The sequence below is a fragment of the Gracilinanus agilis genome, chromosome 5, assembly GCF_016433145.1.
Source record: "Gracilinanus agilis isolate LMUSP501 chromosome 5, AgileGrace, whole genome shotgun sequence".
Classification (NCBI taxonomy): domain Eukaryota; kingdom Metazoa; phylum Chordata; class Mammalia; order Didelphimorphia; family Didelphidae; genus Gracilinanus; species Gracilinanus agilis.
Genome location: NC_058134.1, coordinates 215562971 through 215634158, shown reverse-complemented (window position 1 = coordinate 215634158; position 71188 = coordinate 215562971). Strand labels below are relative to the sequence as shown.

Here is a 71188-nt window from a genome sequence, read left to right as displayed (position 1 = left end):
CATCAATTAGCCCCAGTATTTTCCCATCATTCAGGGTCACAATAAAGTCCCCATCTACCCCAAGAAGGCTCTCCTAGATGTGGTTTACTGAGAAGGACATGGCCAGACCCATGTTTTAGAAAAATCACCTGGTCATCCGAATGTGGGAAGGATTGGAGAGGGGGAGATCCCACACAGGGATTTCCTTTACATTGTTCATAACAGATGGATCACTGAGCCCCGCACTTGGATACCTCCGGTGGCAGGAAGCTTATTCTTTAATAGGAGACCATTACATTTGAGCTCTGATCGTGAAGTAGGTCCAGCTGAATTCATCCTCTCTTCCAAGTGCCACCATTCAATGTCTTAGTTTGGTTCTCAGCTTGGAGTGCATTGGCTTCCGGCTGCAGCACAGGGCAGGGACAGCACCTCTATTCTTCCTTCCTCCAAGTCTCCATGTTCTAAGCTCCCCTTTCTCCCTCTCTCTGCCCATTATCAGTCTCTCTGGGTGAATGCATCCTGGAACATCCCAACAACCTATCGGTGTTCAACAAATAGATAACTGGGAAGTTCTTACATGGAGTCTTACATGGCGTTTGGAAGTGTAGACCTTTCTAGCCCCCCAAACCCAGACTCTCAATCCTTAGCCCAACACACAGGATAGAGTCTGTATTGGCTCAGTAAGTGTTTCTCAAATGAAAGGATGAATGAATGAGTGAGTCATAGCCTTGGGGACATCCTTCCCTCCACCGCCCAGGCAGTAGCATCTGCTCCTTCCTTTTTCCCCAGGTTCCTGTCCCTGACACAAGAGCTATGAGCTCACAGCTAGCCCTTACCGCCCACTGCTCCCAAGATGAAGATCTGAGAAATCATCAAATGACAGAACTGAGAGATAGCTTAAAAATAATAATAATAATAATAACAATAATAACTACTAATATTTACATAAGCTCTTGAAGGTTTATAATGCATTTACCTATGTTATCTCACTTGATCTTCATGATCCTGGGAGGTAGATGCTATTTGTTATCACCATTTCACAGATGAGGAAACTGAGGCAGAGTAACAGTGACTCTCCCAGGGTCACAAAGGTAGTAAATATCAGAAACAAGATTTGAACTCAATATTTCCTGATTCCAGATCCAGTTTTCTCCTCCACTATGCTACCTACTTGCCTAGCTCATAACAGAGAATGTCAGACTGAGAATACATGGAATATCTTTTTTTCTCTTAAAAAAAAAGATTTTTAGTTCTAGGTTCTCTCTATCCACCTTTCCCCAACTCATTGAGAAGAGAAGAAACAAGATACCTATTACATATATGAAGTCACATAAAATATTTCCACATTAGCAATGTCTTCCCCACAAAAGACAAGAAAGGGGAAAATATGTTTCAGAATTCCTCATTTCTCTAGATGGATAGCATTTTTCATCAGGAGTCCTTTGGAACTGTTATGTATCATTGTATTCATCAGAGTTACTTATTCTTTCATAATTGATTATCTTTACAATGTTGCTGTTGTATACATTGTTTTTCTGGTCCTGCTCACTTCACTTTGCATCTAAATCTTCCCAGGTTTTTCTGAAACCACCTTGTTTGTTATTTCTTATACTACAACAGCATTCCTTCACAACCGCATACCACAACTTGTTAAGCCATTCCCCAATTGATGGACATTCCCTTAGTTTCTAATTCTTTGTCACCACAAAATAGTTAATTATTTATAAAATTTTTACAAAATGCTTTTGTACATTTTATATTTTTTATAAAATATTTTTGTACAAATTGACTTTTCCCCTTTTTCTTTGATCTCATTGAAGCACAGACTTTGTGGTGTTATTGCTAAGTCAATGGCTATGCACAATTTTTTGCCTTTTGGACATAGTTTCAAATTGTTCTCCAAATGGTTTGACTAGTTCACAACTCTTCCAACAGTGGATCTATTTTCCTAAATTATCTCCAACACTTGTAATTTTCCTTTTCTGTCATCTTAGCAAGTCTGATGGATATGAGATGGTACTTCAGAGGATTTTGATTTGTATTTTTCTAATAATTAATGTTAGAACACTTTTTTCATATGACTATTGATAGTTTTGATTTCTTCTTCTAAAAACTGCTTGTTCATATCCTTTGACCATTTGTCATTTGGGGAATGACTTTTATTCTTATATACATTTGGTTCAGTTCCCCATATATTTGAGAAAAGAGACTTTTATTAGAGAAATTTGCCATAAATTTTTCTCCAGTTTCCTGCTTTCCTTCTAATTTCAGTTACATTGGGTCTTATTTATGCAAATCTTTTTTTAGTTCATGTAATCAAAATTATCAATTTTATCTTCTGTGAACTTCTCTATCTCTTGTTTGGTCATGAGCTCTTCCCTTTTCCATTCATCTGACAAGTAATTTTTTACCTTTGCTTTTGATGTCAATTTGCTTGTGATGTGACCCTTTATATCTAAATCATGTACCCATTTTAAATTTATCTTAGTATATGGTGTGATTTGTTGGTCTATGCCTAGTTTCTGTCAAAACAGGGAATATCAATCAATTAGTAAATGTATTAATTACCTACCACATTCCAGATTATACTAGTTAGGCACTGGGGATACATAGATAAAAGCAAAACAGATACATAGATAAAAAAAAACCAAACAAACCAATAAACAACTGCCTGCCTTCAAAGAGCTTACATTCTACCAGGGGAAATAGTATAGCCACACACACATATACACACCCATACATATATATGTCCATAATACATATATACATAAGTACATGTGATTATATAACATGTATATCGATGCATAAACACATATACATCTACATGCACATAAAAACAAATACAAGGAAATGGGAAAGAAGCATAGCAGCTGGGTAGAAGAGGATGGGCATCGGGGAAGGCTTCTGGAGGAGGAGGAGGCACTTGAGCTGAGTTTGAAGAACAATTCTAATCATTCCCAAAGATCAAGGAGAGAGGAGAGAGAGCCCAGGGTGAAGGCACAGAGAAAGCAGATGGAGAGTGACATGTGAGGATGAGAAAAAGGAAGGCTCAAATCTGTTTGATTGTGGGCCAACGAACATCTTTTGTTGCCCTGATATTCTGTGTTCTAAACATTTTGTGTCCAAGGTCCCTCTCATCTCTAACATAAAATGGTTAGAAAATAGAATGTAGGGGCTAGGAGAAGACTTAGAACAAGGAATGTCAGAGCTGGGAGGAAACAGAACAAGGAATGTCAGAGCTGGGAAAGAACTTAGAACAAGGAATATCAGAGCTGGGAGGACCCTTAGAACAGGGAATGTCAGAGCTGGGAGGGACCTTAGAACACAGATTGTTAGGACACAATATCAGAGGTGGGAGGGATCTTTGGACATAGAACATTTAAACATATAATTGCAAAAATAGAAAACACTTGCTTACAGTCACCCAAATAGAAAATCTCCTGCCTAGGACTAGAGCCTCCATTTTCACGACTCTTGTTCAAGGTGGGAAGAGGAAGGCGAATGCCCAGTTCCTCCCTTGCCAAGGAGATTGACGAGATCAACTTGGGGGAGGTAGGGGATAGAACACAGACACATATCCATGAAAACTGCACCTAAAAAGAAAGATGGTCATCAAATTGGAATCAGAACAGCTGCTGCCTGGGATCCCCAGGGAATAGCCAAGGGCCTTCAGCCCTACCTCACTTCCCACAGAGGCAGGAGAAAGAGAAGGAGCTAGGGAAGGACTGTGAGAAGGAGCAAAGTCTTAAGAGTTAGACCCATTTCTGAGTTGGGATGCTCTGGGCCAGATCCCTGAGAAGTGTTGGGAGAGGGGGAGGTGCATCACTGAATGTTATGCCTCCCCCTCCCCCTGCACTGTCCTTCCTCCATCTTCCCCCATGAGCAGGATATGACTCTGTTGGCCGCAAAAACTAGGAAGAGGGAAGAAAGATCAGACACAGAAATAACCTCTCTGGTTTACAATAAGATGGGAAATCCAGGTGCTGGCTTCCTGGTATTTGACTTGATCTCAGAACAAGACTGCCTCAAAGCTCTCCCCAGCCTTCCCCCTTAGTGGCCCCTAGCCTCAAGACACTCCTGCTTCCCCAGAGCATTGTGAAAGCTTCCTGAGTGGGGCATGATGGGAAACCACAGAGAATGGTCCACCAGAGACATTCTGGACTTAGTAGCAACAGGGCACAAGAAAGAGCCTTAGAGATGGAATAAAAAATCTTGACTACTTCATAGTACCTGGGTGACTTTGAGCAAGCCACTTAAGTCCTTGGAGCCTCAGTTTCCTTGATTGTAAAATGAGGGAGATGGTCAATAAGATCCACAAAGGTTTCTTTCTAGCTCCAAATCTTTTCATCCTCTACTTGGAAATGAAGACCAGCACCAGCACCATTCCTCTATTCTCAGCAGCTGAAATGCCATCTTGTCTCTCCCAAAACAGTGGGTGACTCCTGAACTCAAAGACCCTCAATGACTCCTCACTGCCTAGGATAAGGTCCAAACTCCTTTCCCTGACATGTGACTTCATCAATTCATTTCTTTCACAGAGGCTTAGTTTTCTCATCTAACAAATGGGGGTTCATAACTTTAGAGCCAGAAGAGACTCTGGAGATCATTGGGGGTCCAACATTCCTATTTTACAGAGAAGGGACCCAAGAGTCAGGAAAGTGAGGTGACTCACTTAAGGTCACCCAGACAGAGAGTAAGTGGTAGATATGGAAATCAAAGTCTGGTTTTCTAACTGCTAGTGTCTTCCCCTGACCTACCTGGCTTCCTGAACTCTCAGCATCTCTGATGCCAAATTTTACCCACTTGGGCCAATTTTAAAAAAAAGGCAAGAAAGCAGAACTTGAAGACTATAGATCCAGTGAAGTTGGCTTCAGTTGCTGGGAGAATTCTAAAACAGATTAAAAAAAAAGAGATGGCTGGTGGATATCTAGAAAGGGAAACAGTGATTATAAAGGGGCAGCCAGACTTTCTCAAGCCCAGCTCGTGCCAGGCTCGCCTCATTACTGCCTGAGCCACTTGGCCTGCATTGAAGGATGATTGTGGGAGCAAAGATGCTTTGTAAGCCCAAAATCATGATTGAAATACCAACACCTCCTCCTCCTTCTCCTCTCCAACCATAGCCAGACAAGCGGTCAATAGACAGCGCTAGACTTGGAGCCAGGAAGACCTGAATTCAAATCTGGTCTCAGACATTTACTAGCTATGTGACCCTGGTCAAGTCACTTTAGCCTCTGTCTACCTCAGTTTCCTTAACTATAAAATGAGGATAATAATAGCACCTACCTCTTAGATTTGTGAAGGTTACATAAAAGAAAAAACTTCACAAACCTAAAGCTTTGTAAAAATGTTAAGCTAAGGGGCAACAAAGTGGCTCAGTGGATAGAGAGCCAGACCTGGAGATAGGAGGTCCTGAGTCCAAATCTAGTCTCAGACACTTCCTAGCTATATGACCTTGGGCAAGTCACTTAACCCCCATTTCCTAGTTCTTATCATTCTTCTGCCTTGGAACCAGTACACAGTATTGATTCAAAGATGGAAGGGAAGAGTTTCAAATAAACCAAAAAAATTCTAAGCTATATTATATTTATCAAAAGAGATAATATAAGTAAAGGACTTTGCAAACATCAAAGCTAAACCTAAAAGGAACAACCAGGTGATTCAGGGGATAGAGAGCCAGGCCTGGAGTCAGGAAGTCCTAAGTTCATAACTGGCCTCACATTTCCAAACTGTGTGACTTTGGACAAGTCCCTTAATCTCTATTGCTTAGCCCAGTGATGACAAACCTTTTAGAAACAGAGTGCTGGGCCCCACCCCCAACCCACTCCTCCAGTCTAAGTGCTGTGCTCATCAACCCCAGAATAAAAATGCCATGCCTCTCCACCCCCTCCTTACCCCACACATGGGAGGGAAGAAGTGCTCCCATTGGGCTGCTAGGAGGAGGGGTGGGTGAAATGAGGAATGTCCTCAGTGAGTGTAGAGAAGGGGAGGGGAGTGGCCAGAGCACTCTGCTCCCCTCCAGCTCTGCCACCTGTGAACCACCCACCTTCTCCACTGTGTGCTCCCATTGGGCTGCTGGGCAGAGGAGTGGGGATGTGAAAAAAAAATGTCATCAGGTGTGGTGGAGAGGGAGAGGGGAGCAGCTCTGCCCAAGTTCCTCTGCCTTTATAGTAACAAACTCTGGGAGTGGGGGGAGGGTGCCCACAGAGAGTGTTCTACATCCCATCTTTGGCACCTGTGCCATAGATTCACCATCACTGACCTAGCCCTTACCATTCTTCTGCCTTGGAACCAATACACAATATTGATTTTAAGATGGAAGGTAAGGGTTAAAAAAAAAAGGCATGTCTCAATATTAGCTAGTCTCTTCTTCCTCTTATTTCTTTCCATTTGTCTCTTCTTTTTCTCCCTTCTCCTCCCTACACATTCAAACCTCAATATCCCTTTTCATTCTTCTTAAATTCTTCCTCTTCATGACAGCTACCAAACTGACCTATTGAAAGGAGATTAGGCTCTGGGAAGATTAGTCTCATTTCAGTCAGTCAGTCAATCAATATTTATTAAATTTCTACTATGTTGTCAGGTCCTGTGCTAAGTCCTGGGGATATAAAAAGAAGCAGAAGATAGTCTCTCCCTTCAAGGACCTTGCAGTCTAATGGTACTGGGCTCCCTTCCACCTTCATAAACATTGTTTCCCATGCCTCTCTAAAACATAAAAGCATAGGATTCAGAGCAAGATATCATTTAACCCAATTCTTGGATTTTACAAATGGGGAAACTGAGTTGCTGGCAAGGAAAATTACTTGTCTCAGGGCACAGAGCGAGTCAGTAGCAGAGCCAGGATTCAAACTCAGTTCCCCTACTACCAAACTTAGTGTCTTCCCCCATACTGTGCTCTATAGCCTCTATCCCCACTCTTCATGGCCCAACTTAATCATATCTCCCCCAGAAAGTCTTCCCTGACTACCCCAGGGATCTCTTTCTTCTCAGACTCTCTGACTTCTGGACCAACTTCTTATTCTTGAATTCACCACTACCATCACTCCCACCCCCACCACTATCATTACCACCACCATCATTCTTCTCCTCCTCCTCTTCAACATCATTGTACTCAAACATCCTTTGATTACACAAAACCTCTCCTGATTCTCTAAATATTAGTGCCTTCTCTTATCATCTTGTATCTGTGTTGAATATAGTTCTCTGCCAAAGAGAATACCCTTTACCCTAGAAGTGACAGAACAAAAATGACTAATCAGGAGTTTATGCCCAAGATGAATAAGGAGACTCTAAGAGAGTGCCTTACTACCCTTGAAGAGTTCAAGTCACTAGGCCTAGATGAGCTCTATCCTGGGTCCTGAAAGAGATGGGATTGGGTAGATGTTGTCACTGCCATTGGAAAGATCCTGGAAAGGGAGAGAGGAACCATCAGATGAAGAAGGGCACAAGATGTCCCAATGCTCAGGAAAGAGAACAGAGTTTATGGACTAAAGGTCAAGAAGCTTAGCTTCAGCTTCTGGGAAAATTCTAGGACAGCTCAGAAAAGGTATGGTTGGTGAATGGCTAGAAAGGGAAGCAGTAATAGTAAAGAGCCAGTCAGCTTTCCTCAAGCCTGGGTCATGCCAGACTAACCTCATTTCCTTTTCGGAAAGGATTACTAAACTCGTGGATGAGGGTATGTTGTCGATAGAGTTTACCAGGACTTTAGCAAAGTGTGGGATAAAAGAGTCTCATATTCTTCTTGTAGAGAAGATGGGGAGATGTGGAAAGGGCTACAATATGATTAGATGCACTCAGAATTGGTTGGATGGGTAGACTCACAGAGTGGTTGGGATTGGTTCAATGTCAATGTGACAGGAGGTCTCCAGGGAAGGGCCTCAGGGATTCATGGTTGGTCTTTGTTGTTGACTTGGATAAAGGCATGGATGACAAGTTCATCACAATTGCAGATGCACCAAGCTTGGAGGGAGACATGCAATGCTGCAGTCAGGATCTAAAAGAATATTGATAGCTAGGTGCATTGGGCTGAATCTAATGTCTTACCCTTAGGTACAAAATCAACTTCACATTGTAGCCTTGGTTTGACAGCAATGTTCTAAAAAAGATCTAGGGGTCAGTGTGGGCCACAAATTCAAAATGAGTTAGTGGTTGGCAGCCAAGTATCCAGGAATAAGAAAGGGATAGTTTCATTGTTTGAAGTCCCCTTTTTGAATCTCTCCTAGAAGGTTGTGTTCAACTCTGGGCACCACAGCTTGAGAGAACATTGATAAGCTGGGCAGTGTCCAGATGAGGGCAGCCAGGATTGGGGAAAGGTTTAAGTTCATGTCAAATGAGAATCAATGGAAGGAACTGGGGATATTTAGCATAGAGAGGAGGAACCTCAGAGGGGTCATGGGAGCTGTCCAGAGGAGGAGGGCTTAGCCTTCTTCTGGTTGGCCCCAAAGGGCAGGACTAGGAGTTCCAGGGGGAAGCTTCAAAGAGGCAGGTTTAGGCTCTCTAAGCCAGTGAATCAGAACAGTCTCCAAATGGGATGGGATGCCTCTATGGATATGCCTTACTTGGGGGGCTTCAAGCAAAGGCAGAATGATTACTTCTCCAGGATATTATAGTGGATTTTTTTGGTGTCTGGGCTGCTTGAGTCTCTTCTTGCTCTGATTCCATGACCATCTTACATCCTCCTCCTCTCCCCTGCACTGAGCTAGGCACATAGTAATAAAGTCTATTGTCAGCCTTTACCTCAGAGCTGCCTTGACCTTGGAGACACGTGTTCAAGGAGCTTCCTCCTCCCTCCCTCCCCCCATGCCCACCCTGTAGCCTTGGGGTCTTCCTTTCCCTGGCCTCTGGGCAGCCTCTTCCTTCTGTTAGGAATGGGAACTGGGAACTCCCCCTCCCATAATTTGGGCACTTCTCTTTAGCCCAGGTGCCCCAGGGCTTCTCCTGAGCCAGCTGGGCCAAGGGCCGAGGAGACAGAGGGAGACCTGGGGCTTCATTTCCTCCAGGAACCCTCATTTCCTACCTGAAGCCAGCCTCTGCCCTCCTCCTGTTCCCCTTTTCTTCTTTCCAGATCTGAATCAGAGAACATGGAGGTTCCTGTGAGGGGGAAGGGGGGCGGTACTTCCTTCCACTCTTTGGATGGACATCTGGGGCCCAATTACTCATAGGTAGTATAATGCTAAGCAGCATCCTCAAGACAGCCTTATGAGGCAGGAGATGATGTAGCATTTCCATTTTACAACTGGGCAAACTGAGGCACAGAAATTTAAAAAGATTCCTCTAAAGGGACATCATTGACAAGTGATCAGCCTGATAGTTACTCCCAAGTCTCCTGACTGTAAGTTCAGAGCTCTTCCCACTGTCCCCCTAGATCCCTCACCAAGTAGTCAGGGCTTGTCCTCCTCACCACCCCTAAGGTCCTTCCAGCCCTAATGTGCCCTTAATGAAGAGTTCCAGGGTAGTGTAGTAAAAAGAATGCCGGCTCTGGAAGCAGGGGACCTGCTTTCAAATATCACCTTACCACTTCCTACTGGGGGCATTGGGTAAATCCTTCCTCTTCTCTGGGGTGAGTCTCCTCAGCGGCAAAATGAAGGGCTTTAACGAGAAGCTCTCCAACATCACTGAAACCTCTCTGGTCCAGCTATGATGTTAAATTATTTTTATTTCCTTTTTTAAATTCTTACCTCCTATTTGAGAACTGATACTAAATATTGGTTCTAAGGTAGAAGAGGGGTCAGGGTGAGGCAACTCAGGTTAAGTGACTTGCCCAGGGTCATATTGCTAGGAAGTGTCTGAGGCTGGATTTGAATTCAGGTCTTTCCTACTCCCTGCCCAGTGCTCTTCTCTAGTGTACAGCAAGTGCTTAATTAATGTTTGCTGCCTGATTCCCCTAGCCTCAGTTTCCTTCTCTCGAGCATGAGGATGCCCTTGAAGTTTCTCCCCAGCCTGGATATTCTGATTGGTTCTTGGCCCATAGTAAGTACTGAATAAATGTCTTTTTAAAGCTTTGTTCATTTATCTTACCAAGCTCAGGAGCTTGGTAGGAAAGAGGAGAAAACGAACTTGGAAGGGATGGAGTGAGGGAGATGGGCACTGGGCATTGCTAGTGCCTTTAACTAACCACTCCATCAGCCTGCACTTACTAGGTGCCTGCAGTGTGTCAGCCACTCTGCTGGGTGCTGAGGTTGCCAGTACGAAGAGGGAAGCAATCCCTGCTCCTCTTGGGTAAGCTCCAGTTTTTATTAACTCTTCAGTGTATTTATAGGTTGTTTCTCTCAAAAGTAAGCTTCTTGTGTGACCCTGGGCAAGTCACTTAACCCCCGAGGCCAAGCCCTGACTGCTTTTCTGCCTTAGAACCAATACACAGAAAGGGAAGGGTTAAAAAAAAAAAAGTAAGCTCCTTAGGGCCGCTCTTCCCTCTGGAGCCCCTGCTCCTGCCTCTCGGGGTTCCCAGAGCCTCTCTGTCCCCCGTTCCTGTGCATCGTGTTGACTGAGTAGTGCCCGGGCCTTTTCCAGGCTCTTCTTTATCAATTGGCAGGAACTGGAAAAGCCTTTCGAGTTCAAATGCCCTCATTTTTATACATTAGGGAACAGAGTCCTAGAGGTGAAGTGGCTGCTTCAGGTTCTTTCAGAAGGGACATTCCATTGATGTGGGAAGAGGCTGGCTGATCATGAACCCAGAAGCCAGAGAAGGGATTTCCCTTGGGTGGGAGAGGTTCTAGAAGCCCAGGAGGCCGGCGTTCCTGGGGTGGGTGCCCCATGGCAGGAGGTGGCTCTCCAGTCAAGGAGTGGGCGAAGAATATGGTGACTCCTCCCCCCTTCCTTCCTCCTCTTGGCCAGGCCTGGCTCCCCACCTGGGCACTGACTCACAGGGGCCCTTGAGTGTGACCCTATGAGGCCCAGGCCCAGCCTGGGCCCAGCATGGCAAGTCACAGAGCTCAGGCCAGGCAGAGGAAGGGGGTAGGAGAAGCCTGAGCTCCCAGGACCTGAAGGGCATCAGAGGGCTTTTTGGGGAGAGACCAGGACTCCTAGAGGTCCTCGGGACTCCTCCTGCAGAAAAGGGAAACAGAAATCCAGAGAGGAATGAGATCTGCTCAAGGTTGCCCAGCAGAATTGGGGCTCCCATCAGGCTGGCTGATTTCTGAGGTTCCCTGGGCCAGATTGGGGGGTGGGGGGAGAAGGCAGGGCAAGATGGGGGCAGGGAAAAGGAGGGAGAGGCAGAGTGTCCCTCGAACTGAGGCCTGAAGTCACAAATTGCCCCAGGGACCCGACGACTTCAAGCCTATTTCTGGACCGGGGCTATATTTAGTTGCTGAGTGGGGACCGGCAACCCGGATGTAGGTCAGGAAGCGAGAGCTGGTGTCATTTTCACATCCACACCTAGATGCTGGCCTTGGCCTTCCACCCACAGGCATGGGCTCACAGATATGTACTGATGCCACCTGGGAGGAGCCCCCACAGGCACATCCACACCGAGTCACCCATGCATGAACATACATATATGGGTATTACCCTAGACACATACACAACATGCCCAGGGGAGTAGGAGTACAAGAGAGAGGTTCAAATATGCACCCACAGGACAGCCAGGCCTAAAGACGGGAGGTCCTGGGTGCAAATTTAGCCTCAGACATGTCCTAGCTGGGTGACCCTGGGCAAGTCACTTTACCCCCATTGCCTAGCCCTTTCCCTTACCAATACCCAATATTGATTTGAAGGCAGAAGGGTTTTAAAAAAAAGTGGGCACATACATTAGTGAACACTAGGATACCTTTGCATAAAGAGGCACAAAAATGTAGTGCCACAAGTCCCCAGGGGACTATCTACACAAGCCCATGGGGAGATGAACTAATAATCTAATAATAATGACTAATAATCAGGGTGAACAGTTATGTAGAGCTTCCTAGGTACCAGGCATTCAGTGTGCTAAGAGCTTTTTGTAAATATTTTCTCCTTTGGTGCTCACAATAATCCTGGGAAGAAGGGGCAATTATTATTATCATTCTCATTTTCCAGATGGAGAAACTAAGGCAGATAGAGGTGAAGTGATTCACCCAGGGTGAACATAGTGGCTGAGGCTGGATTTGAACCTGGGTCTTGGCCCTGAACTCTCACTGAGGTATCACCACAGCCCATGAGGAAAACATGGTCTTAAAGAGGTGCTGAAGATTTGTCCAAGGTCACAAAGGTAAGTCAGTGGCAAGGCTGTGACTAGAATCCCAGCTTCCTGTCACTTGTTCTACCAGGAATGGAGAAAAACAAAACAAAACTGGTTGATGTTATCAAGGAAGGCTAAGCCTTGAAGGAAGGAGAGGATTTATGATTCTCGAAATTTTCCCATTATTTATTTTTTAGGGCAGGGAGAATTGAGAGCTGAGCTCTCCAGATCTTTCTTGATATTTTAAAGATGAGACACTTTGGGGGAAGGAATATAAATACAAGGCAGAGGAGTTGAGACTAAATCCAGGAGGCCTTGGGGAGCCATGGGGGAGCTGGGCTAGTTTCTGATGGGTGGCTTGGAGGTAGAGACCCTGAGGCTGGAGGGCAGGACATTTGATCAGCTGGAACATTTTCATTGCCCTCGGTCTTTCCCTTTGTCCAAATCTGGATTTTCATTTTCTGTTTTTACTCTAGGTAGATCTGCTGGTCAAAATGAGGGAGCCCATAATGGTGGTGGCAGTGTTGGGGATGGACGGTTTCTTGGTCGTCATGGCTACAGTCATGATGGTGATGATGGTAGTGATGATGTTGGTAACCATGGTGATCAACAGTTGTGATGGTGGATGTGCTAGTGAAAAGGAAGGTGATACTGATGTTGGTAGCCATGGGGATCTTAGTAACCATGGAGACGTGGATGGCTGTGATGACCATATGCCAGTGAGAATGATGTTGGTAGCCATGGTGATGCTGGATATACTGGTGATGATGTTGAGGCCAGGCCAGCGGAAGGACCGATGATGAGCTTCCGGCCCAAGGCTGAGCTCAGGAGAAATGTCTTTGGCAGCCTGGAGTGGGCATGTTTCAGTCCTATCCTCCCACCTTGGGCACAGTCTGGGGGTGTAAATACTTCCGGAGCCACCGGCCAGGCCTGGGGGCTAATGTGCCCACTGTTTCCTCTTGCCTTGCAGTAGGGAGAGGCAGCAGTCCCCACCCCCATGCCTGCCCTTTCCACTCAAGGCTTCCTTTTGTGTGCCTGGGACAGAGGGTCCTTGTACAGGGCCAACTCAGGCCCAGCTGCTCAGGCCAGGAAAAGGGCTGCTGTTGATATGGCCAAGAGTCCCAGTGCCCACGCCGGGTGATGAGCTCTTTCCAACCTCCTTTCACCCAAATCCCCCTCTCTCTCTCTCATCTCCCCAGCCAGAGTCCCAAGCTCAGAGCAACTGCGGGCAGGGTGGGGCTGAGCCCTAAAGGTCTGCTAGGACTACCAGCCCAGTGTGAGTCAGCAATATGGCATGGCCATCCAAGAGCCCCCAGAGGGCACGGTGCCCAGACCAGGGGCGAGGGCAGCCCAGCATCCTCTGCCCTGCTCAGTGTTGGCTCTGCTTCTGGGCACCACGGTTTAGGAATGGCACTGAAGAGCCAGTTCTGGTCAAAGAGGGCAACCGGCGTGGCTGAGGGCCTTCGGATCATGCCATAGGAGGAGGCCCTGGAAGCTCTGGGCATGCTTAGCTTTAGAAAAAAAAAACATGATACTGTCTCTAGGTATTTGAAGAGCTGTCATGCAGAGGAGGGATTAGGCTTGTTCTGCCCAGAAGGCAGTGCTAGGAACAATGGGGAGACATTGGAGAGACACAAAAATTGGCTCAAGTGAAGCAATACGGAAAACAAAAGCTGTATATAACTGCCATCTGCTAATTCCAGAGGTAATGAGTTCCCTGTTACTAGAAGGGGAGAAGATGACAAAAATAATGACAACTAATATTTATAAAGAACCTGAAACGTGCCAGGCCCCGGGCTAATCACTTGTTGGTGATGTCGGAGAGTGGATCCTTGCTCCAGTTTGGGTTGGAGGGATGGTCTCTGGGGCCCGGCTGCCTCGGGGGTTGGTTTCATCGTTCTGTCCTTTAGTCACATCCAATTCTCCGTGACCCCATGGACCAGAGCACGCTAGACCCTTCTGTCCTCCACTGTATCCCGGAGACTACCCAAGTTCATGTTCATGGTTTCCATGTCATGGTTTCCATGTCACTATCTCCTGCCATCCCTTTCTCCTCCTGCCTTCAGGCTTCCCCAACATCAGCAGTGTTTCCCAGAGTCCTCTGCCCTTGTTATGTGGCCAGAGGATCGAGGCTTCAGTTCCTCTCTGGTCCCTTTACTCCTAGAGCCTAGAACTTCTGTGGGATTAGTGATAGCTAGTCCTTTCCTGCGGTTCCACCCAAAGGGAATTGAGGACTAGTGATGGTCCAGCCTTTGGCAGGGAGGGTGGGTGGCTGGGTGGCTGTCAGCTGCCCAGGCTTCCCCTCCAGATTCAGGCTAGACTCCCCTCCTCCTCCTACTAAACACCCAGGAGGTAGTGGGGTCGTGATTCCAGCCAGTGCCCTATCAGAAGGGTCGTGCTTTTGATCTTTAAACTTGATCTTATAGATGAGTTTTTCTAAATGAGATTTAGAGCTGGAGGAGACCTTCAATGTCATCAAATACAACACCTTCATTTTTCAAAGGAGGAAACTGAGGCGTAGAGTCCCCGTCACCCAGTTTGTCTATGAGTGAGGCAGAATTTGAACTCAGACCTTCTGACTTTAAATCCTGTGCTCTTTCTACTAGAGCTGTTAGTAATTATTGTACAATTGTGAGGCCGGTAGGGCAGTGACTTGCCCAAGGTCACACAGAAAGGCAGGCCCAGATTCCTTGATCTCACAGTCCACTTTCTTTCCATCGTCCATGCTGTCACCCAGCATGGAGCAGGGCTCTTCAGGGACTGGTCCCAGAACAGGAAAGTGGGGGTCCTTAGGGAGGGGGGAGTCACAGAGCCCAGGAAAGGGTAGACCTGAGGGCCCTATTTATCCAGGAGGCAATATGAATAACAGAATCAGAATGTGAGAATTGGGGAGGACCAGAGCTAAGAAGGGTCTTAGAGATCAACCCATCCTGATTCTTCATTTTTCAAATTGGGAAACTGAGGCAAGTGGTTCCCAGAACTGGAGCTATTATATATAGTCTCAGTCCTGATTCTCAGGTCATTACTCTAAGAGGCAGACCCCAGCACCACGGAGGTCCTGCCTCTGTCCATCCTGGCTCTGTAAGACTTCCCTCTCAAGGCCTTTGACAGCTCCCTAAGGCTTCAAGGAGAGTGGGTGTTTCCCCATCAAGAAAGGCCCAAACCATTGAAATCCCAGGTCCAAGGGGGACAAAGGAGCCAGAGTCTGATAATAGCAACAACGAAGACGATGCCAATGCTGATGCCCAGATCCCTTGGCCTCAGCCAACATTCTCCTCCCCCTGACCTTGGCCAGTAGCGAATCCAAGGATTAACTTTGCCAATGGGAGAGAAGAGGGCTCTGAGGCAGGGTGGGGGGACCCTGGGGAGGGGTGGGGGGCCCCAGAGAGACAAAGCCCAACCAACTGGAGCCCCACCCCGTCCTGCTCCCCCCAGGTTCCCCAGAGGACTCCTCTCTATCCATGTGGCTATTCCAAAGGCCAGCCCAGGAAGGGCAGGAAGGGAGTGAGCAGCAGCCCTGACAGCTGGCCACCAGCACCCCCTAAAGGCGTTGGGCTTGCTCCGTGCAGGGTGCAGGCTGCTGGAGATGTAGGCCAGTGCCAGAGAAGACCCCTGACCTGGATGGGGTGGGGGCAGGGGAAGCACTCCCCTTTAAGGAGGGGGCTGGTCAGGAATGTGGGAGGGTTAATCCAATTGTTCTTGCTACAAATACTGCCCAATTCTCTACTGGGAAACCGGAGGACTGAGGTTTTTTTTAACCAAGCAGGAAGGCAGTAAAAGGCTGAGGAAAGGCCATTACATGGTCTTAAAGGACCCAAATTCCAAGGCTAGCTCTGTCACTTATTTGCTGAGAGACCTTGGGTAGGTCACTTCCCTTTCTGGGCCTCAGTTTCCTCACCCATAAAATAAAGGCCTTCATTAGGGCCTCCTCCCCTTTACTGAGTCCCAGACCCCTTTGGCAGTCTGGTTATGCTCGAAGACCCCATCTCAGAGCATTGTATGCCTTTCCCTACAAGGACAATTCCAAAGGAAACCGATTGAAAGGAAGGCGTCCTTCCCCCCCCCCCCCCATCCAAATTCATTACCCCCCAAGGAGATGCCTGCCTAAGAATTCCTAGACTGGGCTCTCTACCAGGTACCATAAGCCTCCAAAGCCATCCTGGGACCCCAGTTTTGGCTCCTCCTCTTTCCTAACTCATCAGGTGGCCTTGAGCAAAGCCCTTTCCCTCAATGGATCTCTCAAATAGGTTCCTTCATCTTCTCTCAAACCAAGGAGCTGAAGTAGGTGTCCCAAAGGTCCCTGGCGGAGGTCTCCTCTTGGATCTGCATCCACTTCAAGCAGCATCAGGGGCCCCCTGGGTTCAGAGCTGGGCCTGGAGGGGAGATGCAAAACCCCTCAAAGTCTCTGCCCTCCTGAAGCTCCGATTCTGCTAGAAAAAGGAAGAGAGCCGGGAGACAAGGAGCCACAGAGGAAGAGACCCACAGACCCGTACTCAGGACCCAAAGGGGCTCAGGGGCTAACAGCAGGCAGAGGCAGAACAGCCAGCGGGCCAGCGGGCCCAGGTACAAAGAGTGGCCCATGCCGAGCTTGGAGTTGGGGGTTCAGATCCCATCTCTGATACTTCCTGGTTATCCACACTGCCTCCTCCAGTCCCAGTTTTCCCTTCTACAAAATGAGGGCAAAAGCATTCATTGTGCCTACAGTGGAGGGCTGTCATGATGCCTAAATTGGATCCAGAGTATTGAGGGCTCCCCAAGCTTAGAAGTATTTTATAAGGGTCAGCTGTTATTATTAGGTGAAAAAAGATTAGTAGAACTACAGTTCTGCCTGGGGGCAGGTGGGTGGGGAGCCTGCTGAGACTGAGGATCTTTGGCCTCAGTTGTCTTCCTCCCATTCCAGGTGAGAGAAGTGTTTGAAAGAAAGGAGTGTGCACTAGGTATGGGGGACAGCCTAGGCAAAGTCCTAGAGGTGAGAGATGGAATGTCACATATAAGAAACAGCTAGTAGAATAGCTTTACATATACCACCTGTGGTGTAAGTGTGGGCAGGTAATTTAAGCTCTCCTCACCTGTTTCTCCTTCTTTAAAATGGGAGGTTGATTTAGATGGCCTCTGCCATCCCATATTTTGAATCTACACACATGGGCCTATGGCTAAGATAGTCTCTAGGATAAGGCTAGAGTCCAAGCCACCCCCTGCTCCTCCCTGAGCCTCCAGACCAGGTTTATTTTGAAGATCCAATGTGACATTTGTAAGGCACTTTGCAAGCTGAGCCATATAAACATGATGTAGTTCAGATTTATATGTATATATACATTTATGAATTCTAAAAATATGTATGTATTACATATTTGTATATATTATCTATGTTGTATATATTGTATTTAATTTTTATGTGTATTTTATATATTACTTTTTATATTTTAATATATTCATTATATTTGCTATGTATTATACATTTTGTATATTATAAATTATATTTTGTATATGTTCTATATTATATTATATTTCATACATATATTTTGTCTAGATTATAATTTTGTATCTATTATGAATTATATTTTGTCTATATTGTATATTAGATTTCATATATAGTACATATTTTGTATGCATTATGCATTGTCTATTTTGTATCTATGATCTATTTCCTCTGTGGCCCTCCACTTCTCCCTCCCTCAGTTTCTCTGCCTGTCCTTCTTTGTCCATTCCCTTCTCTCTGCTTATCTTTCAGGGACTGCTGCCTCAGCGTCTCAGAGTCTCTGTGTCTCTGTCCCTTTCTGTCTGCCTGTCCCTGTCTTTCTCCTCTGGCATCCGTCTGTGTCGGTCTCTGCCCATCTTTCTGCAGTAATGTAGGTCCTCTTCTGCCTTTCCTTTGTGTCTGCCCCTTAGCCTGGTGGCAGCAGGTTCCCTCCCTACCTGTCGGAAGGAGATACCTGCGGAAGACGTTGGCGGACAGACCTGGCGATGTAAATGAGGTGGCTGGTCTCCATGGAGTCTCAGGCCCTTCCGGCTCCGACATTCCACAGCGGATGACTTTGGGATGAGCTCTGTCTGTGCATGTGCCCGCCTCTGACTCTGTGTTTGTCTGGGTCGGTCTGCCAGCCTGCCGGTCTGTCTGTCTGTCTGCCTCTCTCTGGATCTGCCCTGGGGAGGGGGAGGGAAGAGATCCCCCAGCCTGCATCGGGGTGGGGGGCAGTTCTCCAGACTGCTGCTGGGCCTGCTGGGGGATTCATCAGTCTAGAGACTGTTTAAAAATGAATGATAGGAGAAATGGGTCTCCTTCCCAGCAGACCAGCATGGGGGCTAGCCTCGCCTTCCCTTACTATTCCAGAGCCCAGAGAGGCTGAGGTGCCACACAGGGATGCTCGCTTTGACCCCCCCCCATCCCCCAACCCAGGAGGATAATGAACTGAAGGAGGAACTTAGCATTAGAGGGAGGGGGCTGGAGCTAGTCCCCCGGACTGGCTTTGGAACACCAGGAGCTTCAGCTCAGTCTCTTCTTCCCCTTCCCTTTGGGCAGAGGCTCCCCCACTTCTCCCTCCTGGAACTCACCGGGAGAGTTTGTTCCGCCTCAGGAAAATTGTGAATGCCTCCCCCGCCCCCGACCATCGGTGTCCCGTTGGAGAGAAAACAGAGCCTTCTCCAGAGACCAGGGAAGGGGTAGCAGGAGGGCTTGAATGAGTCAAAGTGCCCTCACCTGGGAGCTGAGCCACCACTTAAATGTATGAGGGCTGGAGAGAGAAACAGAGACCGAGAGGAAGAAAGACAGTGAGACTGAGCCAGAGAGGGGGAGAGACAGAGACAGAGGCAGAGGCAAAGAGGGGGGAAAGATAGGCAGACGGATAGAGCCTGAGAGGGAGAGAGACAGAAACAGAGAGGGAGAGGGAGAGGGAGAGAGAGAGACAGAGAGAGAGAGAGCGCGAGCGCGCCAGCCCTTGGCTGGGGTGTTGTAGAAGGAATTCATGCAGGGAGCAAATGAGCTTACTTCTCTCCTAGTCTGTGAGATTTTTTTTTTTCCTACTCAGAACAACTGAACAAGAAGAAACCTCAGAGGTCAGAAGACAATAAATTTAGAACTGAGCAACAGAGGATGAGAGAGATACAGCTAGAAAGTGTATAAGCTTGGGATTTGAACTCAGGTCTTGCCTAGTCAAAATCTAGCATCTTTTCTAGGATTGAGGTCTTGTCAGAGGCATCCGACAAGATGTGGAGCAAAGAAGGCAAAGGACCCAGGAGGGGGGCCAGGACAGTGTGGCTCCCTCCCTTTTGGCAGAGCTAGGGGCCTATGGGTAAGGCCCAGAGCATTTTCTTTCTTGGATCAGTGGGTGCTGGGCACAGTGGTTACTTTTGCTGAATTGCTTTTTCCCTCCTTCCCTTTTTATTCTTTGGTGCAAGGGATGACTTGCTGAGTAGATGAGATGAGAGAGATGGCTTTGCAAAGGAAGGGGATGTGAAAACCAAAAGACATAAATTGAAAGCTTAAAAAAAACAACCTAAAAAGTATCTCTCGAGGGAGCTGAGTCTGACTACCTGTGTGACTTGGATTCGTCATATCCCTTCTCTGAGCCTTGTCTTTTTCATCTAGAAATGAAGGAGTTAAATAGCTTAAAATGGCCTTGAAGGTCTCTTGACTGAGCCATAATGTCTCTAAACCCAAGGAAGGTTTGATCAATCATCTGCTAGCAATCAATCATTTATTTACTTAAGCCCTTACCTTCGGTCTTAGAATTGATCTGTTTCAAGGCAGAAGATTGGTAAAGACTAGGCAATGGGGGTTAAATGACTTGCCCAGGGTCACACAGATAGGAAGTGTTGGAGGCCCAGTTTAGTCCCCTAGTCTGGCACTCAATCCACTAAACCACCTAGTTGCCTCTAGTGTTTCTTTTCCTGCCCAATTAACAAGCATTTAAAATTTGTTGTTTTTTTTTCAATTTCAATAGAAATGGATTAATTTGGAATTCAAGTGTTTATTTTCTCTCTCCCACTCCCCTCATCCATTGAATAATAATAACAACAACAAAAGGAAACTCCAGTAAGAAAAAGGCCTAGTCAAGCAAAAAAATGCCCTCCTTTTACCCAGGACCCAAAAGGCACTGAGTCTATCCCCTCTCGGTGGGGAGGCTGAGAACAGAATCCTCTGAAAGCAGGGGCATCACTCAGAGTCTTAGAGATTTTCAAAGTGGTTTTCTTTGTTATGAGACTATGAAGCACCAGCCCCTTCCACGTGCCAGGGATACAGTGGCAGGAATTGGATGATCGCTGCCCTCAGGGGGCTCACATTCTATGGGGCTGGGAGTGACCTGTCTTATATGTTGGTGAGGTCAGAATAAATACATAATGAATAGAAGGTCGTTTGGGGAGGGAGGGAGGGAAAGCACTAGCATCCGGGTTGGGAGGTAGATCCTGAAAGTCTTCACCTAGAAGGTTTAGGAATGGGGGTGAGGGTGGGTGGGGGAGAATTCCTGGAGTAGAAAGTATTTTAAAAATGAGTCAATCAGAAAGCTAGGAGGTCAAGGTCTAGGTACCTTGAATCTTGCCCAAGAAGGAGCTGGGGCCCCACAAAGCTGGGCTGGTACCTCAAAGCTGAGGTCTAGTCCAGGGCAGGAACTTCACCTCCCTCTCCTCTTTCCCCACCCCACCTATCTCTCTGTCTTTGTCTCTGTGTCTCTCTGTGTCTGTCTTCCCCTGTGTCTTTGTCTCTCCCTGTGTCTCTATTTCTCTGTCTTTGTCTCTGTTTCCGTGTCTGTCTCCCCCTGTGTCTATCTCCCCCTGTGTCTATCTCCCCCTGTGTCTATCTCCCCCTGTGCCTATCTCCCCCTGTGTCTCTGTCTCTCCCTGTGTCTCTGTCTCTGTGTCTATCTCCCCCTGTGTCTCTGTCTCTCCCCGTGTTTCTGTTTCTCTGTCTTTGTCTCTCCTTGGTTCTCTGTCTCTGTGTCTCTGTTTCTCTGTCTTTGTCTCTCCTTGTGTCTCTGTCTCTGTGTCTGTCTCCCCCTGTGCCTCTGTCTATTTCTGCATTGGGCAGGACAAGGCTGGAGTCTGAGCCAGGACAGAGACTCGTGGTTTCCACTGATCCTCAAATGGATCCAAATGATGGGGAGGGGGGTGCTGAGAGATCAGAAAGTCTGGAGGAGAGCCCTAACAGCCTCCTCAGACCCCTGCCTGCCCCTGGGCTCATAGTTCCTCCAGTAGGAGCCCCTTACTTAGGTTAGGTAGAAAAGAGGAATGCCCTGGTGGGGTTGGGTGGGGAGGGCAATCATGGAGAAAGGGAACTCCATCATCTCTATGATCCAAGCTCTAAGGTCTCAGCTCAGGTCTGATAGCATCGGTTCTAAAGTCTCCTCCAGACAGGACACTGTGCTTCAGTCCATATCAATGAACTCTTCCTTTCTAAGCCCAATGGGAGTGTGTTCGTGGTGTGTGGAAGGGGGTCCACATGAGAAGCAGCTTGTATGAATGAGGGGTGAAGGCTCTCCCAGAGCTGCCAGCCTCTTTTTCCCTCCCCAGCTGCCATCCCTCCCTCCCTCTCTAGGGCAATGACAGACAGGGAGAAAAGGGGGGAATGGGAACCACCAGCATTTTCAGACAGATCCGTGCATTCCTGCTGATGACTGGCAGGGGTCCCAGGCCACAGGAAGGCAGGGCAGGGGGCCCCACCCCAGGCCCCTTCACACAGCTCCCATTGTGCTCCAGACAGCAAGGACTGGGGTTGGGCACCTGCCAGAATTCTCCTGTCCCCTAGCCTCTCCAAACACCTTTGCTGTTTGAATGCTCTGGAAGGCAGCAACAGCCATCTTTCCAAGGGCCTCCAGTCTTGTTCTCTGGGAGACACTGGAGCTCATTTTACAGAGTGGGAAACCAAGGCTCAGAGAGGAGAGGAAGCAAGGCTCATTTCATTTTCTCTAAGCTTTAAGACTCATAAAGTCTTGTAGGCAGCTGGGTTGCTCAGTGGATGGAGAGCCAGGTCCAGGGGTAGGATGTCCTGGGTTCAAATGTGGCCTTAGACACTTCCCAGCTGTGTGTACCTAGGCAAGTCATTTTACCCCCATTGTCTAGCCCTTATTGCTGTTCTGCCTTGGAACCAATACATAGTACTGATTCTAAGTCAGAGGGTAAGGGTTTTTAAAATAAGACTTATGAAACCTTTTCTCTATAACACTCCCTCTGTGATGTTGTCTCTAAGATTAATTTACTGATTGATAAATTGTAAAATTGGGCTTGATGGTCCCTGGGGCTCTTCCCAGCACTAAGTCTATGACTTAGTCAGGGAGTGTATATTAGTGTCTCTTTTTTGAAGATGAGGAAACAGGTTCAGCTAGGCAATATCACTTGGCCAGAGAGACACAATAAATATGGGCTCATAGCCAGGATTTGAACCCAAATGACAGGGGAAGGGCAGGAGATCTGAGTTCGACTGGTCCTATGACCCTGTGTCTAATGTCTTTCCCTGCTGAGCTTTAGTTTTCTTACCTGTAAGATAGGCATACTAATAATCATTTTATTCATAAGGCCGCTGTGACCATCGAGAATCGCTGAAAATAAACGTTTACTAAGCATCTCCTGGGGACAAACCCTTTACAGAGCATGGGAGGAGATGCCAGGTTTAGCTGAAATAAAACCCCTGCCCTCATCAGACTTACAGTCCAGGAGGAGGAGAAGATGCCCACACAGCCAACTAGGACACAGAGTAAGTTGGTGATAAAGTCCTCAGAAAGAAGCCAAGTACTGTGGAAAGTCACAGGAAGTGACAGGATCACAGACTGAGACCTGAAAGAAGCCTTAGAGGTCATCTGATCCAACCCCTTTGTTCTAAAAAAATGTATTGGAGTTTTTGTTTTTCTGTTACCTTAATTTCAGTGTCCTACCCAGAGAGGCAGATGGCACAGTGAATAAGAGTATTGGACATAAAGTCAAGAAGACTTGAGTTCAAACCCAGGCTAAGACACTTTCCAGCTGTGTGGCCCCAGGCAAATCACTTAACCTCTGTCTGCCTCAGTTTCCTCAAATGTAAAATGGGGATTATAAGAGCACTGACCTTGCAGGATTGATGTGAAGAACAAGTGAGATATTTGTAAAGTCTCTGTAAACTTTAAAGCACTCTAGAACTATTATTATTATACCCAATTAAAAAAACCCTATTCAGCAAAATTAACCAACCCTATCGATAAATTTGACAGCATATAAAATGTTTCCACATAGTCCCCCACCTCTGTAAAGAAGGGAAGGAGGAACAGGCTCCTAGTTCTCCTCCTGAGTCAAGATTAATCAAGATCAATCATTCTTTCGTTCTTAGTTTATGAACCTCCTTGATTCCCATGCCCTTCATCTCTGCCAGACCTCCCCACCTTGGACAGCACCATGAAGGCTAATCGCCACCTCTGAGATCCTAAGCCTGGAAAACCTCTTTTCTGATCACAACCTCCCCTCTTTCCTCTTCTCCCCCTCCAATCCTTGGTGCCTCCCCGCTTCCCCCCACCATGACCTTCCTTTCATTTCCTGCCCTCCAGAGACATGACTCCACAGTTGACCATTCCAGTTATGCCCTCTCCCCACATGAAGCCCTTGCTCCCTTTGCCTTTTTTTTTTTCCGGCTACCTTCCATCACACACCCAACCCTAGGTCTCTCCCACCATCCCACTTTTCTGTTTCTCCTCCTGAGTCAGCCTCTGGGTACTGATGGAGAAGCCCCCAAGGCTTTGGTGACTCAGTCCAACACAAATGCTCGTTATCTGCTCTCAGCTGGGCACTCACTGCTGAATGAAAATCATTTCTCTTCAGCTCTGCTTTCAGGCCATCCATGACACCTCCTGCTCTCTCCTCCTAAGAAGGAATGGATGAGAAATGCCTTTTTTTTTAAATGTTCACATTGGGCTAAGCTTTCTCCTTGCTGTGGCTGTTTTCTCCATCTGTTTTGAATTCGAAAGATCATTGATCAGAGATCAGGGTTAGGAGGGACCTTGGAGGACCCCTAGTCCAACTACTTCATTTGATAGAGGAGTGAACTGAAGCCAAGGGAAGATAATTGACTTCTCCAAGATCACACAAGGAAGCCTCAGCAATAGAATGGAACCCAGGTCCTTTGACTACAGAGTCAGTACTTTCCCCACTCTTCCTGGATTCTAAATGAACAAACATTTGTTAAACATCTTCTATGCTCCAGTCAGTTGTGGGTAGATGAAGATATGAAAGAAAAAATTACCAGTCATAGCCCCAGTTAAGTGGAAGAGATCTCTGAGGTCTGGGGAGTGATCAGGGAAGGCTTCCAGTAAGAAGAGAAACTTGATATTTTTAGTTTTGGGAAGCATCAGAAACATCCTTGAAATTCAAGGGAGAATTGACGGATGATACTAGATCAGAGTCTTTTTGCTCTGAGGCTTTAGAACAGGAGGGATCTTAGAGATTGGGGTGACAGTGCTGGGGACTGAGATGGAGAATTCCCAAGGGCTCCTCCTTACAGAGTAGGTGGTCCCACCCACCTCTACTTTCCCAGCCTGCCATGGCCTGCCCTCTGCCCACTAGGCCTTTGCCAACATTCTTCTACCAGGGGCCCTGAGGCTGTCCATGTCCCATCATCTCAGGGTCTCAGATTCTCTGCTGCTCTTCTCTCCCCTTTATATGCCCCCTCTCAGTCATGTCCTGGCCTGTCCCCTTCTTCCCTCTCCCTTCTTGGGAGTCTGGTGGGATGCCCAGCTTGATTTCCAGGAGGTGCCCCAGCAGGCCAGAGGCCTCCAGCACGCGCCAGGGCTGTTCTGAATTCCAGCTTCAGCAGGAATCCCTGGGATCCCTGCCAAGCAGGGCTGGGGAGAGGGCACAGGGCCCACTAGGAGAGGCTGAGGGAGGGCAACTCTGGCCCCCTCACACCCATCTGAGAGAGGTCAGGGGCTCTTTCAGAGAATGCTAGGCAGGGAGTCAGAAGGCTTCCTTACTGTCTCCTACTAAATAAAAGCTATCTGACTTCTCCATGCCTCAGTTTCTTTCTCTGCAAAATGAGTAAATTGGACTAGATGATTTTTACATCTCATTTCACCTCCGATATCCCTTGTTCTAAGCCGCCCATCAACTCTGACATTCTCTGTTCTAAGCTCCCTCCCAACTCTGACATTCCCTGTTCTAAGATCCCTCCCAGCTCTGACATTCAGTGAGACCCAAAGTAGTAGCTGTGGTCATGGAATGTCCAGGGAGGGAGAGAAGGAAGGATGGAGAACTTAGTGGAGGTCCTTGAGAAGGATAGTGAGATAGGGACAGCTGGGGGAGAGCAGGGGAGCTTGGCAGGGCGGGTGGGTGGTATATAGGGGGCTGAGGTTGCTCACTGGTTAGGTTCACCCTTCAGACCTTGGGCCTGGAGCTCATTGGCATGACTGGGCCAAAAGGAGAGGGCGTCTCCTGACTTATCAGTGACAGATTGAACCTGCAGAATGAGACACATCTTTGGACATGGACAACTTGGCAATTTGTCCTGCTTGGCTCTATTTATTTGTTATAGGAGGTTTTCTTTTCTCCTTCCAAGGGGGTTGGGGGAATGGGAAGGGGAAAAAAAATCTCCTGGATAATTAAAAGGATTATTTATTTACAAAAGGAATGGGGGCCATTAGACTGAGATGGATTGGAGGTGGAGAAGAATATATCCAGAAGAGAAGAGGCTCCTGGGCGTGCCAATGACATGTCTAAATTGGAGTGGATCTCCCAACTTCTAGTAATTGGCCTCCAAGGGCTCATGCCTACATTGCTATGCTGTCTCCGTCCTTCAGGCCACAAATAAGGAGCTATGCCTCCCCCAGAGAGAATGAAGCAGGTATTCTACAGGCTTGGAAGGCCCAGTTTTCATAGATGGTTACTTCATCTCTTGTGAGGAATACATTGAAAGATTTCTGAAAGCCAAATTCGGAGGACCTTTTGGTCTTTGTGCATTTTTTTCAGTTGCCTGAGAACAGAGAACCTCAGGGCTGGGAGGAACCTTAGAACATGAAACATCAAAGCAGGGAGGGATTTGAGAACACAATGTCAGAGCTGAGAGGGACCTTGGGGAGTTGCCCACAATCCCCTGGGACAAGTTCCCTCATTTTCCAGAAGAGTAAGGAAGGAACTTCTCTGCCCAAAGTGACAGCTGGCCATATCCAGGTAGACAGCAGGGGAGGCTGCAGCTTAAGGATGACCAGACCTTTAGGAGACACTGCCTGGACCTCTGTGTCCCAGGTCCTTGAGGCTCAGCTAACTGCTCATTCAGGGCTGCCTGGAGGTGGAGGAGATTGTAAGAAAGAGACAACAGGTGCATGAAAAAGGTGAGAAAGGGAGGAAGCCCTGGTTCAGCCTCTTCCCTCTGCTCCCCCTCCCACCTCAACTACAGGAAAAGTCAGGGATGATGGGTTCAGGCAAAGTCCCCAGATCTGGCTGTCAGAGCAGGGGCTGCCAGCCAACACCTACACTGCCACACCTGGTGTGGCCACACCAGAATTCCATTGAGAGACCCAGAGAGGGGCCAGGAAGGGGAGCAGGGAGACAGCCTCTCACTCCCCATTCCTGTCTAACCTCCTCTATTTCTAAAGCTTCTCCCCACCCCATTCCCTTTTCTCTTTTCACCTCCTGTGCTACAGGAAAGATGGGGACACTGAGGAGGAGAGGGTGGGGGACAGGGTAGTGGGGAAAAAAGGAATGGCCAGGCCTGGGGAATGGAAGAAGCTCTGACCTGGACTTGGGGACCTGAGTTGAAGCTCTAGCTCAAGAACCCCCTAAGGGAAACCCTAGGCAAGTCTTTCCCTTTTTGAGCCTTAATTTCTCCATCTGTCAACTGAGGAAGGCTGGAATGGAGGAGTTCTATCACTAACATTTTACAATGGGAATTCTATGAGACCTGAAGGGAAAAGGATACTGTTGCTCCAGAGGGCCCCAGTCTGCATTCCCATAGCCCCTCAAAAACTGCTTGTAAGAAAACAACTTCTATTTGTCACTAGAAGACCCAGGATTGAATTCTTTCTGGCTTTGCCACCAGCTTTAGTCATTTTTCTATTCCCCTTAAAGTTTCTATCATATGTTATTATCCTAGGATATAAGATGCTTTTTCTCTGGATGAGAGAGGGCAAGAGAATTTTCATTTTCCAGGAAAAAAGTCTGTCTATCTGTCTGTCTCTCTCTCTCCTCTTCCTCCTCCTCCTCTCTGCCTTAGTCTCCCCTTTCCCCTTTTTTTCTAGGGGTGGAGGAGGGGACAACTTTGTCAAAGGGTCTGACCCTTCCCATCCCACAGGTTCACATCTGGGTCAGGGGCTACATGTCACCAGTGTGAGGCATGAGGAAGTGAAAGAGGAAAAGACAGATTTAGGGATAAACAAATGGGCTGGGACTAGGGAGAGACAGACAGAGACAAAAACAGAAAGACAGAGAAAGAGAGAGGGGGTTAAAGAAAGAGAAAGAGGAGAGGACCTCCCCAGTTTTCTTGGAAGCCAGCAGCAGCTTTGAGAAGGAGGGACTGTGGTGAAGATGCCTGTGAAGGGCAGATCTTGGGATCTTGGAGAGGGAACTGGATTTCCCAGCCCTAGTCGGAGGAGTTAGGAATTTTCACTTGGCACCAACATCTCATCCTCCTCAGAAATAAAAACAATACCTGGCATCTGACCCTTCGAGGCCCCCAGGATCTTCAACAATTAAGCATTATTTCTTTTTTTAAAAATTTAATTTTATTGTATTTGTTTCCATGAAAAAGCATTGATTTTTCTTTCCCTTCCTCATAACTTTGAAAAAAAAAACAAAAGAAAAGCCTCAAGACAGATCTGCCTCTTTCAAACAGTCCCCATTCCCCCATTGGCCAGGCCCAAACAAAACCCATCTTACTCTGCACCTGAGTCTGTGCCCTCAGGCCCCATCAGGAGCCTTCTTCCTCCAAGCTCCAGAAGCCAGGCGGGCCACTGCGCTGACCAGAGTTCTGAAGTTGTCTGTCAACAGTTTGTCTTCTTCCAGGGCTGTTGCTAAAGAAATGGCTTTCCTGATTCTGCTCTCTCCCCTCTGCATCAGTTCATACAAGTCTTCCCAGGTTTCTCTGAAATGCTTCCTTTCATCCTTCCTTAGGGTTCAATAATATTCTACTAGTCAATCAGTAAACATTTATTCCACTCCTATTAAGTGCCAGGCACTGTGCTAAGTGCTAGGGATATAAAAGCCATAGGCAGGTCCTCAGGGGGCTTACAATCTAATGGGGGGAGAGGGGATAACAGGCAAACCAATATATACAAAGGAACTAAAGACAGGATAAATGGGAGATAATTAATAGAGGAAGTGGAGCCTGGTTCTTTTATTTTATAATTTAGAGAAGGGACTTTTCATCAGTTGAGACCTGTCTATGAAGACCCCCTCTTCTATCAGGGGCAGCCCATTTGCTCCATGAGCCTCAGCCTTGTCATCTATAAAATGGGAGTAGAGAATCCTAGATTTGGGGCTAGAAGGTGTGAAGATGGGATTAACTCTCCCCTGCCTATTTTTAGATTTAATCTCCAGAAGTGTATAGACCCCACTTATCCTAAAGTATAGGGAGGTCTGTGACCCATATGTGTGCTATAGTGGGTAACAAATGGGTTTTGATACACTTCTGGTGATTAAATCTAAAAATAGGCAGGGGAAGAGTTAATCCCATCTTCACAAAGGGATCTCATAGGCTATCTAGTCTAACTCCCTTATTTTACAGAGAAGAAACTGAGATTCAGAGGAGGGAAGAGACTTGCCTAATGTCATATGGGTAGTCCATGATCCAGGCAGGATTTGAACCCACATCCAGTGACTCCCAATTTGCTTCCCTTTCCATTGCATGTCCTTGCCTCCTAACAAGAGCTGTAACAGAAACTTCAGAGAGTTCTTGTGAGAATTAAGAAGGAAAATTTATGAAAAGTTCTGCAGGCTTTGAAGGGCCATGTGAATGCCAAATATTATTATTGCTTTCATCATCGTCACCATTGTTATTGTCATCACCTAGGTTATTATTACCTGCCCTTTGTGCCCCAGAACGAGAAGCTTCAGAGAAGGCACTGATCAGCATTGGTGGAGGGAGTGTCCTCCTCTGGGAGTTCCACCCAAGGCCCAGAGGCAGGGGAAAGCAGGGACGGGGTGCCTGTGGCCAGAAGGGTTCCCCGTCTCCTTCCTTTCTTTATCCTGGCATTCAAGGCATTCAGGAAGCTCCCAGCTCCGAGTGCCATCCTTATCTTCTCCATCAGCGGCATCATTATTCTCCTTATTAGCGATTGCCCAGGGTCACAGAATTCTCTTTCCATTGTAATGAATCAAGTACACGCACAGACACAGAGGCACACCCAGACACACACGCCAGGGTCAGGGCAAGATTCCGGAAGGAGGATTCACCATCTGCTCCTTTGGGTTTTCTCACTTCATCTTTCTCTGCTTTGCAGAAGTCCCCACTGTGTCTGGGATGCCTCCTCTTCCTCCCTCCCTCCGTCCCTCACGCAAGCACACAGTGGCCCCACTTCCCTGGAAGCCTCAGCAGCTGGCAGCTCCCTTGAGCAGAGGCTGGGGAGGCCCGGCAGTAGGGAGAACCCTGGGCTGGAGCCAGGAGACTCAGCTTCTCTCCTGACTATGCAAACAACACCTTGGGTGGCCTGGGGGTGGGGGTGGTAGTGGTTGGATCATTTCTTCTCTCTGGGGTTCACTTTCCTCCTTTGTAGGGTTCAGGAGAGTCTTGAACAGGCATCTAATCTAACTCCCTTATTTTGCAGATGGGAAAGCTAAGGGGAAATGACTCTGCCAAGGCCACACAGGGCATTCTTAGCAGAGCTGGGACTTGAACCAGGATCCCTGGATCCCTAACTCAGTATTCTTTCTGTTGTAAAATGGGGGAATGGATGGGGTGCTGCCCTGCTTCCTGTCCAGGTGTCAAAGTTCAAAGGAAAATGGATGGGAAATAGTTCTAATAAATGAGAGGAGTGAGCTGATGGAATCTGGTCTTCCCTCCACTTGTGGCACCTTGCACTCTCCAAAATAATAAAAAAAAACCTGCCCAAGGCCAGAGCTATGTATCCTGAAGGGAAGGTCCCCTCCCTTCTCCTTCCTTTATTTATCCTGGCATTCAAAGCTCCTTGCAAAGTCTAATCCCATTGCCCAGCCCCCAATGCTTTTTTTCCTAGAAAGAACTCCACCTCCCAACTGAGAAGTGGGTCTGCTATGGCCCTCACAATGCCGATGGCCTCTGAGCAGGAGAAATAGAGGAAGGAAGAAGGGGCCAGTAGGGAGCACTGACTGGGGCATGGGAAGGCCAGTGTGCCTCTCCATGGAAGCCGAGATTTCAAGGGGACTGGGTAGTCTCTGGCAGTTGGCATATCCACAGGGGCTTCATGCATCCATGAGAATTGGCGTGTTCAGAGGAATGATGATTGGATGACTCCCGGTGTGCCCCCAGTGTGGACAATCTCTCCACAGGGACTGAAATGTTCCCACAGTAAAATGTGTGTCCATTGAGGTCCCACCATTGAGGTATTCAAGGAAACAGCTGTGTTGTGGGGACTATTGTGGACCGGGGGATTAAGATTTTTGGGGAGGCTGCTGGGTCCATGAGGATGTCCTTGTTGGGGCAGCCAAAAAGCCCAGTTGTGGGAGCCTCAGGCACGGGTACGAACCAAGGCTGCTGAGGAGAATTGGGGAAGTCAGGAAGGCATCCCAGCTATCTTTAGTGCCTTCTCTGAGGCAGTTTTCCGATGACTGTGCTGAAGGATGTGGGGTGGGAGTTGGGGGTGGTGATTAGAGGAGGAGGTGTTGGTGGGGAGAGTTCTCCAAAGTCACATGAACTCCAGGAACTCAGAGGCCAGCTGTAAGGATCAGGGCAGATTGGCTGGGTCTTGGGCCTCCCAGAGAACCCACCAGCATGGTGGGCCAAGAAGACCTTTGCTCTGGGACCTTGGGAAAATCACTGGGCCTCACTTTTCCCATCAGAAAAAGAGGATGTTGGTCAAGGTGATGGCCAAGGTCTCTTCTATCTTGAAATCTCATGCTCGTATAAGCTGGCTGAAGAGGAAGGTGATTGGGGAGGGTGCTAGAGGGTACAATGGGGGCCTAATGGCCAAGTTGGACAGGTCAAGAGAGGAAAAAGGGAGAGAATGACAGCAGCTTCCTCCTCCCCCATTTCTCTGAGTCCTGGAGTCAGTGTCAGGGCTGGGAGGGGTCATGGAATAGGGAATATCAGGGCTGGGAGGGAGCTTAGAACAGGAATTGTCAGAGCTGGGAGAGTCCTTGGATCACAAAACAGCAGAGCTAAAAGGGGATTTAGAACAGAGGATGTGAGAGGTGGGAGAATCCCTAGAACAGAAGATGTCAGAACTGAGAGAATCCCTAGAACAGAGGATGTCAGAGCTGGGAGAATCCCTAGAATACAGAAAGTCAGAGTTGGGAGGACCCTTAGAACAGAAAATGTCAGAGCTGGGAGGGAGCTTAGAACAGGGAATGTCAGGGCTAGAAGGGGTCTCAGAACAGGGAATGTCAGAGCCTTTAAGATCAATTAATGTCCCCCAAGAAAACTGAGACCCTTTGACACCCCCACACATACACACACTCTTCCCCAAACCAACTCTGAAGCTTGGGTGCCCAGCCCAGCCTGACCCAGGCCCTTTACCTGGCTCCCAGGTCATTTCCTCTTTCCTTTTCTCCAGCCCTCCAGGGAGCTCTGGGAAATCCACTCCTTTTAAGGTTACAGAAGCAGCCCCAGAGACCTCCTTGTTCTCACATGCTCAGAAATTTCATCAGATTTTTTTTTTTTTCTCTTTCAAGGGGGAATGGAATGAGGTCTGGAATGCCAGCCCTCACAGGTGATCCTTCTTTGGGGTGATTCCAGGGGAGTCAGCTGGGTTTTCATGGGGCTGGGGGAGTGTGAACATGCTAGCCTAGAATGCAATTGGAAGTTAGTGAGACACTTTGCACCCAGTGAGCCTTCTCCTTGGGGAATTCTGGGACAGCCATATCCAAGATCCAGACCCAGAACCCCTGGACCTGGCATTCTGTAAAGCAGCCTGCCCGCTCTGAACACTCTGGAAATGTCCTCTGGACATGATGCTTCTGAATTTGACATAATATCTGATTCTAGGCCTCACACAAAGCCCTGAATATCCAGCTCCTCTCTGATTTGTCTTTGTTCTCTGTGTCTCCCCATCTCTACATCCCTGCCCCTTGTTTGGGTCCCTTGACTTCTCTGATCTGCTTCAATAACCTCTCCATTAGTCTCCCTGTCTCTCATCTTTCCCCACTCCAATCCATCCTGTGTTTTCCCCTTATTCAACACTTTGTTCAATATATTAACATGAATTCTTGGCCCTAGCATTCAAAGCCTTCTATAACCTGGCTCTAACCTACTGATCCAGCCTTGGTTCTCACTACTCACCCTTCACATCCTCCATGTTCTAGCCAATCTGGGTCACTCTAAAATGTAAACAAAATTTCCAAAAACAGTTAAAAAATTAAAAACCTCCCAATCCCCTCTTCTCATCTGACTTGGTTTCCTAGCCTCTGTTCTTGCTATCTCTCATGCCTGGAAGAGCCTGTGCCTGCTCTCCCCATCTTCCACTGAAATCTTTCTTTTGAGGCCCATTTAGGAGAAACCATCTCCAGGAATCCCTCTCTTCCACTCCCAGCTGAAAAGATCCCTCTTTCCCCCAATTTCTTCCACCCCTTTGCCTTGCCCCTGCTTCTGTACTATATTTCATAAGCATTATACTAGGGGTTTCCCCTATTTGATAATAAGTTCAGAGGCAGCTCAGTGGTGACATGGACAGAGCACTAGACGTGGAATCAAGAAGATGTAAGTTCAAATCCAGCTTCCGACATGTCCTGGCTGTGTGACCTTGGACAAATCACTTCATCTCTATCTGCTTCAGTTTCCTCATCTGTAAAATGAACAACTACTCCAGTGTCTTTGCCAAGAAAACCCCAAATGGGGTCACAAAGAGTCGGGCATGATTGAGAAATGACTGAACAACTTATTGGGGATAACAGCACCCCCTCCCCCAGGGTTGTTGTGAGGATGAAATGAGTAATATCTGTAAAGCTCTCTGCCATGCCGGTTAATAGAGTATTATCATTTCCCACGTGGCTGTGAAAATTGGCTTTGAGAGAGAACCACTGAGTCAGAGGACCCACCTAATCCAGGATGCCCCCTTCCAGTGGTCCTCCAGCCTCTGCCCAGACTTCCCAAGGGGAAAGAGTTGGTATCTCTCCCCTAGGGCAGCCTCTTCCACTAGGGGCAGGTGAGGAAGGTTTCCTTCCCACAGAACTGACCCAGAGTTCTCTATTGCACGTTGTTGTACCCACTGACACTGGAGTGAAAATGCAAATCCCTTTTTCTTGGTGGCTCTTCAAATACCTGGAGATCTCAGCAGCATCCCCTCCAGTTGAGTGTTCTCTCCTTTATAGACATTCTCAACTGTGACTTAACCCTGGATCAAGGGCACCTCAGTACTAGGATGAAAGGCTACCCTATTAACCCTGCACCAGGGAATCCCAGCCCTAGGCAGAGAGAATGGTGAAGGAGAGAAGCCAGAAGTGCCTTAGCCAAGACTCACTGCTATTGATTCAATAAAAAGATGGGTGAATGGCTTAAAACTGACCAAGGCAGATGTGAAGCAAAGATCTGCTCACAACCTTGGTCCTCTCTCACTTCCCTCCCTAGAAGTTAGTCATGCAGTCTTCCATCTCATCACCCCCAGCCTCCCCTACACATATTTTCTTGATATGCAAAAAGGCATTTATTCAAGCCATTGTCAAATGTTTTGTTGTTGTATTTGACTCTTAATGACCCCATCTGGGGTTTTCTTTTTCTGGGTAAAGGTACTGGAGTGGTTTGCCATGTCCTTCTCCACTTCATTTTACAGATGAGGAAACTGAGGCAAACAAGGTAATGTGACTTGCCCAAGGTCACAAAGCTAGTAAATGTCTAAGGCCATATTTGAACTCAGGAAGTCTTCTTGACTCTAGGCCTGTTCATTGGCCTGTGAGGCAATTGAGTGGTACAGTAGATAGTGGAGCTTTGAGACTGGGAGTCAGGAAGATTTAAATTCAAATTCTGTTTCAGATACTAGTTGTGTGACCCTTAATTTCTCTCAACATCTGTAAACATCTCTCAAGATTTCTAAGTGCCTTAATTTCTCTCAACATCTGTAAAATGGGAATAATGGTATGTGCCCCACAGGTCATTGTGAGGACCAAATGAGATCACATAAAGGCGGGGAGTATTGGAGAGGATGCTTCCCAGCTGTAAATTCTCCTGTGGTGCTTGGTCTGAGGCAGTCCCAGGCTGGGAAGGTCTTTGCAGTTAGAAGGCCCTGCAATCCTACCAGCTCCTCCCCAAGTATCAGGCCTCCCCCGTGGGCTGGGGTAGTGAAGCCCTGGTGCTCCTTCCCACCATGGTTGGGGCAATTCCAGGTGCTGTGCACTGCCACCCCCTAGTGGCCTGGGCTGCTGCTGTTCTGCCAGGATCCTCTACATGGAAACATTATCCTTTAGCACTGTGGGGTGGAGCTGGGGAGGCCTTAAGACTCACCCCACCTTCTTTCAAAGAAGGAAACAGGAACAGGGAGGTCAAGGAACTCAATGGCATGCAGGTTTTTTCTTTGCCTCCAAGGGACTCTTAAGCTTTTTGGCTGTCCCAGAATTGTGAGGGTGTCTTAGGCAAACTGAGGGGGAGAACTAGAAAGACTAGGATGGAAGTAGTCAAGACTAATGACTCAAAAAACCAAGGGGGTTAATTAGGAATAAACTTTTGAAGACTTCAACAGCTTAGGATGAGTAGATGGGTCCCATTGTCCCATCTTGGATGTCCTAGAGGTAGGCCAGTGGGAAGCTGGTGAGAATTTGGGCTGGATGCCACTTGGGAAATTCTGTCAGGATGAGCCAAGCATTGGTCTTGGGAGTCTCTATTGGGTCTAAATAAATGGACTAATCCCTGGAAAGGCAGGTAGTGTTGGGGCCTCAGGGAGTTGTCATTTTCAGTAGCCTAGCACAGACACTTAAAGATGAGGAAACTTAAAGCCAAATGAGTCATCTAGGTCACCAAGCTGGCAGTGAAGGCCAGATTCCAAGTCCTGAACAAAAGTGTACCAAGCCTGTTGGGTCTTCAAGCTGCTGAGGAATTCTGCTCTAGCCACCTGACACACCAAAGAGTTGAAGCCTCATACAGGTGGGGCTTCTGGGAAGGTGTCAAAGCCAATTCTGAATCCCAGAGCCAGTTTTAAGATCCCAAATCAGCTTCTCATCCTCTTTTTGACATACTCCCTCAAGTGGTCTCATTTTTAATACTCATGGCCCAAACTTCTCATCCTAGAACTTTTTTCCCCCAGGGGCAAATAAGAATCTGCTTATGTACTGGGATTGTACACCCCCCCCCCAAAGCTGGGTGATCATCCCTCTGGATTGTTCCCCAGTGATCTGCTCTCAAATGAGTTGCTTTGCCCTGTTTTTTTTAATCCTAAGCATTAGTAACTGGAAAGCTGTAAAAATACCGAACATTTTCAAAAGTCTGATGCATGAGCTGAGGCTTTCTCCAATAGAACCAGCCACATCCAATTTAATCTAAGCCTTTTAAAAAGCTGACCTACTTATATCAGATTAAGGGGTGAAACCTTTGTGATTTAGTCTTCATTGACCTTCCAACTTCATGTTAGGTAAAAAAAATTATACTGGTTCTGACTTCCCACTACCTAGACTCCAGCCTGAGGCCTAGACATTTAACCCCATTCCAAACAAGTCATAGATTGGAAAATAATTTCAATTTATTGAAAATCCACCAGCTCTGTATTAGTCTGGAAACATTACGCAGCTTCTTCCTTAGCCACACGGTCCTTTTTGAGTGGTCCCTGTAAGGAAAGCACCATTTTCAGTTAGCACCCAATTTTGCCAGAATCCAAATCAAACTACTCAAGAGATACCAGCACCCTTGGGTCCTTGAAAAGAGCCAGATGACACTGGCATAGCACAGGGGTGGAATAGGACTCACCATGAAAGCTTTCTTCTCCTCCACGGTCTGGAAGCGACCATGGCCAAATTTGGAGGTGGTATCAATAAACTTCAAGTCAATCTTCTCCAGGGCACGACGCTTGGTCTGTACCAGCAGAGACTATAGAGCAAAAGATAGTTTTCAACATCTTGCATTTTAAGCCATTAAAAAACACCAGAAGCTAACTCACAAATGGACCCACTAAAGCAGTTTGGAGTTAGATCCCAGACATTTTTAAGCTGCTTGACCCATGGGCAATTTCATTACTCACTTGCAAAATGAAGATAGTAAGTTAAGAGCAGCTGCATTGCAGGATTATTACTGGAAGCCTAGCATAGTGCCTGATACCCAAAAGGACCTTAATATATGTTCCCTTCTCCATTCTACTGTTAAGGGTTGGTCATCTTGTTCATTTCAGGTCCAAGGGAAAGATGCTTCAGTTAGTTGTCCTCTAGGAATTATCCCCCCACATAATAGGAAACCCAAAATGCTCACCTTTCTCAGGGTGAGGACACGCTTCTTGGTCCCAACAACACAACCTTTGAGCATGATAAAGTCATTGGTCACTTCACCATAGTGGACAAAGCCTCCCTGGAAAGAAACAGCTAGTGAGATGAGCTCAAGGCTGGAGAATTCTCTCTTCCTTTCCTGAGGCCCTAAACATTGTCATTTGTAGTAGGCCAGGAAGCCACCCATACCCCCATCCCCATTCTAGCTCTGGGTCAGGTCATATCTCAACTTACCAGAGGGTTGATGCTCTTGTCAGACAGGTCATAATCAGTTGATGCGTTGTTTTTTATCAGCTTGCCATCCTTGATCTGGTAGCCCTGACCAATCTTATAGATCTGTAAACAAGGTACAGGGGACATCAGTAAATGGGGAGAGGATATGCCACAGCACCAGGGTTAGGGTTCATGCTAGTGCAGAGCAGGGAAAGCTGGCTGAGGTCACCAGTCAAGCCTGGGGAAAACATGCTGCTGAACACAAAGCTCCCTGATGGCACACACCAAGGCCTCACCTTTTTGTTGATCTCAGTGCGGTGATGGTAGCCCTTCTGACCGGCTCGAGCCACAGAGAAGGCAACACGGGCAGGATGCCAAGCTCCAATACAGGCCACTTTACGCAGGCCTCTGTGAGTCTTTCGGGGCAGCTTCTTTGTATGCCAGCGGCTGGTGACACCTACAAAAAAAAAGGATCCTGGTAGTATCATACTCTTTCCCTGCCCCATCCCCAACCCCAAATGACAATAGGGCTGTTCTCAGAAGGAAGGCAGCAAGGAATATCTCCTCATCAGGCTCGGGCGCTGTGCCCAGCGCTTATTCCATGACTTCATCACTGAACGAGGCGGGTGGCCCAGGAGCAGACAGAAAGCCTTGTCCCCAACTCCACCTCCTGCAGGTCTGGAGAATAGCTCACCTTTGTAACCCTTGCCCTTGGTCACACCAATGACATCAATCATCTCATCTTGTCCAAATACGGTGGACACAGGCACCTGCTGTTCCAGCTTTTCACGGGCCCAGTCCAGTTTCTCAGATACACTGCCACCGTTCACCTGGATCTCCATCAGGTGAGACTTCTTTTGTCTCAAAGGGAGCAAGCGCATCTGCAGGGGAGAGGAATTCCATTTTTACAATGTGGCCAACCATGTAAGCTCAACCTTGGCTCAAAATCAAAATGGAAGACTCTCAAAAAAAAAGTACAAACTAGAAAGGAAACTTGATTCTGAAATACAAAATATTTTAAGTTCGAGAGCCTTCCCTCCCAAAGCCCCCACAGGAGACAAAAGTGTTTAAGTACTTTCTGTTACAATGACAAGCTCTAAGGTAGCCTCCTCCATACCCAAAAGGCCTGGCACAGCACATACTGCCCAAATGCTTAGCAACTGACTCCCAATTACAAGTATAAAATCATGAAGCCTGGGCCTCAAAGGACCTTTCACTAACCAACTATAGGATACTGGGAGTGTGGTTTTTGATTCTCTGGGAGTCCTGTAATTAGTTACCAGATTCTTAAGTTTTATGACCAAAATCAGGCCACTACTACAAACACCTTCAGTTTATCCAGTTCCACTTTGCTCCTCATATTTGGCCCCAGCCTCAGATTGTTGGTACTGCAAAGAACCCAAAACTCTTCTAGACCCAGATTTATTCCTGTGGCTATAACTACTGAGTTGCATCTTCAAGACCTAAAAACACTAAATAGCACACAGAATCTTTGATACATCAGATGGTAGAGGGAAGGAAATGCCATCATGTTTGAAATACTCATAGCTAGGAACCTGGGTTGCAGCACCCTCTGCTGGCCAAGGATACCCATTCCTTGGAAGCCCAGGTAAAGGATTAGCAGACACTCCAAGGGAGGGATGGGCTGGTGGGCATTGATGAGGATTTCTGGGCCATAGCTTGTTCCTCTAAGAGGTAGAGTCCCAACCCACCACTCACCTGGGTGTGAGCAATGACTCGGATGACCTGGCAGTATTTCTTCATGCTATTGAAGTCTTTCTCCAGTTGCTTCTTGCCATCATCATCCTGCCATTTCTTGCAGTACTTGGTGAAAGCCTTCTTCTTGGACTTATGCCTTCAGAAGCAGAGCAGCAGTTGGGGAGAGGGAGTGGGGGGCAGCCCTTCATCAGCTCTACTCAGGAGAGTGGAGTGAGCGGAGGGAGCTATGCCCTCCCTGGCTGTGGCTCATTGCTGGCTTCCAAGGATCTTTTTCCACCAACAAGAGGAGCCCAGAGCTCATCGGCAGAGCCGAGCGGAGCTGCCACAAGTTGATCCAAGTTAAATGCCTGTAGTTGCTCATGTCAGAGGCACATGATACATCCAGTGCTCACTGACTTGAAACACACCAGGCCCCATCCAAAGGCCCTCCCCAACAAGCAGTTTGATTCCCTTCCCCAGTAATAAATGGCCTGAATATTAGGAAATCAGTCATTTCTGGGTCTTTGGGAGTAGACAATTATTGGCCCGAGGAGGGGAAATGACCATTAAATTAGTGCACTTCCTAGCCCCAGCCCCAAGGTGGGGGAAGCCTGGCCACTACCAACAGAAGAATTATAAATTATAAATATAGTAATTATAAACTCCTAGGTTAGCTCATTCATTACAGTTAACCAACCAGAACTTGCTACCTGCCCCCATCCAGTTAGTATGTCCCTCTTTAAAGGGATCTCCTTATGGACCTGATACTATCTGTAAGGATTTCTGATCCCAAAGGGAAAGTTACCAACCCTTCTCAGAAGCAAGGGGGCCCTCTTTAAAGAGAAATCAATTGGTGCCTTCACTTACCAGTTCTTATAGAATCGTCTCTTACACTCATCACTGATGTGCTCAGCAAAGATGGTCTTGAAGCTACGGAGGCCTCTGGGGGTTTGTACGTAGCCTACAATACCCACAATGACCATGGGGGGTGTCTCTACGATGGTGACAGCCTCAACAACTTCCTTCTTGTTCACCTCTGGAAAAGGCAGAGTGCAAAGACATTTGAGAAAAAGTTTGAACTGTTGCGGCATGAGTTTCATATGCCTTATAACCATCTTTAACTTTTGAGCCCAGAGGAATGTGCTTCATATGACAAAAACCCAATCACAACTCAGCCTCAGTTTAACTAAAACTAGTGCTAGTGTTAAAGTTCAAAGCTAAGTGTCCCAACAATTTTTGGGGGGCAAGGAGGCTCCTTCCAACATTCCAACTGGAATCATAAATACCAGGTCAGACAAATCCCCAAAAAGTAGTCAAGCCAGGGTTCTATGATTTTGTTCCCTTTCATTTTATTTATACTTGAGGGACCCATTTCTTTGTCTAATCACTGACATCAGTTACTAACAAATGACTCTTCCTTTGTAATGTTTCATTGCTCAACACACTTGGATCCTGTGTTGTTCCATTTTTCCTACAGATAAACCCTCCTAACATGTGTAATCTGAGGACCTATTTCAAGTTAGTGTGAAATAAAAATCCCCTGATACTTGAGGGCCAGGGCAGAAATAAATTATATGCATCTACTTCATTTACGTACTTGAGCCAGGTCTGTCCACCTCTCGAACTATGTGGGTCATGCCTGCCTTATAGCCCAGAAAGGCTGTCAGGTGGATAGGCTTGCTGGGATCATCTTTAGGGAAGCTCTTCACCTTTCCCCGGTGCCTGCTGCTTCGCTTTCGAGGCAAGAAGCCCAGAGACCCATGCCTGGGAGCAGAGAACTTCCGGTGAGACTGCAAGAAAAGTGGCAATAAAATAAGAACGTGAAGTGAACCTCCGTCCTTCAGCAGAACACCACGGGGAGGGAGACAGTTAAACTAAGATTTGGCCTTAGCTAATAGACTTAAGACAAGCACTAATGTATGGGACAGATTCTTTACAGTCAGATTCTAGCAAATGTTGCTGACGTTAAATAAAGACATTTTAAGGGAGAGTGCATATGGAAAGGCTTTTAAAGGCCAAAGGATACTTTTCTTAAAGGAGAAAAAGCACATAATTCCTTGCCCAGAGGAGTAGAGAAACAGGGAGCACAAGAGCACATCTGGAAAAGGGAACCTATCACCTGCTCAGATATAGTGATCAGAAAAGCTTAACCCACTCCCCTCACTTTAGTTCTAAGTTAAAACGCCAGGCCCATGATTTTGGGGAATGAGTCTCCAAGCACAAACTTCCAGTTTGTCCTTAATCCAAAGTTTTTCCATTTTAGTCAAAGATCAAAGTGATTTCCAAGAGGGTTCCTGCAGCGTAGAGCACATAGTATTTGCTCTCCAAGGTGTTATGGATGATACAATCCATAGGCAGGTCAAGGAACAAGTTAAGATACTTCAGGGAGAAAGCCTTGGGGGCTGTGCCGTTTTTTACCCATTTCCCTACAGGCCGCCATTTAATCCAACAGGGCTACCATCAGAACATGACGTTCAGCACGTGTTTTCTCTGTCCGCCCGTCATAGATTTCATCACATGTAGCCAACTTTTCTAGTTAACAGGGACCAAGGCAGAAATCTGGCAAATAGGGATTCTCAGTGGCGTTCCTTTCAGCTTATTAAAAGCCTAATTATTACGAATCCCGAATCCACCACCCCCCACGACAAAACAGGATAGATGGGCCCTGAAGCTGTGCTTCAGGTCACCCCATGCTCTTAAAGGGTTGGTTTTTTTATTCCTTACAGGAACGAGGAAAACAAGAGAACACAGCCAAAAACAATAAGCAAGAGTTCTATTTCCTGAGGGCCTCAGATGCGACTCTCGACTCTGCCTCCACTGAGGCGGGCTAGGCCTAGACGTGCCCCCAAACCTACCCTCACGCCCCGAAATCTAACATTTGCTCCCTCCTTTGAAAACCCTCACTTAAATGCTGAAAAATAGGCCCGTTGGAGCCCACGAGGGCCAACCGGCTGCGGAGGCGCCTCATTCCCACAGGCTCTGCGGCGGCGCATGCGCTCTGGGGCAGTCCAGCGGCCTAGGCCAGCAGAGGTACGGGGAAAGCCACCATGGTATAGTAGATGGAGAGCGAGCCTAGAAAAGACGCTGGCGTAAGGGGCTACGGGACCTCCGCTCCCCGCCGGCTGGGCCCAGACACTGACTGAGCCAGGATGCCTGTGATGAAGGTAGATGAAACATTCTCCCTTCCCCTCCATGCCCCAGGAAATGCTGCCGAAACAGAACTCACCATGATGCTAACGCCTCCGAGGCGAGCTGGAAGAGAGCGGCCAAAAAAGGGCCCGCTGTATAAAAGGCCTCTCGAGGCCCCACCCCTTCCGGTGTGCGAGCGCGCGCTCCCGCGGGCCACGCATGCCCTAGCGCATGCTCTCTCTGGCTTGAAGCGTGACGTCACGTGCGAAAGCACGCCGGAAAGACGGAAGGGTTGAGGCTGCGGAAGAAAAGCGTGACCCAAAGGAGAAAAGTCTACGAAAACCTGCGCTGGCCAAATTTGGTTTTGCGCGTTTTGGGGTGAGATGGCGTGGACCAAACTCTTTATTTTCAATGCTGCAAACAAACGCTTATTACAGCAGCATCTACTGTATATATGAAGAGCTTTGGCCCGTGTCAGTTGGAACATGAATCAGACGCCCTTTTTGAGGATCAAAGGAAAGCTTTATTTCAAAAGCTGAAGGACTAGTCCAGGGAGGGTCTAGCGTCTAACAGAAAGATTTGGGAGAGCTTTTAATGAAGCTGTCCTGAAACAGAAAGATAGGATGCATTGTGATCAGCCCCCTTTACGTACTCCACAGACTAGGTGCCAAAAAACAGGGGGGCACAACTGCAGTGATGGCTCTGCCTCCTCTTCCCCCTCCCTACATGCAAGGTCTTAATCTGCTGACAGAGCACCCCTGAACAGGGCCCCTTGGTAAGGAACAAAACAACAAGTACAGGATAAGCAGGTTCCAGGAAGTGAACTTTGATGTTTTGCTAGAAACCAGTTTCTGGGAATTGTTTTTCACTGAGCTATCCCGCATATCTCAGCTTGTGGTTTTTGCCTTTATATACTCTGGCTTGCCTAATAAAGATGGTCACTATGCACTCCATATAGTGTCCATTGTTTTCCTTGTCCTTTCTCTCCTTCGTTACCCCAGGTGGTCGCTGCAGGATTAGCTACCCTCGCAGTTAGGAGACCGCANTTCGTTACCCCAGGTGGTCGCTGCAGGATTAGCTACCCTCGCAGTTAGGAGACCGCACACAACCAGAAAAATTGGATGCAATTGCCCCTTTCTACATGCTGTGATGGCTGCCAGGCATGAAGAAAACAGTCATATCACATGCACCCAGCATTTAAGCCTTCTCCAACCCTTCCATCCCCACCCCGCCTTTTTTTTTTTTAACCCTTACCTTCCTTCTTAGAATCAATACTGTGTATCAGTTCCAAGGCAGAAGAACAGTAAAGGGCTAGGCATTGGGGGTTAGGTGACTTGCCCAGGATCATTCAACCAGTAAGTGTTAGGAGGCTAGATTTCAGCCCAGAACCACTCCTCTGGAAGGCCTGGCACTCAATCCATTGAGCCACCCAGCTGCCCCATCCAACCCCTTTTATTTGTGGTGACTTGCCTCATAATAATTTCCCCATTCTTCCTGTGTTTATCTGTTTGCCCCATTAGACTAAGATCCTTGAGGGCAGGGGCTGTCTTTTTCCTCGTTTTGTATCCGTGTTGCTTAACATGGTGCTTTATGATACCCAGTAAGTACTTAAGTAATATTTATTGATCAACTAACTTATTTATTTATCGATTGGGAGATGGCTTGATTTTTTTGTACAATTGATTTAGTTCCTTGTATATTTGAGTGATTAGACCTTTATCTGAGTTTTTTGTTATAAAGATTTTTTCCCAATTTGTTGTTTTCCTTCTAATTTTGGTAGCATTGGTTTTGTCTGTACAAAACCTTTTTAGTTTAATGTAGTCAAAATTATTTATTTTACATTTTGTGATTTTTTCTAACTCTTGCTTGGTTTTAAAATCTTTCCCTTCCCATAGATCTGACAAGCATACTATTCCGTGCTCACCCAATTTGCCTATAGTTTCCTTCTTTATATTCAAGTCACTCACCCATTTAGCAAAGTTGTACGATACAAAATAAATGCACATAAATCATCAGCATTTCTATATATTTCCAACATATCACAGCAAGAAGAGTTAGAAAGAGAAATTCCATTTAAAATCACCCTTGACAATATAAAATATTTAGGAATCTATCTGCCAAGACAAACACAGGAATTATACGAACACAACTACGAAACCCTTTCCACCCAATTAAAACTAGATCTAAACAATTGGAAAAACATTGATTGCTCATGGGTAGGATGAGCTAACATAATAAAAATGACCATTCTACCCAAATTAATTAATTCATTTAGTGCTATATCTATCAAACTACCAAAAAACTTTTTTACTGAATTAGAAAAAACTATAGCAAAGTTCATTTGGAAGAACAAAAGACCAAGAATATCAAGGGGAATAATGGAAAAAATATGAAGGAAGGTGGCCTAGCAGTACCAGATCTTAAACTGTACTATAAAGCAGTAGTCATCAAAATAATATGGTACTGGCGAAGAGACAGAAAGGAGGATCAGTGGAATAGACTAGGGGTAAACAACATTGGCAAGACAGTTTTTGATAAACCTAAAGAGCCCAGCTTTTGGGACAAAAACCCACTATTTGACAAAAACTGCTGGGAAAATTGGAAAATAATATGGGAGAGATTGGGCCTTGTAAGAGGGAGATCAACATCTCACATCCTATACCAAGATAAACTAACTGATTTAAAGGAAAGTCTTGGCTCTGATTCTGACATAAAAAATAGTTTGAAATAGTTGGGCAATAGTTTGAAATTTTGTGTGTTCTGTCCCAAAATTCATATGGCACTACTGTTCTTACCTGGGGTCTGGTATATATTAGGTGCCTAATAAATGTTGACTGAGCTCCATTTGATGAAGTGAAGAAACTGAGGCTAAGAGCAGTTCAGTGACTTGTCAAAGTCAGAGCTGCTATTCAAGCATTTATTAAGTACCTACTGTATGCCAGACACTGGGCTAAGTAAAAACGCCAAAATACAATTGGTCTTGTTTTCAAGGAGCTTCCCTTCTAGTAAGGGAGACAAACAGTTATAGACATACAATTGCCCCCAAGGTAAATTGGAGGTACTCTCTGTTGGAAAGCACTAGGAGTAGAGAGAGATGGTGGAAGGCAATTTCCAAGTATCTGGAAATTGTTAGGACCTCATCTGAACATTCCTAGTCTCATCACTGCTTTTTGCTGTCTGAGTAAGCAAGGAGCCCCAATAGTAGGTACTGAGATTCTGTGTGCCACAGAAGGGGTCATGAGAAATTAGAGCCATTCCAATTCCATAGGAAGATCTGGAGATGGGCCTTTAGGGCATCTGGTCTAGCCTTCTGGAGGGTGACAGTGTATTATTCTTATCAACCCTCCTTTACATCTTGTCAATCCTGTGTATATTCCAATGTGACTGATGAGGAAAGTGAAGCAAACAGAGGTTTAGTCTTGGGCCTGAAAACCACATCACCTAGACTGAAAGTATTTAAGGGAGCAGATAAGAGAGAATTCTAACCCAGTGCCCTTCTCTCTGAGAATAGCAGAATGTCCTTCAACCCAAACTTCTAGCTTCCCCTCCTGATAGGAATTAAAGTTGATCTTGGAAAAGGATGGAGACAGAAGAGGCTAGAAATATCCTTCCTTCCTTCCTTCCTTCCTTCCTTCCTTCCTTCCTTCCTTCCTTCCCTCTTTCTTTCTGTCTTAGTAACAACTAGAAGACAGAAAGGCCAGGACTAGGTAGTGGGGATTAAGTAACTTGAACCCAAGACTTCCCAACCCCCAGACTTGGTACTCAATCCACTGGGCCACTTAGCTGCCGTTTCTTCCTCTTTCCAAATTACAAAATGACACCCCTATTCTTCATCTGGGGGACAGGCCTTTGTTATATATATGATAATTTTTTCATAATCCAATGATAACAAGTAGAGTTTGGGGTTCTTAACCCTCTTCCCAAGGTGCCTATGGCCTTGAATTGGAAAGAAATATTATCTTTATTTTCACTAGACTTTGATTTCCTTTCTTTATAATATGTGCTTTATTCTATTAATCTAAAAACATGAAGCCCATAGGCTTCACTAGACTGCCAAGGTGGTCCATGACAGAAAGAAAAAAAAAAGGTTAAGGATTCTCTTTGAAGTATAGCTATATCCATTTTTTTGTTGCTGTTAAGTTGTTTTTCAGTCAGATTCTTACTAATCCCATTTGGAGTTTTCTCAACAAAGATGCTGGAGGGGTTTGCCATTTTCTTCTCTAGCTCATTTTATAAATGAGAAAACTGAGGCAAACAGGGTTAATAAGGGAGTTGCCCAGTGTTACACTGTTAGTGTTTGAAGCTGGATTTGATCTCAGGTCATCCCTGATGCTATGCCTAGTGTTGGATGCACTGTGCCACCTTGTCTCCATTTTACTAAGATGAAGAAACTGAGTCTCAGAAGATGTGACTATGTGATTGGCAAGGGCAGCAGATAGGCCCAGATTTCCAGCTCTGTACTTTCCCTATGACCATATCACCTCCAAGTCAGCAGAGGCAGTCTGTGCACTTGAATTTATCTGTCCCATGATCTCATAGTTAAGAGGAACCTGAGAGACCAGTCTATCTACTTCTTCTGCCCATGCTGTGGTGAGCATTGGGAGTCACGGAGCTTCCATTTTGTCTGCTCACCTCTCAGGGTGAATGTGAGGCTAAATGAATCTAATCCTTTGGCTCTGAAGAAACCTCCTAATGAACCTCCTTATTTATACTTTCTCTCTCTCTCTCTCTCTGTCTCTCTCTCTGTCTCTCTCTCTGTCTCTGTCTCTCTCTCTCTCTGCCTCTCTCTCTGTCTCTCTCTGTCTCTCTCTCTCTGTCTCTCTCTCTGTCTCTCTCTCTGCCTCTCTCTCTGCCTCTCTCTCTGTCTCTCTGTCTCTCTCTGTCTCTCTCTGTCTCTCTCTCTCTCTCTGTCTCTCTCTCTCTGTCTGTCTCTCTCTGTCTCTCTCTCTGTCTGTCTCTCTCTCTCTCTGTGTCTGTCTGTCTGTCTGTCTGTCTGTCTGTCTGTCTGTCTGTCTCTCTCTCTCTCTCTCTCTCTCTCTCTCCCCACAACCTGCCCTTCCTGATTCAGAGAGTGAAAGCATAGTAGGACTTCTGAGTTATAAGGGCAACAGGAGCTGTGTGACCCTGGGCAAGTCCCTTTTCTCATTGCTTAACCTTTACTGCTTTTCTGCCTTAGAACCAAAGCATAGTATGGACTCTAAGATGGAAGTAAGAATATATTTTAAAAAAGACACAAGAGAGAAAATACTACCCTCTGTGTTCATCTCAAATCTGTCAGAGACAATTTCTTAACATGTAAGCATTTCTCCTTAGAGAGAGATCCGGTTGGGCGCAGGTCCCTCTCCTGTGAATTGGAATTTTATCTGGCTCAAGCCCTCACCACCTACATTTTAAAGTAATCAAGATACCACTACTGGGTTTGCACCCCAAAGAGATAAAAAAAATGTACAAAAATATTTATAGCTGTACTTTTTGTGGTGGCAAAAAATTAGGAAATGAGGGGGTGTCCATCAATTGGGGAATGGCTGAACAAATTGTGGAATATGAATGTGATGGAATACTATTATGCTATAAGGAATAATGAATTGGAGTATTTCCAAATTATAAATATGAAAAATGATAAAGGCTGCTATAAATATATAAATTAGTATTTTAATTAAAGCCATGTTGATAGATAAAATCATTAGACCACGCGCTTGTAAGCATTCAAAACTGCCGCCTCCATACTGCCTCCTAGCCAAGCCCTACTCGCCAAAGAAGAGACCACTCCCTCCTAACCCACGAGATTTAAGCACTCCCCTGCGTCCAAGACGTCGGAAACGGAAACCAGTTGGACCATGTTGGATCACGGGAAATGTAGTTTTGATACATTTCCCAAATTACTTTTTACAATTCCCCGTGAGGTCCGGCAAAAAAAAAGGTTAGTCCTTTTTTCTTCGCTGGACCTGTAAAAATAGACAACTTCTAAATTTTTCAGGAATTTTGGGGATAAAAGAAATAGATGAACAAATGGTTAAAATTAGACGCATTGACAAAAAACCAATTTGGGGGGCTGTCCCCCACTGGCACAACAGTGTACAATTTAAAACAATACATACAACTCAATTTCAACTCCCCATAGTTCAATCAACTGCACCCCAAAGTTCAAAGTTTGGTCTTCATGGTACAGTGAAGGCTTTTCAGACATCTTCATGGTGTCTTCACCAAAACAAGTTCGTTGTCTGGATTTTGGGGAGATGGCAAGATCCTTATCCTGAAATTATTCTCAAAAGAATTTAAACTTTACATTATAGATTACAAAACATACATTTTCTTCTAAGATTTTATATAATTCCCCGTGAAATTACTCCTAAAAGAGTTAAATAAGTATACATATATTTTTACATTATCGAATTTTAAAAAACTGAACAGATATCCCCGTGAGGTAATTCTTAAACACACCTTTTTTCTAAAAAAAAAAAGGGTATCTCAGGTCAGCTAAGGATGGCAAAATACAAAGAATAAAATTCAAGAAAAAAGAAGAAAACATTAACTTGTAAATGTAAAATGTGCAAAAATCTAGGGAAAATAAACTTAGACCTTTGAATGAAGGTCTAATTAAAGTGAATTCCGCAGTGTGCAATTACCCATCCAGGCCAGGACTAAAGGAAATGTCTCTCTCTGATCTGACTTATCATCAGCTTTTTAGGGAAGTGAGCCAAATAAATAACCAATCTTAGGTGCTTTCTAGGAATCTAAGTCGAGGGGACCCACGTCCTCTAAAGTTTTAGAAAAGACTGGGACTCCAGGACTCAAACCCAATTTCAAGCCCTAATGTATTGGCATAGAACTGCTATTATGCAGATCTTGGTCAGTCAAGTCTCTGACCATGTGCTTTCTTTAGCACTATTAATGGCTTTCATATTCCCTTCTGGAATCAAAGAGGCATTTAAATCACAGTCCTATAGGCTCAGGTATTTGCTGTAGAATCAGAAAAAGGATAAATAATGATTATATATGTACTTTCAGTACAAGATGAGAAAAAAGGAAAATCAATTGCTCATTAGAAAAATGTTTTAAAAATCAAAAATATATATATAGCTTAGAACTAGAAGGGTTGTTACCCCAAAATGAGGTTTTCTGTGAGAGAAAGTGGGTTTTACAAAATAGCAGATTCACAATGCACATTCAGATAGAGTACCATTATTTCCAATAGCACATTTTAAAACAATAAACAGTGATGTTTAAAATCATATACTTGTTACAACTTTAACCCTTGGCAAATGCTGTTATTGCTTCCATAGAAAAATGTGATATTTAAAAAAGAAACCTTCTGGTATAATCATCCTCAGATAAGAATATACAGGAGCTCCTTGGCTTCCTGTTTTAAAAAAAATCCTGGATAGGAATGCTTCTACCCATTCAAGGCAATAATATCTCTTATAATAAAATATATAAAAGCTTTATCCTTTAAGACAACAATTCTTAAGGATTTAAAGTAAAAGTTAAAAAATATCTCTTGTAAAATTACAAGGTAATATTCAAAGCATGGAAAACTTTCAAGGTTCTTTTGCAATTACCAAGACAGAATAAATTTTAAAGACATGTGCTCTATAAGATGTTCATAGGTGATACATATAACCGCATTGTTTTTGATACAGTAAGCTTTAAGTAAATTAGGAAATATAATAACATCATAAGCAGAAACTTCATTAGCGTAAAATGATTCAGTGCAATAGGAAAATCAACGAAATAAGCAGGATTAATTAACAAAACACTAATTAGCAAAATACAGTAAGATACAGTCTTTTTAAAACAGAAATAAAGCTCATTCAGTTCCGAGGTTTTAAAAGTTCACCCCTGGTTTCAATTTAAGGTTCTTTTGATTGAGTTCTGCTGAGTTTAAGGGTTTTTTTTTTTTTTTTTTTAATCACCAGTCTTTGCTATCAGTTCAAAGTTCTGAGCAGGTATGGGGTGAATAGGCTTCCCCTAAGTTCAGTTTTTTAATCACAAGCAAGTCTCAATAGGCCATTCGGCCAATAGGTCCACGTGGTGTCGTCCACATGGCTCGGGGTTAGTGGAGAAAAGCTCAGGAAAACTACCCACGTGTAGAGTCTGTGTGGGTTGTTGCCTAATTAGGTCTTTAGAGAAACACGTGGAAGGCTAGAAATAGGGAGAAAGGGGAATATACCCAAATGGTTTGCGTCAGAGCTGAAGCAGTCTCTGGAGGTCTCGATCTCAGCAAAGGCGGCAGGTCTGGGTTCCTTCCCGGAAATCTCAGGTTCTGGAGCTCGGGGTTGAAGGCTGGAAGTGGTCAGGATCAGCAGCAGCAGCATCGGGGATCACAGGGACTGGAACGCTGGCAGCAGCAGTAGCAGCACATTGGCTGGGCTCCGGCATTTTAGTTTAAAGCCAAAAGCCCGAATCGGCTGGCCTGACCTCCCTCCCAAGGTGGCTTGGGCTGGACTGGCCGGCTGAGTCCCACTGGAGGCAAAAACGTGCTCTTGCATTTAGCAAAAGCATGGCAAGGAAAGTCACTTTCCTTTTTTAAAAAAGTGCTCAAAAGAGCTGAGCCAGATGGCCAAAAAGCAGGCATGGCTATCGTTAGGCTATCTGGAAGATTCGCTTCTGAGACTCTGGGTCCCAGAGCCGCATGGCTTTTTCCTCTTAGGCTATCTAGAAAATTGAGAGTTCGAATTTCGACCTTCGTGGTCGCCAAATTATAAATATTAAAAATGATAAAGGCTGCTATAAATATATAAATTAGTATTTTAATTAAAGCCATGTTGATAGATAAAATCATTAGACCACGCGCTTGTAAGCATTCAAAACTGCCGCCTCCATACTGCCTCCTAGCCAAGCCCTACTCGCCAAAGAAGAGACCACTCCCTCCTAACCCACGAGATTTAAGCGCTCCCCTGCGTCCAAGACGTCGGAAACGGAAACCAGTTGGACCATGTTGGATCACGGGAAATGTAGTTTTGATACATTTCCCAAATTACTTTTTACAATATGACCTGATACAGAGTGAAATGAGCAGAACCAGGAGAACATTGTGGAATGATCAAATGTAATAGATTTTGCTACTAATAGCAATGCAATGTTCTAGGACCGTCCTGAGGAACTTATGAGAAAGAATGCTATCCACATCCAGAACTGTGGGGATAGAAATGCAGAAGAAAAACATAGGACTTATCATGTGTTCTATGGGTATATATTTGGGGGTTTTGGTTTTAAAAGATCAATTTATGATGAAAATGAATAATATGGAAATAGGGCCTGAGTGATATTACCTGTGTAACCCAGTGGAATTGCCTGTCAGCTCTGGGATTGGGGAAGGAAGAGGGAAGGGAGAGAATGTGAATCATACAACTGTGGGAAAATATTCTAAATCCATAAATTTAAAAAATACCAAAAAAAAAGTAATTAAGAAACAAGTCCCCAGCAAAGCAGAGCAGAAATGGAGACAATAGCACCAGAGCGTGGGATTGGCTCTAACAGAATAATGCTTATATTAAAGTTTGGCCAATAGCCTGGGAATAGTGGAGACCCCATCCCCAACCCTTGCCATCCCCCAGAGGAGCATCTCCATGTACAGAGAGGACATCCGCAGACAGAGCTTCTACAGGAGACGTCCCAATGCCCTCCCTCACCAAGACCTGAATGCCATCTGATAATGGCTCCTCACTGGACACTGCCAGGGCCTTATTCATGGAAATGGTCAATGGGAGGGGGAGGCTTCACCACCTGCTCTGCTGCTGCTCCCCAAGGATCGCAGGCCTGTGCCATCGGACTTGCAGCTGAAACCTCCTCAGTGTGACGTCCCCTCCTCCCCCAAATAAAACAGGGGCTCCCAGAGACCACGGACTCTCTCTGTTTGTCTCCCCAGAGCTTTACATGGTCCTTGGCACACAGTGAGCACTTGTCTACCCCCATCCCCCAATCTCTAGGCCCCTATCCTATTCTGAAAGCAGTTTCTAACCCTGCCAAGCCCTGGGAATTTCTGCCTTGACTTGCAGCTTCTTTATTTCTTTAAACCCTTCCCTTCCATCTTGAAATGAATCAATGCTGTGTATTGGCTCCAAGGCAGAAGAGTGGTAAGGGCTAGGCAATAGGGGTGAGTGACTTACCCAGGGTCACACAGCTTGGAAGTGACCGAGGTCAGATTTCAGCCTAGGACCTCCTGTCTCTAGACAGGCTCTCAGTCCACTGAACCACCCAGTTGCCCCTGACCAGCAGTTTCTAACTCCCCCCAAGAAGACCTTCACATACCTCAGCAGTTTCTAACCACCCCTATTTCTGGCCAGAGATAATTACAAGGACACCTCTGCAATATTCCTTTCCTACAGATGGACTCTTCTCTGTGTCTCAGCTAACACTCCCCCCATCCCTTTGGTTTCCCACAGCGGTTTTCTATAATAATCTCCTTTCTCCTCTCTGGCCCCTGCCTCCCTGCTTTTAAAGGCCATGTGCTTTCCTGAATTGCCATTGCTTGACCCTAAATAGATGCCTCTATTTATTGTTGGTCAGTTGTTTAAATCAAGACTGACTCTTCAAGACCTCATTTGGGATTTTCTTAGAAGAGATACAGGAATGGTTTGCCATTTCCATCTCCAGTTCAATTTACAGATAAGGCAAGTGAGGCAAACAGGATGAAGTGACTTGCCCAGGGTCACTCCTCAAGGAAGTGTCTGAGGTCAGACTTGAATTCAGGAATGTGAGACTTCCTGATTCCAAACCCAGTATTCTCTCCACTGTACCACCTAATAGCCTTCTCACTTTACTTACTGATCCCCTACTTCGGTGATGGGCAAACTTCTTAAAGAGGGGACCAAAGGAAAGAAAATGCTCATCTGTCAGTCTGTTTCTAAGGCAACTCTTTCCAAGTTTCATTGTACTACTCCTTGTATTCCTCAGATTAGGAATAATGTCATGGGGCCAGATAGAACATTTCAGTGGGCCACATTTGGGCCTCGGGCTGTAGTTTGCCCATCACTGGCCTAGTTGGTCTGACAACAGTTTGTATAGGTTGACACATTTAAATACTTCATTCATAGATGATAGCTGGGAGAAATATTTCCCCCAAACACATTTTTCTTTCTCTATTTCTTTCTCTTTCTTTTTTCATATTATTTTTATATTATTTTCCTTTTCAGTTTCAAATTCTCTCTCTTTCTCTCTCTACCTAAAAGCTACCTTTCTTGATTGGATTCAATAAGAAGACATTGCCTTGGTCTGATCACCTTAGTCTGATCACCTTAAACAAAACAGACCCTGATGGGAAGCCTGATTATGGCTTTGATTCAAGTGAGACTAAGAACTATAGATGGGAGCATGGTCAGAATAGTCTTTCTTTCTTTCTTTTTTTAACCCTTACTTTATGTCTTACAATTAGTATTATGCATTGGTTCCAAGGTAAAAGAGCCATAAAGGCTAGGCAATGGGGGTTAAGTGACTTGCCTAGGATCACACAGCTAGGAAGCATTGGAGGTCAAATTTGAACCTGGGACCTCCTGTCTTTAGGCCTGGCTCTCAATCCTCTGAACTACTTAGCTACCCCCTAGAATATAATTTCTTTTCTTTTCAATTAATTAATTAAAAAATGATATTTTTCCATGGTTCCATGACTCATGTTCTTTCCCTCCCCCCTTCCAGAGCTGAGAAGCAATAGAATATTATTTTTTTATATGTTGTACCACAATGAAGGCCTTCATCTGAACTGATCTGGTCCTGACCTTTTCAGTATTCTGGGGAATCTGGTGAAATTGCTGGAGCCCTTCTTAAAACCATGTTTTTAAACGTATCCAATAAAATCCACAGAAATCACCAATTATGTTGACATACAAAACACTCAAGCAAACAAACCAGGTCATAGACCCCGGCTTAAGAATCCTTCTTCCCGACTGAAACGGGCAGAGCCGAGGAAACGTCGTTCACAGTAATAGCACTATTGTGGAATGACCCAATCAAAACAGACTTCATCCAGGACAATTCTGAGGCACTTGACAAAGAATACTCTCTATCCCCCTCCAGAGAAAGAACTGTTGGAGTCCCATTGCAAATGGGAGCAGGTGACTTAGCACTTGTTTATGTGGGTTCATGTTTTGGGGTTTGGGTTTTATAAAATTATTCCCTTACAAAAATGAATACTATGGAAAAAATCAAATAAAATATATGGAAACTAACAACCCAGTGGAATTGTGCATTGGCTACGGGGAGGGGAGGAGTTGGGAGAGAGGGAAAGAACATGAAATATGTAACTATGGGAAAATATTCAAAATAAAAAATAAAATGAAATGAAATATGTGGGGAAAAAAAAAGAATCTCCCCGCCTCAGAGCTCTAGGCTTCCACAAGAGATGTGGAATCCCAGATGTGCTCTGGGGCCTTGCCCAAGGTGACATAGCTTATCGCTGCGAAGGGTGGCCCACGCGGGCGCCTCACAGGAGACAGGCATCTGGTGGACACTCCCACTCTGGGTAATAATGCCTCCTCGCTCAGGGTGACATCATTCCCAGGACTCTTGTGCTGTCAGCAAGGATTGGGAAATCTCTGATTTGGTGAGCTGCTTGGCCAGATGAGGGAGGGCCATGAGTAGGTGGCCACAGCCCAGCCTGGAGCCTGCTAGAGAGCCACGAGTGGGGCGCACGGAGGCCGGGCGCCCCGGCTCCCCCTCCAGCAGCCAAGATGCCCGAGGGAGCCTGGGCCTCAGCACGTGGCAGCTGCCCGCTTTCTTGGCTATCCTGGTCTACTGCCTGTCCCGGGCCCTGTGGGTGAGGCTCTACACCCCTCTGCTGGGCCTGTCCGTGGCCCTGGCAGACCTGGCTTCCCACGCCCTGTCCATCTCCGTGGTGTGGTTCTACATTCTGGGGCGAGGCAGTCTCCAGGCGGCAGGGGCGCTGACTCTCATCTTGGCCCGGAAGTTCTGCGGGGAGGTGGTGGTGCCCGCGTTCCAGGCCGCGCGGCAGCCCTGGCTCGAGATGAAGGCCTGGTCCCTGACCTTCTCCTGGGTCTTCCTCCGCTGGGCCTGGGGCTGGGCCTGGAGCCTGCAGAGAGACCTGAGCCGGCAGGCGGGCACGGCCCTGTGCTCTTGGGCCAAGAGGGCTTACGGCGGCCTGGTCAGGCTCTGCCGAGCAAAGGGCAAGGCCTGGGAAGTGGTCCTAAGCAGCGTCCTCCGCCACCTCTTTTCCACCTTGCTGCTGAGCTGCCTAAACGGGTTCTGGGACGTGCTCTTTCAGTGGGTCGTGGCCATCGGGGACAGGTGCCAGCGGCTCCTGGACCGGACCCGGCGCCGGTGGGGCCGCCGCTCCGCCGGGTCCTCCCTGGAGGCCTGCATCACCGGCCTCGCCAGCGGCAGCCTCCCCCTGAGCCGGCGCTTCCCGGGGCCTGACCCCTCCACCCTCAGCTGGCTCTCCCCAGACTCGGTCAGCCTCAGCTTCCTGGTGCTACAAAGGAACCCAGAAGAGGGAGGCCAGGACTGCCGCTGGGCAGGCAGCTCCCTGGGGCCTCTCCACACCAGGTTTCAAAGCAGGCCCACCCTCTCCTCATCAGCGCAGTCCCTGGTTCTGCAAGTGAAGACCGCCTGCGTCCTTGTCATCCTACTCTATATCTATGGGGTAGCCCTCTTTATTCAAATCATAAAATAAAGTGACTCCTTCTGAGGCGGCTCAAAGCATCCTTGTGGCCTCCTGAATGTCCTTCTCTGCTCCATTCCTACCCTGGTTTGCCCCGATTCCCTCTGTGGGACGTAACCTTCCCTCTCAGACTCGCCATCCCTTTCCTTGCCTCTTCCCAGTGCAGCTAGCGTGATGATGTCGATCAGGCTTTGTCACTCGTCCCCTGATAGAGCCGACTCTGAAGGCTTCTTGGGGAGAGGCTCATGGGGGGGAGGAGAGGAAGACCCACGCCTGGGTGCCACCGAGATGAATGACTGCCACAGGAAGGGGCGCAGCACAGCCTTTAGAGGCATGAGGCTTGGGTCCGAATCCCAGCTCTGCCTCTGTTCACCTGTATGACCTTCACCGAGATAATCCCCCTCCCTCGGATGACTTGATTTCCTCATCTGTAAAATGAAAAGACTGTTGAAGGTCGTCCAGCCCTCTATCTATGAGGCTGTGATCTTTGTTTCACGCCACTTTCCCTTCAGTTTCTCCATCTGTAAAATGAGGGGTGTGTGTGTGTGAGGCAGGCTTGGATTAGATGTCTTCTGAGGTCCCTTTCCACACTAGATCCATAAGCCTATGACTTGAGGTAAGTCATATCACCCTGATGATAGTCAGTGCCTTCATCTGGAAAATGGCTCTGAAGATGCTTGTTCTCTCTCCCTCCCAAGGCTATTATGAGACTCGAAAAGAGCAGAAGCTTAAGGTGTGGTCTGAAATTTGTATTCCCTTCCTTCAGTTCCCAGCACCCAGCTCTACCTTTGTAGACTTTCTTTTATCTTTCTTTTTTTTTTTTTTAACCCTTACCTTCTGTCTTAGAATTGATATTATACATCAATGCTAAGGCAGAAGAGTGGTAAAATGTAGACAATGGGGTTAAGTGACTTGCCCAGGGTCACACAGTGAGGAGATATCTGAGGTCAGATTTGTCTGTCTTCAGACCTGGCTTCTTTGAGCCACCTAGTAGCCCCATGTAGATTCTTTTAAAAAATGTTTTTTTGGGGGGCAGCTGGGTAGCTCAGTGGATTGAGAGCCAGGCCTAGAGACGGGAGGTCCTGGGTTCAAATACAGCCTCAGACACTTCCCAGCTGTGTGACCCTGGGCAAGTCACTTGATCCCCATTGCCTACCCTTACCACTCTTTTGCCTCAGAACTTATACACAGTATTGACTCCAAGACGGAAGGTAAGGGTTTAAAAAAAAGTTTTTTGGGGGGGAGCAGCTGGGTAGCTCAGTGGATTGAGAGTTAGGCCCAGAGACAGGAGGTTCTGGGTTCAAATGTGACTTCAGAGACTTCCTAGCTGTGTGACCCTGGTCAAGTCACTTAACCTCCACTGCCTAGCCCTTACCTCTCTTCTGCCTTAGAACCAACCAATACACAGAATTGATTCTAAGATAGTGAGGGTTTAAAAGTTTGTTTTTTTTCCGGATTACACATCAGTACAATTTTTAATCATCATTTTCTGATATTTTGCTCTCTCCCACCCTTCCCCTTTCCCCAAGACAGCAGATAATATGAGATAGATTGTACATATGTTATAATACAATGCCCACATTTCCGTGTTCATCATGTTGTGTAGGCTCTTAATACATGTTGAATGTATGCATAACTGAATGAATGAATGGATGGATTGATGAATGAATAAATGTATATATAAATGATAAGTGAATGAATGAATGAATGAATAGCAGGATGAGTTTGTGGGGGACCTGGGAATCAAACTTGGGCCCCATGACTTAGCTGGCCAGCTCTTTCCAGGTTATAGGTGCCCTGTGGTCTTTCCCATCTTATTGCCATTCAAATCCATCTTCTCCATAGACATCTCTTCATCTGGAGAATTCTAAACATCCAGGGATCATTGCATTCACTCTAGGGGTTGGTCCTCCTGAGTCATGACAATTCAGACTAATGAATTATCACAATGAGAATAAGAGCTACTCTTTTTTAAATTAAATTTCATTATTATTTTTTAAACCCTGCCCTTCTGTCTTAGAATCAATCCTGTGTATTGATTTCAAGGCAGAAGAGCAGTAAGGGCTGGGCAATGGGGGTTAAGTGACTTGTCCAGGGTCACCCAGCTAGGAAGTGTCTGAGGTCAGATTTGAACCCAGGACCTCCATTCCTAGGCTTGGCTCTCAATCCATTGAGCCACCCAGCTGCTTCCTTAATTTTATTTTTTGATTTTTCCCCCCCATGATTACATGATTCTAAATGGCTCACTTCCTTCTTCCCTCCCCACTCCAGGAATTGACAAGCAATTCCACTGGATTATACGTGTATTATCACTCACATCCATCAATAAGTGCACCTTAAGAGGAGTTGACATTTGTGGTCATATCTGAGGCTCACAACCCTCTCCAGAGGTTTGGTATTATAAGTATCGCTTTCCTCATTTGACAGATGGGGAAACCAAGGCTCTGGGTAGTGAAATTACTTGCCTAGGGCCATACAGCTAGGAAGAGGCAGGAGGTTCAAATAGGCTTCCCAGTCTGATGCTCATTCCTCTCCACCATTGTGTCTCTAGAATTGGGTGCATGAGCTGGTTAAACATCAAAATCACACGTAGAGTGACCGGGTTATCAGACATGGAAGCTGCTTCTAGTCCCTGCCATCCTTCATTGCTTGGGTTCTGGGCCCCATCGTGGACTCTCCCTAGAGAAGGGTGTCAGCAGTGGCCATGGCATCCCTTCTGGGCAACAGGGCTGAGAAGGCACAGGATTCACAAACCTTGGCATCATGGCGCCATCCATGCTGCACCAACAGCTAGCCAAGGGCTCTTAACTTGGAGCCTTTCTGCCACTGCCCTTTCCCTAAATCAAGCCGAGGTGCCTGACTGCCTCGAGAGGATCCTTGGCGATCCCTGACCACAAGGCTCCCCGATATCAGGATCATCCCATGTTTCAAGGACTCAGGGACTCCTCGGAGCGTGGGAGTGAAGGGGAGCTTGTCCCAAGGCTGAGTCCAGGAAGAGCGAGATAGCTGAAAAGCAAGTGTCAGGACACTGGAGGTTTTGTCAAGTCCTGGGCCCCACACTTCAATGTAGGCAAGTCCAGAAGAGGGGATGTGCAAGGGATAAATGGCCCTCCAACTTTCACAGAAAACAGTCTATCATTGCTTAGAAGGCTACTTTGGGAGGAGTAGGGACTTCGGATCCGACTCACTAATAGCAAACATTATAAAACGCTAAGGGTTGCCAAAAGCTTATTTGGATCCTCACAATCATTTGGGGAGTTAAGTACTGCTACTACTCCCATTTTATAGAGGAGGAAACTGAGACAGAGAGCAGCAACATGACCTGACAAGGGTTCCACAGCTAGGAGTTGTCTGAGGCAAGATTTGAATTCAAGTTTTTCCTCATTCCATCTGGTGCTCCACCCACTGGGTCTGATTCCTCGGTTCCTCAAGCAGTGGAAGACAGGATAGGTTCAGAGAGGCAGCAAGGCACAGAGGGGAAAGCTTGGGCCTTGGAAAGGAGACCTGGGTTCAAATCCCAGCTCCAACAGTGCCTTTCTGTAGGACCCAGATAAAGTTACTTAACCTGCCTGTGTTGGTTTTTCTCATTCATCTATATTTATATATTTCTTTTGCCTTTTTCTCCTTAGAATCTGAGCTCAATTTAGAATCTAAAGCTCAATTTTTTTTTGGGGGGGGTCATGTACTCCTTTGGTAGTCTGATGAACCCTATGGATCTCTTTTTCAGAATAACAATTTTAAATGTATCAATAAAATATCTTTAAAATTACAGGAGACACAACTACAAAACACTTTCCATACAGTTAAAACTTGATCTAAACAATTGGAAAAACATTAATTGTTCATGGGTAGGATGAGCTAACATTATAAAAATGACCATCCTACCCAAATTAATTTGCTTATTCAGTGCCATACCTATGAAACTATGGAGAAACTTTTTTATTGAATTAGAAAAATTTTTAACAAAGTTCATTTGGAAGAACAAAAGATCAAGATTATCAAGTGAAATAATTTTTAAAAATATGAAGGAAGTTGGCCTAGCAGCACCAGATCTTAAACTGTACTATAAAGCAATGGTTATCAAAATAGTATGGTACTGGCTAAGAGACAGAAGGGAGGCTCAGTGGAATGGACTTGGGTTAAGTGACCTCAGCAAGATAGTGTATGAAGATCACAGCAGAAACTGATTATTATTATTGAAATAATTCTCAAAATATATATTTAAACCCTCACGTTCCAAATTAATATCTATTCTAAAAAAGAAGAGTAGCAACGGCTAGACAATTGGGATTAAGTGACTTGTCCTGAGTCACACAGGTGGGAATATCATGGGTCATATTTGAATCCAGGACCTCCTATTTCCAGGTCTGGTCCTTTATCTCTCTTAACTAGATGCCCCTAGACATTAATTATTGCCCCTGTTAAAAGGAACTTGTGATCTCTTCCAATTCCTTATTTTTTGGATGGGAAAATGGAGGTGCCCAAGAATTTCCCTTGACTTGTTTTTTTGTTTGTTTGTTTTTGTTTTTTCCCCCTTGACTTGATGAATGTGCCACAACAAGTTTGTGTCAGAACCCGACCCAGTGGCCACTGGAATACAGAGAGTTCACATTGGCATCATACATGCTTTCCTCAGGACACCAGAGTGAGGAAGTAATACCAGTATAATCATTTTTGTTTTACTGATAAGGAAACTGAGTCACAGAGGTGCCAAATAGCAGTAGCAGGGCTTGTAGATATCTTCTGACTCTGCCCACTCTTCTTTCCACCACCCCAACCTTCCTAGTTGAGCCATAGCTCTACCCTGCTGCCCACTGGGCATCTGTACCCCATCTCTGGGACCTGAGCTCTGATAGGTGTGACTTCCCACAGTATTACCCAATTACTTTATTTCCCTGCTAGAGAGTACAAGATCTAGATTCTCCCTCCCACTTCATAGGTGTGGTGAATTCCCCCATAAGAATGTAACCTTGAGGCTTCTCTTGGTCCATCCAGCTCTTAGCTTAGTGTCTGATACATAGTAGGCCCTTCAGAAGAGTTTTGGCTTTTTTGTTGTTCAGTCATCCCACCCAACTCTTCCTGACCCCGTTGGAGCTTTTCCTGGCAGAGATCCCTAAGAAGTTTGCCATTTCCTTCTCTAGCTTATTTGACAGATGAGGAAACACAGGCAAACAAAATAAGGTGACTCACTCTGGGTCACACAGCTAGTTAGTGTCTTTATCCTTAAGAAAAAATAGACTAGCATCCTAGGTTTATCTGGGACCTCATTCTAATATGACTTGGGGGGGGGATCTCACTAAATAGAGAATCCCACTAAGTAGGGGGAATCTCAGCAACTGGAAAGGAATGAGAAGCCCATCCATTTCCCCCTTCAGTTGCCTCTCCTGGGTTCTCCCAGGAGAGAGAGCTTTTATTCTAGCAGGCAGCCTCTGCTGCCAGCTCCTAATATACCCTTGGACCCTGAGTTCCTCATCTGGGAAAAGGGACTCGGAATATTCCGATCTTCACTTTGCCTGCCTCAGAGACGAAAGCCAAGATGGTAGAATTTACTATGAAGCTAAAATAACAAAGGCTATTGTGATAGCCTACTGACAGGTCTTCCCAACTCCACTCTCTTCCTTCTCCAACTTTATTAATCCTCCCTATGCAAGGGGACAGTGAGGTGGCACAGTGGATGGAGCGCTGGACCTGGAATCAGGAAGACCTGAGTTGAAAACTGGTCTCAGTCACTTACTAGCTGTGGGACTTGGGCAAACCATTTAACCTTGTTTGCCTTATTTTCCTCATCTGTCAAATGAGCTGGAAAGGCAAATGACAAACCACTCGAGGACCTTTGTCAAGAGAACCTCCAAATAGGGTCATGGAGAGTTAGAAACAACTAAACAACAGCACTCAGAAATACTCCAGCTGCTCTTCATCCTTCTGTAGCTGCCTACAGACTCAAGGTGACACTCCTTTCCTTGGCATTTACTTGCAATAGGCTGTAAGCTCCAAGAGGTCAAGAAAGGGACCTTATCTAAAGTCAGTATCTCTCCCTGCTAAGCAAAGATTTCATGGTATCCAGAGGACATTTATAAGTGCTTCACCTAGTAGTGGATCTCAAAGCATAAGAAGCTTTGAATTGACCACATATGCAAAACAAAGACGGGAACTGGAAACTCACTAATAACTAGCATTTATATAGAGCAAAGGGTTTTACAGATTTTCTCTCACTGAAATAAAGATGACTGCAGTAGAGGTCAAGTACTTAATTAGCTTCACATAAGGAACTCTTCACTCCCATGCATTGTATGATCAACCAAAAAAGATCTTAGTGGGGCAGCTAGATGGCACAGTGGATAGAGTGCCAGGCCTGGGGTCAAGAAGACTTGGACCGAGTGCAATTGTGCATCAGCTATGGGGGTGGGGGGTGGGGAGAGAGGAAAAGAAGATGAATCATGTAACCATGGAAAAATAAAATTAAATTAAATAATTTAAAAAAAAAGAAGACTTGGCTTCAAATCTGGCCCCAGAGACTTTCTGGTTGCCTGACCATGGGCAGGTCATTTAACTACAATTGCTTAGTACTTATTAAACTTATGATATAGAATTGATACTAAGGGTTTATTTTTAAAAAAAGATCTTAGGGTTAAGAAAACTGGGGAGAGAGGGAGCAAGGGGTGTTAAACCCAGAGAATGCTGGGTAATTTGTTCAAAGAACAACTTCTGAAATTACACTGACTTGAATGAAATTTAGTAAGCAGAATATTGAGCAGGAAGTTACAAGGAATTTCTAATTCTAAATCAGATGGAAGCTTTTGAAAGAGACACAGGTCTTCATGAGAAGGCTAAAAAAAACAAAACAAAACAAAACAGGAAGGATAGCTAGCTATTGGCTGCTAAGTACATAAAATTTCAGAGTTGGAAGAAGCCTGAGAAGCCACCTCTTCCAACTCTGTTTTTAACACTATAAGATTTGAATGCTGGAAGAAAGCTTGAATAATATCTGGTACATAAGGAAACTGTGGTCCAGAGAATGGAAATGATTTGCCCAGCTTAACACAGAGAGTAAAGGCAGGGCAACCTGATCCATACCAAAACAGACCTGCTACCATTTTGAAAGCAAACTTCCTCACTCAGGTTGACAATGTTCCATGATGACATCACTCCTCTGGCTTTTGTGCTGTCACTAACTGGTAAGATGTCCTTCTTCTGGCTGGATGTCCAGATAATTTGAGGGTATGAGCTGGTAGCCAGAGGCCAGACCCGTGGCTGCTGGAGACCACAGCTTGGGTCCTCAGCTCCCCACCCTTCACCAGCCAAGGGAGTGATGTCCCAGGGAGCCTGGGACCCAGGGACTGGTAGCCACCTCCCTTTTGTAGTCAAGGTCCTAGTCACTTGAGTGATTCCCTACAGGGAGAAATCTCCAATGTTGTTGCTGGTCCTCTCTGCAGCCATGATGGGTCTGGCTTCCCACTACATCTCCATCTGTATGATTTGTCTATATATCCTGTGGCGTACCCAGCAGACAGCTGAGATACTGACCGTGAATGTGATTAGGAAGCTGTTTGAGGAGGTGCTGTCCCCCATGTTCCAAAACCTGTGGAGCCCTGTCCTCTCTGTCAAGACCTGCTCAACAGGCATCTTCTGTGCCACATTCCACTGGGCCCAGGACAGTACCCTGAGGGTGCTGAAACATCTGAGGAAGGAGATGAGATTGCCTCTGCTGTCTTGGGTCCAATGGGCTTATTATGGTCTGGTCAACTTCCACAAGAAGACCAAAGGTACTGATGTCATCCGGCAAATCATTCTTCATCATCTCTTCTTCACCTGCCTCTGGGGTTGCCTGCATATATGCAGGGAGATGGTCTTCCAGAGGATCCAGGCCATGTGGTCTCAAGGCTTCTGGCTCCTGCATGATTCCAAGATATGGTGGGCTCCTATGTCTACCTATGATTCCTTGGAAGCCTGTCCCTACAGCCTCCCCAGCAACAACCTCCCCCTGAGCCAGCGCTTCCCAGGGCCAGACCCCTCCACCTTCAGCTGGCTTTCCCCAGGCTCAGCCAGCCTGAATACCCTTGTGGTACAAAGGAACATGGGAGAGCAAACCAGGACCTGCAGCCTTGAGTCTCCGGGGACCCTTCCTGCCCTCAGGTGTCAGAGCAAGAGGACCAGAATCACCTTATCCTGGAAGGAGGTCCTGGTTAAGCACATCAGGAGAGCCTGTATCCTCCTGCTGCTGCTCTTTATCTATGACCTGGTGGTACTCCATGGTCAGGTCAGAAAATAAAGTGACCAAGTGTGAAATGACTCTGAGAATCTCTGTGTCTTTCTTTGGACCTGACATAGACAAGGCAGGCAGACAGACAGGAGGGACTATGCAGTGATGACTTAGAGAGTCACCATGACTTTATTTAGCACTAAGATAGGCTGGCAGGTAGAAGAAGCCTTTAAATCTACTAACCCTTTCTCTGAAAACCTTCCCAGTTGTTCAGCAGGGATGACTTTTCCCTTAGACTTTGGAGAGTTTTTCTAACATAAACTTTAAGTGAGAGTGAAATAACTCTAAGAACTATTGATTCTTAGCACTGATCTCAAGACAACTTAGTCGTGCTAAAGCTAATTGGGTTGACTCAATTCACTCAATCATTCAAAGCTCTCTAAAAATGGCTTGCATTTTTCTGTGCTTGCCATTTCTTTATAAAGTTCCAACCCACTACCCTCATCTGTCATGAAAAACAAAAACAACTGATAGGGTGACCTCATCTTAGAATGTAAATGATATTCTGCTCTTAGAGATCCTAGCCTCTCTGCAGGAGGACCCAAAGCATGTTCTGAGGAGATAATTAAAGACTTGTTCTCTAGAACTTGAACCTGGTTTTCTTCTTAGTGATCTTCTCATTTACAGGACTCTTGTCATTGTTGACATGGTTCTTCTGTTTTTGCTCATTTCATCCTGAATCAGTTCATAAAGAGCTTCTCTTTTTGGTCTGAATTATTGTTTTTTTTGTTTCTTATTACACAACAATATTCCATTCTATTCACATACCGAAATTTGTTCAGCCTTTACCCAGTGAACAGCTACTGAACTTGTCTTCCCTTTTTGATGCCACCAAAGTGATGTGAATCTTTTGTCACTGTTTTATCTTTATGGCTATCTTTATTCTTCCTACAGGTCTATAATATGCCTTGTAGTGAAACTGACCACTGCTCAAAGAAGATGAAAATATGAGTCACTTTTCTTGCCCAATTCCAAATTGTTATCCAGCTGGACCAATCCATAGCTTCCCTGGTGGTATTTAGCCAGTCGTACTAGTCCATAAACATTGCCTGCTGTGTGCCAGGCACTGAGCTAAACAAACCCCTTGGAGATAAAGAAAGGCAAAAGAGAACCCTCTCACCCTCAGGAAACCCACAGTGCAATGGAGGAAGACAACATACAAACAACCTATAGATAGGCTCAACAGGAAATAATCAACAGATGGAATGCACTGGAATTAAAAGAGATAGGGAAACTCTTCCTTTAGAAAGTAGCATTTAAGCTGAAAGACAGAGGAAGCCAGGAAAGTCAGGAAACAGAGATGAGGAAGGCAAATGACTATTCCAGGCATGAGGGACAGCCAGTGAAAATGCCCAGATTGAAGAGATGGAGTGGAAAGGTATGACCATCTTTGTGTGTGGCTGAAGTGGGGTGGAAGAGTAACTAAACATGAGGAACTAGTTTGAGTAACAGAAGTCAGGGCAAGTAAGGAAGTATCAATATGGATACTGAAATCCACTATTTTGAGGCTGGGAGTTGGGAAGACCAGAAAACCTCTGACCAGGTACTGAATTCATTGCAGAAAGAGAATGACCAGGAGATTGGTAGAAAATGACCACCAGGAGGCAGCTGGTTGACTCAGTGGATGGAGAGCCAGGCCCAGATGAGAGGTCTTAAGTTCAAATTTGACCTCAGATACTTCCCAGTTGTGTGACCCTGGGCAAGTCACATAACCCCCATTGCCTAGCCCTTACCATTCTTCTGCCTTAGAACCAATACACCGTAGCGACTCCAACACGGAAGGTAAGGGTTTAAAAAAAAAATGGCTACAAGCATGAAGACCAGAACAGTCTCCAAAGGTCCCAGAAACCAGGAAGGTCTCAAAAAGTCTCAGAGACCAGAAAGGCCTTAAAAGGTCTTGAGTGGAGGTTCGGGATTTCTCATTGGGGGGACAGACATGAAACTATAAAAGAGTGTATTTTGTGATACAGGATCTCAGATGTCAAACTGGCGAGTCTACTGCTGGATGGTTTGATTTTCTTGCTCATAATAAAGGCAGATCTTGGCCTGCAAAAAAAGAAAATGGCTACCAAAATTTTGATTGGGTGGTCAATGTGAATTTTGTCAGCTTGTCTTCACATAACCTCCTACCCGCTTCCAGTTCTGGTCACTTCTTTGTTGTCTCCACCAGTTTTCAGGCAGTGACCTATAGAAACTCAGAGGAGTCTTAATTTGCCTTCATCTGTTCATTAATGACCTGAAGCAGACATCTAACTAGTCCTTACTGGTTTGAGATTAGTTCTTCTTTTGAAAACTTTATCCAGATTCTTTGAACTCTCAACTCTTTTGAAGCATATCCAGGCTTCAGGACTTAAAAATTGACCAAGCAGCTTGTTTACAACAGTCCTGTTGATTGTGTAATGCAGGTAGAAGGATTATCCTCACTTCACTGATGAAGAAACTGAGGCACAGAGGAATTAGTGATTCTCTGGGCTCCAGTTTTCCCATCTTTAAAACAGAAACAGGGCATCTTGCAGGCTTAGGTGATTTCTAAGGTCATTTCCAGCTCCAAGCCGGTGACTCTGGGATTTGTTCAAGGTCCCATACCTAGCAAGCTGTCAAAACCACATCCAGTAAGCTTCTTTCTATCATAGCTACAGGTAAAAGCCTGAGGATTCAGGAAGCCTTTACATTGATTTATTTAATTTAATTTCTTTTCTGACTTAAACTCAGAGTACTGCCATGCCATACATTAAAATGTGTGTCAATGTTTTCCTCTTCTCTCGCCACCACTCCTCACTCCATTAGACCACTCTCCAGTTCCAGGAGGCTGGGAAGCTCTCTTATCTAAACTTTAGTGATGTTTAGTGATCTTATCTAAACTTTAGCATGGAGTGACCCTCAATAATAATAGTTATGTAAGGCTGGGTCTTGGGCACATGGACATTTGAAGAGTTTGAAGAATGATGGAGCCTGGTTTTCCCCTTCATTGCGTGTGCGGAATATTAAGACAAATTTCAAGTTGGCTCGCTGGGTGCTTTTTGGATTAGGGGGTGAACTGGGATTAGGAGCGTGCAAGAGACTCCATTGGCTGGGTCTGGTAGTAGATGTGCCTTGGAGGCTGAGACTGTCCATCTCTGCATTTCCAGAGTCCTGAGCTCCAGTGGGCATTATCACTCAGATGTCCTTACTGAACTCTAATATCAGGAGCCAACGAGAGTACAGCTTTCCTAAAGGAGGGAACTGACCAAGCTTGGAAAAGAAGAGCAGCCAAATCTCCCTAGCCAATCCGTAGTGGGGTTGGCCTTTAAGAAGCACTTCTAGGGGGCTCACAAAAGGAAGACTCTCTTGGGGGTAGTTCTAGGCTCTATCCTTCCTTGGCATCCAGAGAGTAGAAGAGCTTCTCTGGGCCTCTGGGTTGGGGAGGAACCTTGGGCTCTCACTCCCACCTAGAGCTAGTAGCCTGAAGCTGATTAAACTCTGGCATTGGGCAGAGGCAGTCCCAGCACCTTCAGCTGACTCTCCAGGGACACCTGAGTCCAGAAGAAGCCAGAATATGCCCATGGCGCCATGATTGCTTCTCTCCCTGTTATGCCAATTCTCTTCCGCCTTAGGGGATGGAAGGCTGAGATACAGAACAGCCTAGACTGTGATCCTATGAGCTTCCAAAGGTCAGCAAAGCAACGAGAAGGTCAATGGTTTTGTGAAGTCTAGACTAGAGTGTGTGGCCAACTGAATGAGCTACTATCCACCAGCTCAGGCCAGAGGAACAACCAGGGTCCAGGTCGAATCGTGAGGGGAGCCAGTGAATTGCCCATATCCAATATTCTTGCTCCTACAAGAGGTAGGGAGCTTGTCCACTGCCATGACCCATTCAGAAGTGAACTTGTGGGGATGGATACTTTGTAGAAACTGCTTTCAAGTTTGAGCCCACTTATTCCAAGGACCAAGTTAGGAGTACCAGAGGGGGAAGAGGGTGCTTCTGAGTATTGGGGGAATGGTTTTGACTTCTGTTCAATCCCTTTATAAAAGTTAATTGGAATCAACAGCGTGGCTCATTGGATAGCCAGGCCTGGAGACGGGAGGTCCTGGGTTCAAATCTGGCTTCAGCCACTTCCTAGTTGGGTGACCTTGAGCAAGTCATTTAACCCTCATCACCTAGCCCTTACCATTCTTCTGCCTTGGAACCGATGAACAGTATTGATTCTAAGACTGTTTTAAGAGGAACTCAGAAGAATGAGGGGCTTACTCAAATAGCATTAGAGAAGCATTGCTCTTGTTCCCTCTGAAGTAGCCAGCCAGCTCTGTCTCCTGACTTATCAGTACAAGAGGGAAGTTGGATAAGAACCCCCAGTTTCTAAGGGAGATGCAAATTTACATGATTGATGTGAGGGTTTATTGAAGAGTGAAAATTCCCCAGCCAAGGAATATGGTAGTTAGAAGAGGCCTAAAATGCCATCTGATCCCATTCTTTGCCTAATATTAGGGTGATCCATCCAACCCTACCTAGAGTTGGAAGGTACCATAGATGACAACTAATTCATAAGGAAAATAGTCTGAGTAACACAGGATCCACAGACTGTCACTTTTAAATTTTGTTTTATTTTTTAAAAATGTTTTCCCATGATTCATATTCTCTCCCTCCCCTCTTCCCTCCCCACTCCCAGAGCCGACAAGCGATTCCACTGGATTATATGATGATTATCACTTGATACCTATTTCCATATTATTCATTTTTGTAATAAAATAATCTTTTAAAACCAAAATCCCAAATCATAAACCCATGTAAATAAGTGATGTCATGTTTTTCTTTTGTGTTTCCACTCCCACAGTTCTTTCTCAATGTGGATAGCCTTCTTTCTCATAAGTCCCTGGGGATTGTCCCCAGGTTGCCATTTTGAAAGTCAGTGCTCCCACTCAGGTTGACATAACACAATGCTTCTCCTCCCCGCCCCCCATGACATCACTGCTCTGGCTTTTGTGCTGTCACTAACTGGTAAGATGTCCTTCTTCTGGCTGGATGTCCAAATAATTTGAGGGTATGAGCTGGTAGCCAGAGGCCAGACCCGTGGCTGCTGGAGACCACAGCTTGGGTCCTCAGCTCCCCACCCTTCACCAGCCAAGGGAGTGATGTCCCAGGGAGCCTGGGACCCAGGGACTGGTAGCCACCTCCCTTTTGTAGTCAAGGTCCTAGTCACTTGAGTGATTCCCTACAGGGAGAAATCTCCAATGTTGTTGCTGGTCCTCTCTGCAGCCATGATGGGTCTGGCTTCCCACTACATCTCCATCTGTATGATTTGTCTATATATCCTGTGGCGTACCCAGCAGACAGCTGAGATACTGACCGTGAATGTGATTAGGAAGCTGTTTGAGGAGGTGCTGTCCCCCATGTTCCAAAACCTGTGGAGCCCTGTCCTCTCTGTCAAGACCTGCTCAACAGGCATCTTCTGTGCCACATTCCACTGGGCCCAGGACAGTACCCTGAGGTTGCTGAAACATCTGAGGAAGGAGATGAGATTGCCTTTGCTGTCTTGGGTCCAATGGGCTTATTATGGTCTGGTCAACTTCCACAAGAAGACCAAAGGCACTGATGTCATCCGGCAAATCATTCTTCATCATCTCTTCTTCACCTGCCTCTGGGGTTGCCTGCATATATGCAGGGAGATGGTCTTCCAGAGGATCCAGGCCATGTGGTCTCAAGGCTTCTGGCTCCTGCATGATTCCAGGATATGGTGGGCTCCTATGTCTACCTATGATTCCTTGGAAGCCTGTCCCTACAGCCTCCCCAGCAACAACCTCCCCCTGAGCCAGTGCTTCCCAGGGCCAGACCCCTCCACCTTCAGCTGGCTTTCCCCAGGCTCAGCCAGCCTGAATTCCCTTGTGGTACAAAGGAACATGGGAGAGCAAACCAGGACCTGCAGCCTTGAGTCTCCGGGGACCCTTCCTGCCCTCAGGTGTCAGAGCAAGAGGACCAGAATCACCTCATCTGGGAAGGAGGTCCTGGTTAAGCACATCGGGAGAGCCTGTATCCTCCTGCTGCTGCTCTTTATCTATGACCTGGTGGTACTCCATGGTCAGGTCAGAAAATAAAGTGACCAAGTGTGAAATGACTCTGAGAATCTCTGTGTCTTTCTTTGGACCTGACATAGACAAGGCAGGCAGACAGACAGGAGGGACTATGCAGTGATGACTTAGAGAGTCACCATGACTTTATTTAGCACTAAGATATACAGGCAGGCAGAAGTCTTTCGAAAGCCTGCTTATCCTTTTTATCATTATTTTAAATTTTTTTTAAGATTTAAAAATTTTATTTTTCTTACTTTAAATTTTTAATATTTTATTTTGCTGAAAGCCAGCCAGCAGCTCCAGGGCTCTGGAAAGGTGTACAGTTTAGGTGAGAAAGAAGAGAGTCAGAGACACAGTGGATTTCCAGAAGCTGTTCTGTGAACTTCCTATGAAATTTTTATTTTTATATTTTTTCTCTCACAGTCACACAAATGCTGGGAAAAATTACATTTTAAATTCAAAACATAGAAGAACTCAAGATTTCATGGGAATTGACACGCAGAACATATTTCTATATATACTTAGTCTAAACATTCTTCAAGGCTACCAAAACTCTATCTAAATTTTATTTTAATAAAAGAATCTTCAACATATTTCAAAAGTGGATAATAGTGTGAGAACTCTCAAATTCGGGGGGGGGGACAAGTCTAACATGGAAAAGTAGTAAAGGGTGAGAATGTTTGGGTTCATGGGGTTAAATTCAGTGTGAGAAAGCCATCCAATGAGGGTATTTTGTTTTGAAATACCATGCTCTGTCCTTCAGACTTTTTGAGACAGAAAGAGAAAAGATTAAAGCAGCTTCTGCTATTTTTTGCTGAGGGAATAAACTATTAACTCATTAAATGCTGATTTATTATAGAATATTAAGGGGAATTCTATAAGGGGAGTCCTATAAATGGATTTCTATAAATAAATTTTATATCTATACTATAATCTTGAGGTTATCCTAAAATATAGATTATAATAATTTTAATAAAAAGTGTTAATGAGAAGAGAGTCATGCAGAGGGGTCTGATTGGGTATCCATCCATCCATCCATCCATCCTGTAGCCTGATTTTCAGACAATAGGGATCAATGTAAGGCTCTGCCATCTGCATTGACTTGAATGGACCCTGATGGAGATCCTTTTTTCTCTGAGGGGCTCCCGGCATTATTTTACCAACTACATGTAAAAAAAATTTCCGTATATGTTTTCTGAAGTTATAATCTCCAAATTGTCTCCCTCTTTTCCTTCCCTCCCCCTCCCAGAGATAGCAAGCAATTTTATCTGGGTTATATATATGTATTAGCATGCAAAACATATTTCCATGTTGGTCATTATTGTAAGAATAATCATATAAAACCAAGACCTCAAAATAGAAATGTACATAAACGAATGTGAAAAATGGTATGCTTTGATCTGCATTCCAACTCCAACAGTTTTTTCTTTGGAGGTGGATGGCATTCTTTGTCCTTCAGAATTATCCTGGATCATTGTTTTGCTGAGAGAAGCTGAGTCTTTCGCAGATGTCATTGTACAATAGTGTTGTTATTGTGTGCTATGTTCTCCTGTTTCTGCTTATTGAACAGCATCAGTTCATGTAGGTCTTTTCAGCTTTCCCTCAAATCATCATGTTCATTCCTTACAGCACAATA

General features: G+C 45.8%; 1 protein-coding gene and 3 non-coding genes across 4 annotated transcripts; all 4 read right to left on the bottom strand.

Moving 5' to 3' along the window:
- Nucleotides 1-35840: 35840 nt before the first annotated feature.
- RPL3 (ribosomal protein L3) lies at nucleotides 35841-41758 on the bottom strand. Its single transcript, XM_044677950.1, has 10 exons — nucleotides 41733-41758; nucleotides 40104-40296; nucleotides 39374-39542; nucleotides 38528-38663; nucleotides 37503-37689; nucleotides 37105-37265; nucleotides 36830-36931; nucleotides 36582-36677; nucleotides 36087-36206; nucleotides 35841-35946 (listed from the first exon to the last, which is right to left on the bottom strand). The coding sequence occupies exons 1-10, from the start codon at nucleotides 41733-41735 to the stop codon at nucleotides 35902-35904; spliced, it is 1212 nt and encodes a 403-aa protein (XP_044533885.1). The 5' UTR covers nucleotides 41736-41758; the 3' UTR covers nucleotides 35841-35901.
- Nucleotides 37338-37430, bottom strand: LOC123250815. Its single transcript, XR_006506450.1, has one exon. It is a non-coding gene; the product is annotated as a small nucleolar RNA U83B (small nucleolar RNA).
- On the bottom strand, nucleotides 38664-38721 carry LOC123250826. The gene has a single exon (XR_006506458.1). It is a non-coding gene; the product is annotated as a small nucleolar RNA U82P (small nucleolar RNA).
- Nucleotides 40962-41028, bottom strand: LOC123250802. Its single transcript, XR_006506438.1, has one exon. It is a non-coding gene; the product is annotated as a small nucleolar RNA SNORD43 (small nucleolar RNA).
- Nucleotides 41759-71188: the final 29430 nt, after the last annotated feature.

Bases quoted from the DNA above. Each gene is read 5' to 3' on its own strand.
- RPL3 (XM_044677950.1), bottom strand. The intron at 37,690-38,527 runs GTGAGTGGTGGG...TCTCCCCTGCAG, and splicing joins GAGTCATTGCTCACACCCAG to ATGCGCTTGCTCCCTTTGAG. The intron at 37,266-37,502 runs GTGAGCTATTCT...TTTTTTTTGTAG, and splicing joins CAAGGGCAAGGGTTACAAAG to GTGTCACCAGCCGCTGGCAT.